The 72,089-nt window shown below is 45.2% G+C and overlaps 1 protein-coding gene and 1 long non-coding RNA gene across 2 annotated transcripts; one reads left to right on the top strand and one right to left on the bottom strand.

Annotated features, from left to right (window-relative positions):
- Nucleotides 1–12,139: 12,139 nt before the first annotated feature.
- Nucleotides 12,140–14,278, top strand: LOC104668238. The gene is made up of 2 exons (XR_748795.2): nucleotides 12,140–12,351; nucleotides 13,960–14,278. It is a non-coding gene; the product is annotated as an uncharacterized LOC104668238 (long non-coding RNA).
- Nucleotides 14,279–25,570: 11,292 nt separating this feature from the next.
- On the bottom strand, nucleotides 25,571–42,954 carry DUSP4 (dual specificity phosphatase 4). Its single transcript, XM_010370895.2, has 4 exons — nucleotides 42,028–42,954; nucleotides 32,490–32,635; nucleotides 30,682–30,901; nucleotides 25,571–29,809 (listed from the first exon to the last, which is right to left on the bottom strand). The coding sequence occupies exons 1-4, from the start codon at nucleotides 42,458–42,460 to the stop codon at nucleotides 29,424–29,426; spliced, it is 1,185 nt and encodes a 394-aa protein (XP_010369197.1). The 5' UTR covers nucleotides 42,461–42,954; the 3' UTR covers nucleotides 25,571–29,423.
- Between the last annotated feature and the right edge of the window lie 29,135 nt (nucleotides 42,955–72,089).

Genomic DNA, 72,089 nt, shown 5'->3' with positions numbered 1-72,089 from the left:
TATCTCAGGGGCTGCACACACCCATGCGATATTGTTTGCAATATCCAGGGGTCGAGGTATTGCTTCCAATATCGCAGGGGTGCACACCTTTCTGCAATATTGTTCACAATTTCCAGGGGTCGAGAGGATATTATGCCCAATATTGCAAAGGGTACACACCTGCCTGCGATATTGGTTGTAATATCCAGGGGGCGAGAGAACGTTATTACTCTCAATATCTCAGGGGGTGCACACACCCTTGTGATATTGTTCGTAATACCCAGGGGATGAGAAGATAACATTATCCAAAATATTGTGGGAGGGCCTAATCTCCCCTTTGATATTGTTCATAATATACCGGGGGGGGGGGGAGAATGATATTACTCCCAATATCACAGGGGGGTACTGCCCCCTGTGATATTGTTCCTAATAACCAAGGCGGGGAGGAGATGATGTCACTCCTAATGTCGTAAACACCCTGTGCGTATACCACCTTGTGCTATTGTTCATAATATCCAGAAGGAGAGAGGTAATATTACTTCCAATATCACATGGAGTGTATACTCCTGGTAATATTGTTCACAATATCCAGCAGGGGAGAGGTGGATACTACTCTTAATATCGAAGAAGACGTACATACCCTTGTGTTATTGTTCATAATGTCCAGGAGGTGAGATGATGATATTACTCCCAATATCTTAGGGGCTATACATCCCTCTGTGATATTGTTCATAATATACAGGTTGCAGGAGGAAGATATTACTCCCAATATCGAGGAATGTATACCCCCTTGTGATATTGTTCACTGTAGCCAAGAAGCAAGAGGATGATATTAATCCTGATATTGCAGGGAATGTACACCCGACTGTGACATTGTTCACAACACCTGGTGGGAGAGAGGATGAAATTACTCCCAATATCGTGGAGAATGTACACACCCCTTAGATGTTGCTCGTAATATCCAGGGGAAGAGAGGACGATATCACTCCCAATATGGCAGGCGGGTGTACACCCTCTGCAATATGGGGAGTAATATCATCCTGCTCTCCCCTCCTGGATATTAGGAACAAAATCACAGTGTGGGGGGTGAACACCCCCCACAATATGGGGAGTAATATCACCCTCCTCTCCCTCTCTGTATATTACGAACAGTATCACAGGGGAGTGAACATCCCCCGCGACATGGGGAGTTATATCACCTTCCTTCCCCCGCCCCTGGTTACTAGGAACCATATCACAGAGGGGTGTACACACCCCGCGGTATGGGGAGTAGTATCACCCTCCTCTCCTCCCTGGATATTACGAATCATATCACAGGGGAGTGAATACACTATGTGTTTACTTTATTAAGAGTAATATCATCTTCTCCCTTGATATTACACACTATCACAGGGGGTGTACACTTTTTGCGACATTCAGAGTAATATTCTCTCTTCCCCTGGATATTAAAAACAAGATCACAGAGGTGTGTACATACAATGCAATAGTACGAGTAATATCATTTCCCCCCCTAAATATTAGAAACAATATCACACGGGTGTGTCCTTCACTTGCAATAATGGGAGTAATAACATCTTCTCCTCCCCTGGATATTAGAAAAAATATCATGCGGGGGGGTGTACACGCCCTGTGATATTCGGAGTAATATCATCCTCTCTTTCCCTGAATATTAGCACTAATATCAAAGGGGGAATGTACACTCCCTGTGTTACTGGGGGTAATATCATAGTCTCCCTCCCTGGATATTAGAAACAGTATCACAGGGTGAGTGTACAACCCCTGCAATATTGGGAGTAATGTCATCCTCTCCTCCTCTGAATATTAGAAACAATATCACAGTGTGGGGCTGTGCATGCCCTGCGATAATGAAAGTATTCCTCTGATTATTAGGAATAATATCACAGGGGTAATGTACACCCTCTGCGATATTGGGAGTAATATCATAGTCTTTCTTTCTGGATGTTAGAAACAATATCACAGGGTGGGTGACAACCCCTGCCTTATTGGGAATAATATCATGCTCTCTTTTCATGGATATTAGGAACAATATCACTGGGGTATTGTACACCCCTGCAATATTGGGAGTAATAATATCATCTCCTCCCTTCCTGGATATTAGGAACAATATCACAGGGAGGGTGTACACCTTCTGTGATATTGGGAGTAATATCATCCTCTTCCTCTCTGGATATTATAAATAATATCACAGGGCGTATGTACATTTCATGCTATAAAGGGAGTCATATCATTTTCTTTTTTCCTGGATATTATGAACAATATGGTAGCAGGGGTGTACACACCCTGCGATATTGGGAGTAGTATCATTCTCTCCTTCCCTGGATATTTGGAATCATATTACAGAGGGACTGTACACCCTCAGTGATATTGGGAGTAATATCATTCTCTCCACCTTGGATAATAGGAGCAGTATCCAAGGAGGTGGTTCACCCCCTGCAATATTGTGAGCAATATCATTCTCCTCCTTCCTGGATATTAAAAACAATATCACTAGGGGGATGTACACTTTGCGATATTGGGAATCATATCCTCTATCTCCGTTGGTATTAGGAACAATATCAAAAGGGAAATATACATCCCTTGCGATATTGGGAGTGATATCATACTCTCCCTCCCTGGATATTAGGAGCAATATCACAGGGGGGTGTTCATCCCCTGCGATATTGGGAGTAATATTATCCTCTTTTTTCATGGATATTATGAACAATATCATAGGGGGGAGTACACTGCAATAATGGGAGTAATATCAATCTTCTCCCCCTTGGATATTAGGAACAATATGACAGGGTTGGTGTACACTTACTGCGATATTGGGAGTAATATCATCGTCTCCCTTCCTAAATATTAGAAAAATATCACAAGGGCTGTGTACACTCCCTTCGATATTGGGAGTAACATCATCCTGTTCTTCCTGGATATTAGGAACAATATGGCAGGGTTGGTGTACACTTACTGCGATATTGGGAGTAATATCATCATCTTTCTTTGGATATTAGGAACAATATTCCAGGGGTGGTGTACACCCCTCTGCGATGTTAGGAGTAATAATATTCTCTCACCCCCTTGATATTATAAACAATATCACGGGGCGGGGGGTGTACACTTCCTGCCATATTGGAAGTAATATAATCCTCTCTCCTCCGGGATATTAGGAACAATGTCACAGTGGGAGTGTACACCCCCTGCCATATTGGGAGTAATATTGTCATCTCCTTCCCTAGATATTGGGAACAATATCACAAGGGGGGTGTACACGCCCTGCGATATTGGTAGTAATATCGTCCTCTCCACCCACCTGAATATTAGGAACAACATCACAGAGGGAGTGTATACTTCCTGCGATATTGGGAGTAATATCATTTTATCCCCCTCTGGATATTAGGACCAATATCAAGAGGGGAAGTGTATACCCCCAGCGATATTTGGAGTAATATCGTGCTATCCCTTTCTGGATATTAGGAGCAATATCACAGGGGGTGTGTACAACACCTGTGATATTTACTGTAACATTATTGTCTGCCCCCCTGGATATTAGGAGCAATATCATAAGGGCGGTTTACACCCCTGTGATATTTGGAGTAATATCATTTCCTTTCTCCCTGGATATTAGGAACAATATCACAGAGTGGAGTACAACTTCTGTGATATTGGGAGTAAGATTATCCTGTTTCCCACTGGATATTAGAAACAATACCACAGGGAAGGTACATCCCTGCAATAATGGGAGTAACATCATCATTTCCCCCCCGGATATTAAGAACAGTATCACAAGGCATGTGAATACTTCCTGCCTTAAATATTAGAAACAATATTACATGGGTGGTGTACACCCCCTGCGATATTGGGAGTAACATCATCCTCCCCCGCCCCTGAATATTAGAAAAAATATCACAGAGGTGGTGTACACTAATGTCATCATCTTTCCCCCTGAATATTAGGAACAATATTACAGGGGGAGTGTACAGCCCCATGCGATATTGAGAGTAACATAATCATCTCCCTCCCTGGATATTAGGAACAATATCATGGGGGATGTACACGCCCTGCGATATTCAGAGTAATATCGTCCTCTCTTTCCCTAGATATTAGATGTTAGGAATAATACCACAGGGGAATGTACACCCACTGCGATATTGGGGGTAACATCATAGTCTCCCTCCCTGGATATTAGGAACACTATCACAAGGGTGGTGTTCACCCCCTGCAATATTCAAAGTAATATCATCCCCATCCTTTTTGGATATTAGGAACAATATCACAGGGAGAGTGTACACCTCCTGCGATATTGGGAGTAATATCCTCTCCCTCCCTGGATTTAGAAACAATATCACAAGGGGTGTGTACCCCTCATGCTATGTTGTGGTTAATATCATCCTTTTTTTCTTCTAGGTGTTACGAACAGTATCTCAGCAGGGGTGTACACTCCCTGCGATATTGGAAGTAAAATCATCCTCTTCTTTCCTGGATATTTAAAACTACCTTACGGGGGGCTGTAACCCTCTGCGATGTTGGGAGTAACCATTTTCTCCCCCCTTGGATATTTGGAACAATATTGCCAGAGGGTGTACACCCCCTGCGATGTTGGGAGTAACGTCATTTTCCTTCCCTCTCGATATTAAAAACAATATCTCAGGGGGAGTGCATACCCCCTGTGATATTGAGAGTAATATCATATTCTTCCCCGTGGATATTAAAAAAAAAATCAAAGGGGAAATGTACACCCCCTGCGACACTGGAGATAATATAATACTCTCCCTCCTTGGATATTAAGAGCAGTATTACAGGGGGGTGTTCAGCTCCTGCGATACTGGGAATATTATCCTCTTCTTTCGTGGATATTAGGAAAAATATCACAGGGGTGGTGCACACCCCTCTGCGATATTGAGAGTAATATCATCATCTCTCCTTTGAATATTTGGAACAATATTATGGGGGGCAGGGCATAAACTCCCAGCGATATTGGGAGTAATATTATCTTCTTATGCCCTTGATATTCGGAACAATATCACAGGCCAGGTGTACACCTTCTGTGATATTGGGAGTAATATCCTCCTCCCTTTCTGCATATTAGGAACAATATCACAGGGGGAATGTACACCCTCTGCGATATTTGGAGAAATATCATCGTCCCCCCCTCATGGTATTAGGAACAATATCACAGGGTGGTGTACAAACCCTATGATATTGGGAGTAATATCATCCTCTCCCCTCTACCTCGGATATTAGGACCAATATTACCTAGGGGCTGTATGCCACCTGTGATATTGAGAGTAATATCATATTCTTCCCCCCCATGAATATTGGGAACAATATCACAGAGAGAGTTTACACCCCCTGCGATGTTGAGTGTAATATCATCCTCTCCCATGCTGGATATTAGGAAAAAACATCACAGTGGGGGTGTACACCTCCTGTGATATTGGGAGAAATTTTATCTTCTCCCACTTGGATATTAGAAAAATATCATAGGAGGGGCTGTCCACACCCTGCCATATTGGGAGTAATATTATTCTCTTTCCCCTTGGATATTACAAACAATATCACAGTGGGGTGTACACCCCTTGAGATATTGGGAGTAATTTCATCCCCTTTCTTTCTGGATATTAGAAACAGTATCACAGGGGGAATGTACACCACCTGCGATATTGGGAGTAATATCATACTCTCCCTCCTAGGATATTAGGAACAACACCCCAAGGGGGTGTACACCCACTGCAATATTTGGAGTAATATCATTTCCTCCCTCCCTGGATATTAAAAGCAATATCACAGGGGTGTGTACAACTTTTGTGATTTGTTATTAACATCATCCTTTCCCCCCCCGGATGTTAGAAACAATATCACGGCTGGGAGCCTACACCCCTTGTAATAATGAAAGTAATATCATCTTTTCCTTCCGGATATTAAGAACAGTATCACAGGGGGGATGTACAGTTCCTGCCATATAGGCTGTAATATCATCCTCTCCCCTCCTAAATGTTAGAAACAATATCACAAGGGGGGTGTACACTCCCTGCGGTATTGGGAGTAACATCATCCTCCTTCCCCTCGATATTAGGAACAATATCATGGGGGGGGTGTACACTTAATGCCATATTGGGAGTAATATTATCATCTCTCTCTCCCCGGATATTAGGAACAATATTACAGTGGGGGTGTACACCCCCTGTGATATTGGGAGGAATAATATCTTCTCCCCCTTGATATTATGAACAGTATCACAAAGGGGATGTATATACTCCTGCAATATTGGGAGTAATATCCTCTCTGTCCACAGATATTAGGAACAATGTCACAGTGGGAGTGTGCACTTCCTGCGATATTGGGAGTAATATCATCATCTTTCCCCCTGGAAACTGGGAAAAATATCACAAGGGGGGTGTACACCCCCTGCAATATCGGTAGTAATATCCTTTCCCGCCCCTCCCCCTCAGATATTAGGAACAATATCACAGAGGGAGTGTATACCCCCTGTGATATTGGGTGCATTACAAGTAATACTAGTAATATCACGGCATTTCTAGTAATATCCTAGGGAGATATTACTTCTAATTTCACAGTGGGTGTACACCCTGTGATATTACTCTTACTATCCTAGGAAGATATTCCTAATATCACAGTAGGTGTAACCCTGTGATATTACTCACAATATGCTAGGGAGATATTACTACTATTATCAAAGTGGGTGTACATCATATAATAGTATTTGGAATTTCCTGGGGATATATTACTTTTAATATCACAGTGGGGTTACACCACGTGTGTACAACCTGTGATACTACTCGTAATATCCTAGAAAGATGGTATTCCTGATATCACAGTCAGTGTACACTCTGTGATATTACTCATTATATTCTAGGGAGATATTACTCCTAATATTATAGTGGGTTTGCAACATGTGTGTTTTCCCTTTGATATTACATGTAATATCCTATGAAGATATTGCTCCTAATATCACAGTGGCTGTATCCCATGTGTATACAACCTGTAACATTACTCATGATATTTTAGAGAGATATTACTCAGAATATCACAGTGGGTGTACATTATGTGCATACACCATGTGATATTACTCTTAAAATCTGAGGGAGATATCACTTCTAATATCATAGTGGGACTACAGCATTTGTGTACACCCACTGTGATATTACTCATAATATCCTAGAGAGATATTGCTACTCACATCACAGTGGGTTTACACCATGTGTGTACTCCCTGTGATATTACTCATAATGTTTCAGATAGATGTTACTGTTCATGTTACAGTGGCTTTACACTCTTTGAATTTACTCATAATATCTTAGGGAGATATTAGTGCTAATACCACATTGGGTATACACACTGTGATATTACTCTTAATAGCCTGAGGAAATATTACTTTCAATATCGCAGTGAGTGTACACCCTGTGATATTACTTGTAATTTCCTAGGGTAGTATTTCTTCTAAATCACAGTGGGTGTACACACATGTTGTACACCCTGTGATATTACTCAGAATATCCTAGGGAGATATTACTCCTAATATTACAGGGGGTGTACACCATGTGTGTACATCCTGTGATATTACTCATAATATTTTAGGGAGATATTACTCCAAATATCACAGTGGGTGCACACCCTGTGATATTACTCTTAATATCCTAGGAATATATTACTCCTAATATCACTGTGGGTGTACACCATGTGATATTACTCATATTATCCTAGGGAAATATTTCTTCTAAATCACAGTGGAGGTACACCATGTGTGTACACCCTGTGATATTACTCGGAATATCCTAGGGTGATATTACTCCTGATATCACAGGGGGTGTACATTATGTGTATACATCCTGTGATATTACTAATAATATTTTAGGGAGATATTACTTTAAATATCACTGTGGGTGTACACCCTGTGATATTACTCATAATATTTTAGGGAGATATTGCTTCTAATATCACAGTGGGTGTACACCATATTTGTACAACCTGTAATATTACTCGTAATATACTAGGGAGATATTATTCCTAATATAACCATGTATGTACACCCTGTGATATTACTTGTAATATCCTAGAGAGATATTACTCCTAATATCACTGTGTGTGTACATTATGTGTGTATACCCTGTGATATTACTCATAATATTGTAGGGACATATTACTCCTAATATCACAATGGGTGTACATCCTGTGATATTACTCATAATATACTACAGATATATTACTTCTAATATCGCAGTGGATGTACATTATGTGTGTACACCCTGTGATATTATTTGTAATACACTAGGGAGATATTACTCCAAATATCACAGTGGGTGTAAAACATGTGTGTATTCCCTGTGATATTACATATAGTATCCTATGGAGATATTGTTCCTAATATCACAGTGGGTGTACCCCATGTGCATACACCCTGTGATATTATTCATAATATCCTATAGATATATTATTTCTAATATCACAGTTGGTGTACACCATGTGCATACATTCTGTGATATAACTCTTAAAATTCGTGGATCATATTACTCCTAATATCACAGTGGGTGTACACTGTCTGATATTACACGAAATATCCTAGAGAGACATTACTCCTAACATCTTAGTGGTTTTACATGCTGTGATGTTACTTGTAACATCCTACAACGACATTACAGCCAATATCACATTGGGTGTACACACAATGATATTACTTTTAATATCCTACGGAGATATTACTTTTAATATCACAGTGGGTGTACACCCTATCATATTACTCGTAATATTTTAGGTAGATGTTACTTCTTATATCACAATGGGTGTACACCTTGTGATAATAGTAGTAATATCCTAGAGAGATATTTCTCCTAAATCACAGTGCATGTACACCATGTGTGCACACCGTGTGAGATTACTCAGAATATTCTAGGGAGATATTAATCATAATATCACAGTGGGTGTACACAATGTGTGTACATTCTGTGATATTACTCATAATATCCTAGGGAGATATTACTCTGTGGGGGTGCACGTCAACATATTCAAGCTTATGTACATGGCATTTGAAGTCGGGGCATGGAAAAATACTGAGGCACTGTGTATGTTATTTGTGCATAAGAATGTAACTCCTCGACCCTGAAAACAGGACAAGGAGTGGAGTGTGTAATAACGCTGAAAACAGCCTCCTGAGTATGCGGTCTGAGGGCTTTTACAAGGCTGCAGGTGTCTCACGACTCGATCTCGGAACGCCATCTAGTGGATACTTGTGGTATAACAAGCCCTTTCAATAAATACTTAGCGGACGGATCCTGGGGAGGCACTTTCTCAGAAGAGCTGTCTCCCTCCCCGCTCAGCTAGAATTGTCTGAGAACTCATTCTTGGCGTTCACTGCAAGCTATAAGCTTTGTAAGTGGTGCCCCCAATGTGGTCACCTTGAAGTTATGCGTGAAGCAGGAAAACTCATCCATTTTCGGGGAATCCCGGTAAGGGACAGCCCTGACTCCCATCAGGAGGACGGTACCCACGCGTAAACTACCAGGGGCTGGGTTATCATGGGTCGACAAACGACTAAAGAACAGAAAATATTTTTTAACAGCTACTTAAGGCTATCCAGTGCACTGTAGAGCCTGGAGCTCTACACAAGCTAATGTTTTTAATTCGGCAGGAATGCCCTCGGTTTCCTGATCAAGGAACATTAGAATTAGAGTTGTGGGAGCAGGTAGTTCGCTGCCTGAAAAGAGGATATGAGCAAGGTCATTTTACTACTGTTACTATTTTGACCACCTGAGCGCTGGTGCGCTCTGCGTTGTATCCTCTTTATCTGCCGGATTGCGGTGAGTCAGACCGCCCATCTTCTCCGCCTGAAAGGAATTCAGGAGATTTAAAGGAGAAGGAAAAACAGGAACCAAAACAACAGGGAGAGACTCCTCCCCGCTCCTCATTCCCTTCTATGGGGAATAAGGAAGAGATTTTTGCTAGTGGGGATGAGGACGGACCGGAGCCCTTTCCTTCCCCTATGGAAAAGCCATTGCCCTCCTTTCCTCCACCCTTAAAGGGACCTGCATCGGTTGGCGCCGTTCAGCCAACAGCGCCTCCCATCCCCCTCGAGGAGATTGGAGGACGCCCAAGAGATGGTTCTTGGATAAGACCTCGGTCAGTGAACATCTGTGTGATTGGTGGCCGCGTCCTCGATGCCGACTCCTCGTCGAACTTCCTTATTAGACGGATGCCTCCAAGCAGGACTTCGGAAGGGAGACTGAGGCGCTTTTTGGCGCATTCCGTTATTGTTCAAAACAACAGGAGATGGCATGAGAATTTGCCTTTTACTGCCTTTGAAGAGTTAAAGAAAAGCATTCTTGAAAACGGTATACATTCACCCTTTACGCAGGGGATGATTGAGGCTTTGGGAAATAGTTATGACTCCATATGATTGGAAAACTTTAGTAAAACTTTCGGTTTCAGCTGCTGAATATACTGTGTGGTGGAGTGAGTACAGTGATTTATCCATGCAGCAATCCTTACAAAATTTGGATAATAATATCCCAATACAACTTGATATGCTATTGGGAACAGGGCCTTTTGCTTCAGCTCAGGCTCAGGCTCAGGCTTAGGCTCAGGCAGATAGCCGTCTATTTCCTCAATGCTCACAGCTAACAATACAAGCATAAAAAATACCCATAAGACAGTCCCAGGGTTCGTTTATGATAGTTAAACAGGGTGCCACAGAAACATACGTTGCATTTATCGACTGATTGCAGGCTGCAATAAAAAACAGGCACCCTATCCTAAAGCTGCCAAACTTCTTACATTGTAATTGGCTTTTGAAAATGCAAATAAGGATTGTCAGGCAGCAATAACTACAGTCCCAGCCACTGCCACTGAAATCAGCATGTTTATTAAAGTGTGCCAGAACATAGGCACTACAGCCCATCTGGCTCAGACCTTTGCTGCAATGGTAACTGGGGCCACATATTATAATTGTGGCCTAATCGGGCATATGGCCAAAAATAGCCCTGCTACTCTTTTCCTACTGTTAAACAAGAAACAATTTCATACTCTCCTAGCTTGTGATCTTAATTGGCAAGTAGCAATGCCTGACTTTATTGGTAACATCAGCTTTCATTGACCAGCCTCTAAGCTCCTGAACTTTTTACAAACTGTGCCTGTTAAATTCGTATCTATTGTTGTCTCTGAGCCCTTGCTTCACGCCACTTCTGTCTTTACAGATGGTTCAGGAAAAACTGGAAAGGCAACTATAGTGTGGCCAGATGCCATGTAGAACTGGCAGCACAAAATCAGGAACATTTTAGAACCACTCAACAGGCAGAGTTAGGTGCCCTAATATTGGCCTTTTCCTCACCAAGACATAAATATAGTTAGTGATTCCACTTATGCGGTGTATAGTATTACTCATTTAGAACACGCACATATGAAGGGCATTACTAATGAACCCCTACTAGCTTTGTTTCTTGCAGCACAAGAGCTCCTCTGTGCCCGTCATCATCCTCTTTACATCACACATATTCACTCTCATTCTGGGCTACCTAGTCCCTTATCAGAAGGGAACATTCGAGCTGATGCTGTGGTACAAACACAGATGTGGTTTGCAGATTCTCCTGCATTTTTGCGAGCTCAAGCTGGTCATGCTTTGTTTTTTCATCAGAACGCCTGCAGTCTTAAACAACAGTTTCATTTGACACTTGCTCAAGCTCGCGTGATTATTAAAACTTGTCCTGATTGCCAGTGGCATTCTGTTTCTCCCTTTTCCTTAGGGCTTGGTGCCAACCCGTGAGGTCTGGTGCCTAATGCTATTTGGCAAACTGATGTTACTCAGTATCCATCATTTGGACGTTTCAAATTTTTCCCAGTTACCGTGGACACTTATACAGGCTTAATACATGCTACCCCCTGGACTGGAGAAAAAAATTGAAGATGCAATTGCTCATGTTTTTGAATCTATTATGACTTTAGTTCTTCCACAAACTATTAAAACTGATAATAGACCTTGCTATCTTAGTGCTCGATTTGCACATGTATTGCAACTTTGTCACGTACAACACAAAACTGGTATTCCTTATAACTCAACCCGTCAGGCCATTATTAAACTCATCAAACTCTTAAAGTATAACTTAATCAACAAAAAGGGGGAATATGGGGCTCTCTTCTCGAGAATAGGACCTGTTGTTGGAGAATCGACTGACAATGACGACGATGACTCGGAAGGCACCTGACATTACCTGGGGACAGCTAAAGAAACTGGACCGACAGGCAACTATCCGGCTTGCCGCCATGGAAGCCCCTGCAACTGCAGAGGATCGGTTTCTTTTGTATCTGGTGGTAATTGGGGGAACTTCTGAAAAAGTAAGACAGACATGGATGTTGGGGTGGTTGGTAATTTTTGTCCTTTGCCAAGTGGGATCAGCTCAAGAACATGTTTATTGGAGTCATGTTCTAAATCCCCCTGTTTTTAATTTTATTACATGGTGGGATGCTGACCCGCCTTTGTTATCTAATGATACTTCTTGGACAGGAGGTCAATAGATGTCCCTGTCATACCCCTTAACTGAAAATTTGGGATAGATTAAACTTAATGACTCCTTGATTTTATTGTCTAGTTTTTGTCTTTGTTTTTCCACAGTAGCACATGATAACTGTGTTACTCTCGTTCCTCAGGAGTATCTTGACTATCAGCCTAAAAGGAATGGTAAGCTTGCAAACTTGACCTGTATTTCTACCGTTACTACTAATCTTACTAAGGTCTCTAAGGAAGCTACACAAGTGCCTGATCTTCCTATATGCCATCTGAGTAGGGACTGGCGATATAAGTTTGAGGCTGTCCAGTGGTCTCCGTGCAGACAACTTGCACCGCATCAAGGGCCTCTGTTTAATAATGGCACCTTACTTGATTGGGGTCCCCATGGTTATCTTATGTCTGCAAATCAGACTATTGGATTTGGGAGTCCCTCCAATAGTTCTATCACCCCGTCAGAGTGTGGGCTTTCAGGACCAATATTGCAACTAAAACGGAAGCAACCTTTAAGCCCTGCTCATACCCAAATTTGGAGGTTAGGACTTCCTTCTTTTTGAATGAGTTCTTTTACAGGGTGAATACATTACTAGCGGTGGCGACTATGCCCTCTCTTTGCATAGTGTTACTGACGCAGTCCTGATTTGCACTACGCACTCCTATATACTTTTGTTTGGGCAAGGTGTTCCTAACATAGAGCAGAATCAGTCCTTTTATAGTACTGAAGTCTCTTCCAGTAGTTGGTATGCTACTTGCTTGTCTTATCAAAACGTTACACAGTTAGATATAAACCTACGTCATGATCTTAAAATGGCATGCAGAACTGTGGCTGCCTGTAAATTTAACCCGGAGCTGGGAAGGAAATTCCACCCAGCAGCTATTTAGAAAAGCACTGTCTCATATTTGGAAAAAAAGATTTCTGGCCACTTTAATTGACTTTTTAGTCTCAGCTATTATCATATTAGCAACTGCTGCTTCTGCAGCTGTCTCTCCAACAGAATCTATTCACACAGCCTCAGTGGTGAACCACGTGGTGTATAATGTAACCCGTGAATTTCAAGAACAGGTAAATATTGATAAAACTATTCTGTCTCACCTGGAGGCTCTTGAAGCCGCCGTTGAATGGCTGGGGGATCAGCAGCAGGCATTCATTACCCATCAAAATTTACATTGTGATTGGCAATATAATTCTATCTGTGTCACACCTCTGCCATGTAATAGCTCCCAATATGCTTGGGAGACAGTGAAATCACACCTGCAAGGGGCTTATCACGATCATTTTTCTTCTCAAATTTCTACTCGAGTGTGTTAAAGAAACAACTTGAAGAATGGTCGCAGCAATTACAAGCAAGTACCCTTCAGCAATTACAAGAAGGCTTTGTGGTTAAACCTGACCACTTGGTTGTCTGGGTGATACGTACACATTTGGGTGATGGCCGCTCTACTTATACTTTTTTGTATCTGTTTGCTAGGCATCTGCAGATGGCTCTGTGCTGCCCCCCGGCGCATCTATGACCAGGGAAGAACGATAGAACTTTACCTTGCATTGGATGACCAGCACGCTCTAAGAATTGAAGAAGGGGGAGTTGTGGCGGGTGCACGTCAACATATAGAAGCTTATGTGCATGGCATTTGAAGTCGGGGCATGGAAAAATACTGAGGCACTGTGTGTATGTTATTTGTGCATAAGAATGTAACTCCTTGACCCTGAAAACAGGACAAGGAGTGGAGTGTGTGATAAGGAACGCTGAAAACAGCCTCCTGAGAATGTGGTTTGAGGGCTTTTACAAGGCCGTAAGTGCTTAAATTAACCGACCTCAAATGGCCATCTAGTGGATGTTTGTGGTTTAACAAGCCCTTTCAATACTTAGCGGACAGATGCTGGAGTGGCACTTTCTCAGAAGAGCTGTCCCCCCGCTGCCACTCCTGCTCAGCTAGAATTGTCTGAGAACTCATTCTTGGCATTCACTGCAAGCTATAAGCCTTGCATTACTCCTAATATCATACTGGGTGTACACCATGTGTGTACATGCTGTAATATTACTCGTTATATCCTAGGGAGATATTATGAGTAATATCACAGTGGTTATATGCTCTGTGATATTACACGTAATGTCTTAGAAACATATTACTCCAAATATCACAGTGGCTGTACACCCTGCGATATTACTCCTAATGTCCTAGGGAGATATTACTGCTAATATCAAACTGGGTGGACACCCTGTAATATTACTTCTAATATCCTTGGGAGATATTACTCCTAATATCACAGTGGATGTACACACTGTGATATTACTAATAATATCCAAGATAGATATTATTCCTAATATTACAGTTGGTGTACACCATGTGATATTACTCATAGTATTCTGGGAAGATATTACTCCTAATATCACTCTGACAGTGGGTGTACACACTCTGATATTATTCGTAGTATCCTAAGTAGATAATAGTCCTAATATCACAGTGAGTATACACCCTTTGATATTACTCCTAATAATTACTCCTAATATTGTAGTATCCTGGGGAGACATTACTCCTAATTTCATAGTGGGTGTACACCCTGTGATATTATTTGTAGTATTCTGAAAAGATACTAATCCTAATATCACAGTGGGTGTACACCCTTTGGTATTATTTGTAGTATCCTGGGGAGATATTACTTTTCATACCACAGTAGGTGTTCACCTTGTAATATTATTTGTGGTATCTTGGGGAGATTTTACTCCTAATATCACAGGGGGTGTACACTATGTTTGTACAACTTGTGATATGATTTGTAATATCCTAGGGAGATATTACTTTTAATATCACAGTGGGTGATATTACTCATACTGTACTAGGGAGATGTTACTCGTAGTATCACAGTGTTTTTACATCGTGTGTACACCCTGTGATATTACTCCTAATATCCTAAGGAGCTATTATTCCTAATGTCATTGTGAGTGTGCATCCTGTAATATTACTTATAATATCCTAGGGAGATATCACTTTTAATATCACAGTTGGTGTACACCCTGTAATATTACTCATGATATCCTACGAAGATGATAATCCTAATAATACACCCTGTGATATTACTGGCAATATTCTAGGCAGATATTACGCCTAATATCACAGTGTGTGTATATCAGGTGTACATTCTAGGGAAATATTACCCTTAATATCACAAAAGTGTACACTCACTGTGATATTAAGAGTAATATCTCCCTAAGATATTATGAATAATATCACAAGGTGTACACACATGGGGAACACCCACTGTGATATTAAAAGTAACATCTCAAGGATATTACAAATAGTATCACAGTGGGTATACACTGTGATAGGATTCGAAATATTCCTAGAATATTACAAGTAATATCACAGTGTGTACACCCCCACTGTAATATTAGGAATAATATCTCCCTAAAATAATTACTCCTAATATCTCAGTGGGTGTACACAATGTATGTATACCATGTGTATCACAGGGTGTACCACTACTGTGATATTATGCTTAACATCTCCCAAGTATATTATGAGTAACATTACAGGGCATACACACACTGTGATATTAGGAGTAATATTTCCCTAAATTATTGTGAATAATATCACAGGGTGTACACATATGGTATCCACTCACTGTAATATTAGGAGTAATATCTCCCTAAAATATTATCAGTAATATCACAGGGTGTACACACATGGGGTCCACTCACTGTGATATTAGGAGTAATATCTCCTTAAGACATTACGAGTAATATCACAGTGAGTGTACACACATAGTGTGTACTATTAGGAGTAGTATCTACCTAGGATATTATAAATAATATCACAAGGTATACACATATATTGTACACCCACCGTGATATTAAGAGTAATATCTCCCTAGAATATTATGAGTAATATCACAGGGTGTACACATATGGAGTACAGCCATCGTGATATTAGAAGTAATATCTTTGTAGGATATTATGAGTAATATCACTGGGAGTACCTGCATGGTGTACACCCCCTGTGATATTAAAAGTAATATCTTCCTACTATATTGCATATAATATCACAGGGAGTACACACACTCATAGACATTAGGAGGACTATCTCCCTAAAATATTACTAGTAATATTACAGGTGTATACACATGCTGTAAACACACTATGATATTAGGAGTAGTATGTTACTAGGATATTACGAGCAATATCCCAGGGTGTACACACATGTGTACACCCACTGTGATATTAGCAGTAATATCTTTCTAGGATATCTTTCTAGGATATTACTGCTAGCAATATTACATAATATCCATATTACTGCTAATATCCTAGAAAGGGTACAAACATATTGTATACCTACTATGATATTAGGAGTAATATCTCCCTAGGATATTCTGAGTAATATCATAGGGTGTATGCAAATGGTGTACCCCCATTGTGATATTAAAGGTAGTATCTTCTTAGAATATTATGAGTAATAGCCCTGTGTACAACCACTGTGATATTATTTGTAATATCTGAGAGGGATATTACAACAGATGTGTGTACATCCTGTGATATTATTCATAATATCTAAGGAAGATATTGTTCCTAAGATCACAGTGAGTGTACACTCTGTGATATTATTCATAATATCACAGAATGTACTCCTAATGTCACAGTAGGTATACACCTTGTGTGTGTACACTGTAATATTCTTTGTAATATTTTAGGGAGATGTTATTCCTAATATCACAGTGGGTGCACACCTTGTGATAATATTCGTAATAAGGGAGATATTATGCCTAATGTGATAGTTGGTTTTCCCCCTGTGCATACCCCGTGTGATACTATTTATAATATTTAAGGAAGATATTATGAATAATATCACAGTGGGTGTACATCCTGTTATGTTATTTGTAATATCTTAGGGAAATATTACTCCTAATATCACAGCAAATGTACACCTGGGGATATTATTTGTAATATCAAAGGGAGCTAGTACTCCTAATATCAATACCCTCTGATATTATTTGTAATATCTAAGGAAGATATTATTCCTAATATCATAGTAGGTGTATACCCTGTGATATTATTCATAATATCTGTGGAGATATTACTCCTAGAATCACAGTGGGTGTACACCCTGTGGTACAGACACTGTGGTATTATTTGTAATATCTTAGGGAGATAATGTGAATAATATTACAAGGTACACACCAGGGTCATATTAGCAGTGATACCAAAGATATTGTGAATAATATCACTGGGCGTATACATACCCACTATGATATGAGCAGTAATAACAAACATATTGTGAATAATATCACAAGGTGTATCCCCACTGTGATATTAGCAGTAACATTGAAGATACTGTGAACAATATCACAGGGGGTACCCCCACTGTCATATTGGCAATAATATTGAAAATACTATGAATAATGTCACAGGGAGTACCTCTACCTTTATATTAGCAGTAATGTCAAAGATATTGTGAATAATATTACAGGGTGTACTGTACCTCCACTGTGATATTAGCAGTAAAATTGAAGACATTGTGAAGAATATCACAGTATATACGACCACTGTGATATAAGCAGTAATAACGAAGATATTGTGAATATTAGAGGTTGTACTTCCACTGTGATATTAACAGTAATATCGAAGATATGTTGAATAATATCATAGGGTGTACCCCCACAGTGGTATTAGTAGCAATATCAAATATATTGTTAATAATACAGCAGGGTGTATCCCCACTGTGATATTAACCATAAATCAAAGATATTATGAATAATATCAGAGTGTTTACCACCACTTTGATATTAGCAGTAATAAGAAAGATATTGTGAATAATATTACAGGTTGTACCTCCACTGTTACATTAGCAGTAATATCGAAGATATTGTGAAGAATATCACAGAGTGTACCCCCACTGTGATGTTAGCTGTAATATCGATAATATTGTGAATAACATCACAGGGTGTACACCCACTGTGGTATTAGCAGTAACATAGAAGATATTGTGAATGATATTACACTGTGTACCTCCACTGTGATATTAGCAGTAATATTGAAGAGAGATATTGTGAATAATATCACAGGGTGTTCCTGCACGTTTATATTAGCAGTAATATCGAAGAGAGATAGTGTGAAGAATGTCACAGATTGTACCCTTACCGGGATATTAGTAGTAATATCAAAGATAGGAATTATGAATAACATCACAGGGTGTTTTTTCACTGTGATATTATCAGTAATATCAAAGATAGATATTATGAATAATACACTTTCAGTGTGATATTAGTAATATCGAAGACAGATATGAATAATATCAGGGTGTTTATCCCCACTGTGATATTAGCTGTAATATCAAAAATATTATGAATAATATCACAGGATGTACACACATGGTGTATCTTCACTGTGATATTAGCAGTAATATTGTAGATATTATGAATAATATCACAGGGAGTACATGTACTGTGATATTAGCAGTAATATCTAAGATATTATGAGTAATATCATAGCATTTACACACAATGTGATATTGGCAGTAATATCGAAGATATTATAAATAATATCACAGTGGGTGCACACACTGGGTGTGCACCCACTGTGATGTTTGCAGTAATATTGAAGATATTATGAATAATATCACAAGGTGTATATTCACTGTGATATTAGCAGTAACATCAAAAATATTTTGGATAATGTCACATAATGATGCTACTGTGATACTAGCAGTAATATCAAAGATATTATGAATAGTATCACTGATTGTATGTCCAGGGGTGTCACTCACTGTGATATTAGTAGTAATGTGAAAGATATTATGAATAATATCACAGGGTTTACACACATGTTGTATCCCCACTGTGATGTTTGCAGTAATATCCTTGATAGATATAGTGAATAATATCAGAGTGTATACCCCAATGTGATATTAGTAATATCGAAGATATTATTAATAATATTACAGGGTGTCCCCACTGTATTACCCCTGCATTACAGGGTATACACCCAGGGTGCACACCCACTGCGACATCAGCAGTAATATCGTAGATATTATGAACAGAATCACAGGGTGTACACACAGGATGTACACTCACTCTGATAATAGCAGTAATACCATCGAAGATATTATGAACAGTATCACAAAGTGTACACACAAGGTGTATTCCCACTGTGATATTAGCAGTAATATCATTGAAGATATTATTTTTAGTATCATAGGGTGTACACCTACTAAGATATTAGCAGTAATATCATCTAAGATATTATGAACAGCATCACAGATGTATACCCACTGTGATATTACCAGTAATATCATCAAAGATATTTGAACAGTAAAGTAGGGTGTACACCTACTGTGATGTTAGCAGTAATATCATCGAAGATATTATGAACAACAATATCCCTGTAATATTTATAATATGCAGTGTTCACACACTGTGATATTAATGAAAAATCTCTCTGATATTTATAATATCCAGTGTTAACACTCAGTGTTTACACAGTATGATATCAATAAAATATTGCTCTGCTATTTATAATATTTAGTGTAAACACACCGGGATATTAATGAAATATTGCTGTGATATTTATAATATCCAGTTTCCCCACACTTTTTACACACTGTGATAATAATGAAATATTGCTCTGATATTTATAATATCTGGGATTTACAGTGTTTACACAGTGATATTAATGAAATATCACTCAGATATTTATAATATCCCGTGTTTACACACTGTGATATTAACTGAATATTGCTCTCATATTCATAATATCCAGTGTTTCACACAGAATGTTTACACACTCTGGTATTAATGACATATTGCTCTGATATTTGTAATATCCAGTGTTTACACACTGTTACATTAATGAATTATTACTCTGATGTTTATAATATTCAGTGTTTACACAGTGTTTACACACTGTGATAGTAATGAAATATCCCTCTGATATTTGTAATATCCAGTGTTTACACGCAGTGTTTACACAGTGTAATAATAATATGTCGATCTAATATTTATCATATCCTTTGTTTACACAGTGTTTACACACTGTGATATTAAATATTGCTCTGATATTTATAATAGTCAGTGTTTACACACAGCTCTTAAGCAGTGTGATATTAATGAAATGTCACTCTGATATTTTTAATATCCAGTGTTTACACACTGTGATATTAACAAAATATCGGTATGATATTTATAATATCCAGTGCTTACACACTGTGATAGTAATGAATTATTGCTCTTATAATTATAATATCCAGTGTTTACACACAGTGCTTACACAATGTGATGTTAATAAAATATTGCTCTGATACTTATACTATCCAGTGTTTACACAATGTGATATTAATGAAATATTGCCCTATTTATGATATCCAGTGTTTACACACTGTGATATTAATTAAATATCGCTCTGATATTTACTTTATCCAGTGTTTAAACACAGGATTTATGCACTGTGATATTAATGAAATATCATTTTGTTATTTATAAAATCCAGTGTATACACACCGTAATATTAATGAAATATCACCCTGATAATCATAATATCCAGTGTTTAGACACTGAGATATTATAATGAAATATAGCCTTGATATTTATAATATCAAGTGTGTACACACTGTGATATTAATGAAATATCACCCTGACATTTATAAAATGCAGTTTTTACACACTGTGATATTAATGAAATATCACCCTGACATTTATAAAATGCAGTTTTTACACACTGTGATATTAATGAAATATCACCAGGATATTTATAATATCCAGTGTTTACACACTGTCATATTAATAAAATATCACAGTGATATTTATAATATCCAGTGTTTACACACTGTAATATTAATAAAATATCACTGTGATATTTATAATAGCCAGTGTTTACACACTGTGATTTTAATGAAATACCGATATTACTACTGATGTCCAATGTTAACACACGGTGATATTAAACACACTGTGATATTATTCACAATATCACTGATATTACTACTGATGTCCAGTGTTAACACACTTTGATATTCATAATATCATCGATGTTACTACTAATATCCAGTGTGTGTTATGTCAGCTGACAAATGTTTCCGGATTAGTGGTGAAACTTGCATTTTCAGGTTTTCTAGATGACTATCTGTTTTTTGGAGTGGTGGTTTTTTAAAAATGGCTACACAGAGTTTTTGACACTCTTCCCATCCAGAGGCAGGGTCTGTCTCCCCTCCCTTGGATCTGAGCAGGCTTGAAACCAATTAGTAGAGAGGAACTGATGTGCTGAGACTTCTGCAACTAGATCATAACAGGCCGGTAGCTTCCATTCTGTTCACTGGAACACTCATGCTCTGATCTGTCATGTAAGAAATCTGACTATTCCAGAACCACCATGATGGAGAAAGTACGTATAGGCACTCAAGTCAACAGTCACAATGGAACTCCCTGCTGATGACCGACATCAACAGTCATTTGTAAGTGAGCCATTGTGGATGGCCAACCCAACCAAACCTTCAAGTAAGAGCAGCCCTAGCAAACATTCATCTGCAACCACGGGAGAGACTCTCAAATAAGAAATGCCCACAGAGCCTTTCTTGGGCTCCTAATTAACAAATGTGTGAGAAAACAAATCGTTGTTAGTTTACAAAAATAAGTTCTTGGTTAAATTGTTATATAGTGATAGTAATCGAAAGCATTATGGTTTGTGGGCTATTATGCTAGAAGGGGATTGAATGAAAAGGAATGGAAGAGGAGAAACCTGTGTCGGACATTGCTGAATTGGCTTGTAAATCAGAATCTTGTGGGAATTTGTAGAGTCTCTAAGTCTTAGGTGGGCCTAGGAATGTTTAAGAATAATCTCCTGTGAAAATGCTAAGCTACTTTTATCACAATAGTAGTAAATGGACAATTCAAAAGGACATAAATTTCTCTCCCTCTACCGTGTGATTCCCTTCTGTTATTTTTTTTTTTCAAAGCTTTCCTGAATATTTATTTCTCCAGGTGAATTCAAGATCATTTTGTCATGTTCCTCCCAAAATCTTTTTGCTCTTTTGATTGCGATCCCATTAACTGTATAGGTTAATTTATGGAGACAGCATACTATTCAATACTGGGTATTCTTATCCTAGAATGCAGTTCAGATGCTCCTTGATTTATGATGGGATTACATCCTGATAAACCCATTGCAAATTGAAAATATTGTAAGTTGAAAATGCATTTAATACACCTAAGCCACCAAAAATCATAGTTTAGTTCAGCACACCTTAAATGTGCTCAGAAGACATATTAGCCTACAGCTGGGCAAAATCATCCAACAGAGCTGATTTTATAGCAAAGTGTTGACTATCTCATGTAATTTAAAGAGTACTGTACTGAAAGTGAAAGTCAGGATGCCTGTATGGGTAGTGTGGTGTAAATCCAAAATATTGGAGACAGGTGTCAGTCAATTTATAAAGTTTATTTTGCCAAGGTTGAGGATGTGCCCGTGACACAGCCTCAGGAGGTCCCGATGGTGGTTCTATACATTTTAGGGAGACATGAGACATCAATATATGTAAGGTGTACATTGGTTTCATCTGGAAAGGTGAGATGACCTAAAGTGGGGATGGGGGCTTCCAGGTCATAGGTAGATGAGAGACAAACAGTTGCATTCTTTTGAATTTCTGATAAGCCTTCCACTGAAAACACAATTTACAGGAATAGTCACTTAGGCCTTAGTCTCTTAGCGAAACAATATGGCAAAGGAAGCAATCAGCTAAGCATTTGTCTCACGGTGAGCAGAGAGGACTTTGAGTTCTGTCTGTCCTTTGTTCACAAGGGATTTCCTTGTGGCCTAGTGATTTTTGGGGTCCCAAGATTTATTAGGGAGTTCCATTTGGCTTAGTGATTTGGGGGTCCTGAGATTTATTTTCCTTTTTCAATGGTTTCTCCTGAATGCATATCACTTCTCCACCACCATAAAGTCAAACCCTGGTAAATTGGGGACCATCTGTATGTTCCGCTTTCTCCAAGTGTCTCTATGTGTCCCGTGGCAGAGCTACACCATGTCCATCGTATACATCCTATTTCTGTTAAGGTCTATCATAGGTATGTTTTGATTGCAAATGGGATTTTCTACCACTTCTAGTTAATTTTTAATTGATGTTTCCTATAGGACAGCTGTTTTTTATGTTTACTTTGTGATCAACCACTTACTGAATTACCTTATCTCTGATGGTTTCTCAGTTGATTCCCTTTTGTTTAACACACATCATGTGAAAATCATTTGACCTCCCACTTTCCAAATTGTGTACATCATTTCTCTCCCTTGCGAATTACACTGGCCAGTGCTTCCACAATGTTAAATTGTCATGATATGGTGGGAATGCATGTTCACTAATGCCTTTGGTTTCCAGCTTGGGAAACTCATACCAATGAAATCTGATACAAGGAATCCACAATCAGCACCAGGGGTACCATTGACATATGACACAACCTTTATCAGCTTACTTCTTCAACCTGGCCTTGATACATAGTGCTCATTTTCATGATCCCAGTGGAATAAGAGGTCAGTAAAATTTCTCCAGATTCTCTGAGACAGGCTGGACCTCCTCCCCAATGGGGAGGGGTGTTCCAGGAGTGGCCATTCCTTTTGCATTCTTCTATTATAACCAAGTACAGGATACAACGATGGCTCCTCGGTGGGAGAGGTCAATCTTAAAGGCCTAATGATGGCTTCTTGGTGGGAGAGGTCAATGTTAAAGGCCTAAGTGAAGACACATAGCAGAGGCTAAGAGGAAGTACTGTCTATCTCTCATCATTTACTTCTTCCTTGTCTCTCTGCTACTGGAGAACAGCGTGGCGAAATCAGGCTCTTAGGGATGAGTATCAGCCTTCTCCTCTCGCTTGCCTTGAAGAGTGTTCAGGGAGCAAAAAGGGGTTCATGCCAGGTGCGGTGGCAAGGCTGAGGCAGGAGGATGGCTTGGGTTTAGTTCAAGACCAGTCTGGGCAACACAGGGAGACCATGTCTCTTAAAAAAAAAAAAAAAAAAAAAAATACTGGGTGCGGTGCCTCATACCTATAATCCCAGCACTTTAGGAGGCTGAGATGAGTGGATCACTTAAGGTCAGGAGTTCAAGACCAGCCTGGACAACATGGTGAAACCCCATTTCTACTAAAAATTAGCCAGGTGGAGGCCGGGCATGGTGGCTCATGCCTCTAATCCCAGCACTTTGGGAGGCCGAGGCGGGTAGATCACCTGAGGGCGGGAGTTCAAGACCAGCCTGACCAACATGGAGAAACCCTATTTCTACTAAAAATACAAAATTAGTGAGATATGGTGATGCATGCCTGTAATCCCAGCTATTCTGGAGGCTGAGGCAGGAAAATCACTTGAACCGGGGATGTGGCGGTTGTGGTGAGTCGAGATCGTGCCATTGAACTCCAGTCTGGGCAACAAGAGTAAACTCCATCTCAAAAAGGCAAAAACCAAAAACAAAACATTAGCCAGGCAATAAAGGCATGTGCCTATAATCCTAGCTACTCAGGAGGCTGAGGCAGGAGAATTGCTTGAGCCTGGGAGGCAGATTGTGGTGAGTCGAGACTGTGCCACTGCACTCCAGTTTGGGTGACAGAGTGACACCCTATCTCAAAAAAAAAAAAAAAAAAAAAAATTAGCCTGGTGTGATGGTGTGCACCCATAATACCAGCTACTTGGCAGGCTGAGGCAGGAGGATTGCTTGAGCCCAGGAGTTCAAGGTTGCAGTGAGCTACAATCGTGCCACTGCATTCCAGCCTGGGGGAGAGTGAGACCTTGTCTAAGAAAAAAAAAAAAAAAGAAGAAGAAAAGGAAAGAGACACAGAGAGAAGGAAAGAGAAAGAAAGAGAGAGAGAGAGAGAGAGAGAGAGAGAGAGAGAGAGAGAGAGAGAGAGAGAAAGAGAAAGAAAGAAGAGAAAGGAAAAGAAGGGAAATGGGCTCCATAAAGAAAAAAAGAAAATAGAAAAGAGGGGAAACAAATGGACTCCATCTCCACTCTGCTGTTAAGTGGGCAAGGTTATTAATTGACCCAGCGGTTCTTTCCTTCCCTTCCAAGTCGTAACAGCAGAACAGTTTTCAAGGAAAGGTTAAACCAAGCCAGAAGTGGTTGAAAATGTATTTATTTTTTTCAAATGATCTTTTTCAAGCAATAAATAAAACCAGACATATTGACTTCTAAAAAACAAAACCAAACAAAAAAAATCCCCTAAACTATATACATCCTACAGAAATACAGGCATATCAAATGTAGAAATGACATCACTCTGAAAGACGGGGCTATTTACACAAGTTACAAGAATTGCATTGCTGCCTTTAAGAAGCCTCCTCCTTGAATAACTCATAAACTCTAAGGGAGACAGGGTACTGGTGGGGAAGTGGGGTTCAAAGAGGAGACATCCTCCATCTTTATTGATGGCCAAGACAGTCTCAAGGAAAAACATCAATACCCAAACACTGTAGAGTCCCTTAACAAGGATCCACAGATCAGCCGGCTTTCAAAACGCCTGGAAGGGTGCTCCACTCAGGAACTCCCGAGAGAAACCATCTTGTCCCTCAGCCAGGCTGGGACTGGCAGTGAGGCCATGCTGAGCCAGTGGCAAACCTGTGGCTGTGGTTTCCGTAAGACAATCTGGCTCTGTGCTGTCACACCCAGCCTCCAACAGCGCCTTGACATCCAGAAAGCATGGCAGTTTCCCAAGCTTGGATGTACAGGGACACCACCTGGGGAGCTACGAAACACACTGATGCCCGAGTCCCCCCTAGAATTGGTTGAACTGGTCTAGGAGAACCTGGCTATCAGAATTGTGAAAGTTCCCCAGGTAATTCCAACGAGGAACCATGGCTGTACTACAGGCTTGGTTGGTGGTCAATTCCCAATCCCCAGCCTCTTCCTGTCATGTTGGAGTCAACTATCCTATCTCCCTCTCTCCATCTTCCCAAGATTTAAAAACTTTTCTCATGGCTTCCCAAATTGGAAAACACTCTGAAATCCAGCATGGATGAGCAACCAAACAAAATGGCCTCGGGAGGGAATGATGGAGCTGGGACCTTCCAGTCACCGGCTCACCTGCGCTTCAGCCTAATACTGCTCTGTGGGAAAACTTGGTCCATTTCCCCCAGGGTTCCTCCACACACACCCCTGGGCCAGACATTCTGGGAGGGAATGGGCAGCATTCCTCACTCTACAGAATACCCAGTGAACATCCTGTCTTTCATGGGTAATAGCAAAGTTGACAATCAATGAGTGTCAATGCTTTCCTGTCATTACAGAAACTTCCCGTCACCAGAATCCCTTCATGGGAGGGATGCATGCCTATTGAAACTCACTGACCTTTTGGACTTACCCTGGGGTGGTGTCTTCATCAGAGATATTGTAAGTCATCCAAAAGGCTTCTGATGAAAGAACAATTTTTTTAAAGTCCTTCTTTCCAATCAAGCCAATGTCCTATTTTATTTCTAAGTTTTGGGACTCTTGTTATCAAGTACAAAGAAAATGGCTTTTAAGTAGCTGTTTTGACATTGTGATAGGCAGCTTGAATTGGGAGGAAAGATGTCGCTGGAGCTAGTCCTGAGTTCCGACTGTCCCCATGGCAGGAATCCAGTCTGGGAAAGCAGGACAGTTCTGGCAAATGTGTGCTCGTTCTATAATAATGGAATCTATTCTGCAGGTTATCATCCCTCCCCGCCCAAGCATCCCCTCCGTCCTGTCTCTCTGCTGCTGGGACCCAGGACTTTTTCAGCTGCAGAACCCACTGGACTTCCAGGAATCAAGGAAAAAGTGGGAATGTCCAACAGTGTTGTCTTTAAATGGTTCCATTGTCCGGGAACCCAACCCCTCTATGCTTCACCCTGAACTGTTATTTCCAGAGGAAGCAGGGAGCCTCTGGCTCTTCTAAAAATTGCCCATGGGAGCTCTGGCCTCGCCCACAGGCAGAGCTTGGCAAAGTCAGGACGAATGATGCCATCACAGGTTCATGGTCCATGGAAGGGAAGGTAACTAACCTGGTCCTGTGTAGGATGCCAGATGATAAACAGCATCCCAACGTGACGGTAACATTGACGCTTGACATTATTTATGGGTGAGCAAGAATGTTCATTAGATGTAGACTCTCAAACGGCTAAAAAAAAAAAAAAAAAACCATGCTCTCACTTCTAGACAAGTTTGCAATAACCTCTAATCTGGCACTCCATAACAAGACTGTACCACAATACTACAAACAAAATAGCATGTAGCTTGTTCCCTCCTCCCTCCCCCCCAAACCCTCCCCACAGAAAATGTGTCTCCCTCCAAAGCCATTCCCCATGTAGAAAGGCCGAACTAAGGATTCAAAATGGCACCCACGTGCCACGACAGATTCAAAATGGCGCCTGCGTGCCCATGATGCACGTCGCGGGAGCCAGTGGCCAGCCGGCTCAGCAGCAGTCGGCCCCGACCCCACCCTGGCGCTTTGGTTTCCAGTTTGGGAAATTCATACCAATGGAATCCAATATAAGCAATCCACAATCAGTTCACTGATGCTCTCTTGCCCTTCCACACTTCCAGGAGACCTGAAATGTGGTGTCCATTCCCCTCTTAATTCAAAAGAAGAATTTAGCCTGCTCCAGCATAGTGATTTGAGAAAATATTCACTTAACTAGGAATTTAAAGAACACAAGAAATTGTTGGTATATTTCACTTCAGGTAACTGCCCAAAAATTAAAACCTCCAATTTATGCAAAAAAGAAAAGATGGTGCTTCAATTTACAAAAGGATTCATTTCAGGGTTATCTCTAGTTGTCTGGTTTCCCCAATGGCTGGCCTTGCCAAATGATTTGCTGTAGGAAAATTTGAACTGCACCCAATTTTCCAGGAGCACCTTAGTGTAATATGGCATTGATCACAGACGACAGACAAGTCTTAGGCAGGTTTATGCGAAAAATGCTCCAATCACCCAGTGATCATTGGAGAGAAAAAAGCTTGACTTATTGTGGTCTGAAATTGCTTCAGTGGCCTAGCTGGTGCCCAGGAACCAGCTTCAAAAGCAATTCACATTGGTCATGATGACAAACGCCTGCAGTCCCAGCTACTCAGCAGGCTGAGATGGGAGAATCTCTTGAGCCCAAGAGTTTGAGACCAGCCTGGGCAACATAGTGAGATCCTGTCTCTCTTTTTTTTAAAAAGGGCAATTCAAACCTAATCCTTTCCTTTCTTCCTCCTCCCACCCACCCTGCCTGCTTCTCAGTGGCAATAAATGCAAGTTGCTCATCATGTTACCTTGCACCTATCTACAAGACACCACTTACTTCCTGCTTTGACATCTGCATGCTACTGCACTCAGCTGTTTGACATCAACATATATATATTCTAAATCCACTGTCACTAGACTTCTTGTACTTACATTCTCTGAAGAAAGTCTTAATAAATATTTTATTATTAAGCGTAAATATTCACCTGTTGCTGACTGAGAAATGAAAACCACACCCTTGAAGATTTATTCTAAAAAACGAAATTCCTGTAACTACAACAACGACAACAAAGGGACAAGCACACAGAACCAGGCACTTCTGGGAAACTTGTCTTCCCATCCCTTTGCCCTCCCTTCCTCCCCCTTTAGTAAAGCTGGTTGGGCACGTTTGCGAGGATCTGTGGGTTTCATCACTTCAAGCCTTACTGCTTAAAAAAATGAGGTAAGAAATTTCTATCGGAAAAGTGAAACTGACAAATAAACCAAACCAAGGTCTTCCCTGGCTGCTGCGGCAGCCGTTATTGCTCTAAGTTGGAGTGTTCTGTTTGCTTTTAATATGTATTCGGAGTCCTTATTGCCATTCTGGCTGGCCTCGTCGTGGGCCAAGGAGAAATGATGGGGAAGGAGCTTGGTCGCCTGCTCCCAGCTGCTCAGTCCCAACTTTCTGCCCGAATGCGTCCCGTCCTACCCTTGCTGGGAGCCAGCTCTGGTTCTGGGGCCCCCAGGGCAGCTCTAACAGCTGGGGGAGGTGGTGATGGGGCTGTGCAGGTAGGGCAGGCTGCTGGGGGCCGAGTGCACGCCCACCGAGACCGGAAAGCTGAAGACGAACTGCGAGGTGGGGGTGGCGGGGGTCTTGCCCCGCTCCCGCAGGGGTCCCGAGGGGCTGGCGGCCTCCGCGGCACAGGACGTGGCCAGCACCTGGGACTCGAACTGCAGCAGCTGCCCCATGAAGCTGAAGTTGGGCGAGATGATGCTGCGGCGCTGCTTAACGAACTCGAAGGCCTCCTCCAGCCTCACCCGCTTCTTCATCATCAGGTAGGCCAGGCAGATGGTGGCTGAGCGCGAGATGCCGGCCTGGCAGTGCACCAGCACGCGCCCGCGGCAGTCCTTCACGGCATCTGGGGACAGGGTTCAACAGGTTAGTGCACGTTTCTGCAGACCCCGGCCCCGACCAGGGGCACTGGCCAGCACTGAGGGTGGGGGGCTCTGAAGGAAGGACTAGCCATGCTAGACCAAGGACTTGGGAGGAAGAAAACCCATGTGGGAGAGTCTCTAGAATGCCCCCCTTTCTGAGGTCTATTTTCTCGAATCACTATGCTGGAGCAGGTTAAATCCCATTATCCGTTCAAGGATTTCCATTTGCAGAAACAAAACAGTAGGGTCCAGGGTGGTGGCTCGCGCCTGTAATCCCAGCACTTTGGGAGGCCAAGGTGGGCAGATCACTTGAGCTCAGGAGTTCAAGACCAGCCTGGGCAATATGATGAAACTGTCTCTACAAAAATACAAAAATTAGCTGGGCGTGGTGGCACATTTGTAGTCCCAGCTACTCCAGAGGCGGAGGTAGGAGAATCACTTGCACCCGGGAGGCAGAGGCTGCAGTGAGCTGAGATGGCACCACTGCATTCCAGCCTGGGTGACAGGGCAAGGCTCTGTCTCAAAATAAATAAATAAATAGAAATAAAATAAAAACTGTGACTCAATGCTCCCTGTGTCTTCCTCCGCATCCAAAAACTCTTACCATCTAGGCACCGGAGCCACCCAAGGGGAAGGTGACTGGCTCTGCAAGCTAAGCCTGGGTGTAGGTCCATCTTCCCTCCGTCCCCCCAACCAAACATCCAACGTGCAAGCCTTCCTAGTGAGGAAGAGGGGGAACGGAGATCCTTGGATTCAGTGCCTCCCATGTCCACCCTCAACCCAGGCTTACAGGGGTTCCTTCTCATCGTTCCCACCAGCCCTTGGACCCAGGAACCTGAGAGCAGGGCCAGCCTACCGATGTACTCTATGGCTTCCATGAACCAGGAGCTGATGTCAGCCTTGTGATTATCTTCCACCGGGATGCACTTGTACTGATAGTGTCCTTCAAAGTGGTTTGGGCAGTCCGAGGAGACATTCAACAGAGCTGTGATGCCCAGGGTGTCCAGCATGTCTCTCCGGGCAGCATGGTAGGCACTGCCGAGGTAGAGGAAGGGAAGGATCTCCACAGGACCGCCCTGCACAGAAAGGGAAACAAACGCCCCCGAACGACATGAGGGTAAGGTGCCTGGCACAGGGAGTGGAGGCTTGTCTAAGAAGAGCTATCCTTTCCAGGCCCGGGGAGAATGCCTGCTAGCCTGGCCCTCCCAGGCTCCCCCTGTAGCTTCCTGGAGCTCCTGGAGGGGTGATGGGCCCAGTGGGACTTCCCCAGCCTTTGCTCTCTACTTGTGGGCAGGGAGACCAGGGCAGGAAAAGTCTTGTGGGACTCTTCTGCAGCCCACCTCCCCCATGGCAAAGAAGCGGCAGGACAATGCTGGCCTTACGGCACCATCTGTGACACTGAGTTTATATCTGCTAATCATCAAGCCACTTGCTGTGTGGTTTAGATACTTATTTGGTTGGATATGTATTCACTGGGCATATCAAAAACAGGTGTGCAGTGGCTCATGCCTGTAATCCCAGCACTTTAGGAGGCTGAGGTGGGAGGATCATGTGAACCAGGAGTTCAAGACCAACATGGGCAACACAGTGAGACCTCATCTCTACAAAAAATGAACCTGGCATGACGGTGCACATCTGTAATCCCAGCTGCTTGGGAGGCTGAAATGGGAGGATCATTTGAGCCCAGGAGTCTGAAGCTGCAGTGAGCTATGATTGCGCCACAAGACTCAAGTCTGGGTAACAGAGTGAGACTCTGTCTCTAAAAATAAATAAATAAGCCGATGCCTTCTTGGCCACACAGACAAGAGAAAGGATCTTGGTAAAATGAGGCAACGGTGGCTTAAATTCAGCACATGAGATGTGCGCAGCAGAGTCCATCTAACTGAAAGGGCTGGAGGGTGGGCTTGTAAGAAACACAGTGGCTCAAGCAGGTTTTCTTGGAGGGAGGGTGGGTGACCATCTGTGTCCATTTGGCTGATACATGGGGGCAACCTGTCTGTCGGGGACTGAGATGTATTTCATGGCCTGCTACTTCAAAGGAGGATGACCTCAGCTTCCCATACTGTAGGTCCCCCAGGGCTTCTGGAGGCCTCCTCACTTGTCCACACACCACGCCAGAGGTCAAGCCAGGGAGTCATGTCTTTAGACTGTTTTCTTAGGAGGATATTTAGAGAGGGGAAGGGAAGATTTCCAAGGAGTAAATGGGCCCTACCAAACATCCCACCCCAATACTCAGGGTTCACCACATTCTCCCCAAATTGAGGTATAACATTCAAAGACTTAAAAAAATCTCAGGATTGGATGTGGTGGCTCACCCCTGTGATCCCAACACTTTGGGAGGCCAAAGCAGGAGGATCACTTGAGGCCAGGAGTTCAAGACCAGCCTGGGCAACAAAGCAAGACTCCCCGTCTCTACCAAAAAACTTTTTAAATTAGCCAGGCATGGTAGCATCACCTATAGTCCCAGCTACCAGGGAGGATCCCTTGAGCCCAGGAGTTCGAGGCTGCAGTGAGCTATGATCACACCACTGCACTCCTGGTGACAGAGCAAGACTGTCTCAAAAGCAAAGACAAAAAACACCTTCGGAATTCTGAAAAGAAGGCATCCCTTGGCCCCTAGGCTGCCCCTGCCCCCCACTTCCAAGCCCTGCCCCCCGAGTCTACCTGGTCGTGTAGTGGGGTCCCGCAGGAGCTGCAGCCCAGGTCCAAGGGCTCTGTGGCACTGGGAGGAACCGGGGGTGGGATGGCTGCCAGGGCCTTGGTTTTAGAACAGAATTCTGGGTACTCGGAGGAAAACCTCTCATAGCCACCTGTAAAGGAGAAAGCTCAGGTTAATGGGGTCACTAAGCCAGCAGAAGTCAGAATGAACTCAACTCCTACAGACTCAGGCGGGCTGCTTGGAAAGGCAGAGGCTGGAGTGCACCCTATTGGCCACTGGGTGGCGCTGTGGACCTAGAGAATGGCCATGGAGCGGTTTCCAGAGATGCAGAGGACACACTCGCCAGGACTGCAGCAAAGCTGGAAGGATAAGCTTTATGGACAAGACCTGGGTTAGAGAGGAAGACATACAAAGGAAGACGTGCAGGGGATGTGCAGAAGGGACTCTGCGGAGTAGCTCCTCAGGGCAATGACAAAACAGAGAAGGGAAGGTCACGCTGGGATTCCAAGGACACTAAGCACCTGTAGAGCCACCTGCCACCCCCAATTCCAGCCCTTCCTCGGGGGAGGTTCTCCAATGTGAGAAAGAAGGAAAAAAAATGACCCTGGCACAGACTCTTCTGGATCTCAGTAAGGGAGCAGATGTCCATTCCACGTCCTCATGAACAGCTGTTCTGTCACCAAGAGGCCAGAACAAGAGAAAACGGGCTGAAATCTAAACAAATCCCTCATGCTACATGCAGGTTTGGGGCAAGGGAGGATTTCCTGACCTGAGAGTGGGTAAGCCCTGGAATGGTTATCTGTGGGGTCATCTTCCAGAGAAGGGAGATCTTTTAAATAAAAAAAAAAGAAGAAGATAAATGGCCAGCTGAGCTGGGATAGGGTGGGTGCTCCTATTCAGGAGGGGTGGAGGCGGGTGGGATTCAGGGAGAGGCCACAGGGAGGCCTTCCAAAAAGACAACCTTTCAAGCCCTATCTCTGGCTTTCTTGTGATCTCTGGGACTTCCTTTTGCGGCCAACTTCCAATTCACAGTGCTATCAATGTATGGCCCTGCTTTTATTTTTATTTTGCAGTTTCTGTAGGGCCAGAAATGGATTTGATTGATTCAGTAGGGCCTGTGCGTTGGAGAACCACCATTCCAACAGACCCATTCAACTGACTCCAATGACAAGTTGGCCAACGGTCCCTGATGTTGCTACCTTTGCGATCTTCATGACAGTGACATAGGACCTCTGTGCCCTAGGGCCATTCATAGAAATTTTCCAATGTGCAGACATGTGATGGTGAGTCAGTCACTTGCCCCAAATCCCAACCCTAAAGACTGCTTCCTACTGAGAGGAAGGAAACGGTTCTCTACCACATCATAAGGCTTATAGAAACAGGGTGTACATTTTTTCCTCTCTGACCAGAGGCTTCTCTCTTCCCCTCCTCTCCCTCCCTCAGGATATAAATGGATCTCTCTCTGGTCACAGGCCCTTGTTCCTGCTGAGTCACAGTGACCAGCCTCCCTGGATGGAAAACCTGCTGGCAGGGCTGGTACCGCCAGCCTCGGTCATGCTGGTGGCCTCAGCAGCCACCTCATCACAGAAGCACCCCCTCCCTCCCATCATAAACCCCTTTCCTTATTCGGCTGCCATCACTGCTGCCCAAAATGCAGTAATTAGAGAATGGGGAAAGAGGAAGGAAGTATCTGTCTGCAGCTGAAGTCCCTCAGGGGCCTCAGTGATGGGACACTTCGGTCCATGCTCCCTTTCGGAGAAAGTGGAAGGGAAACCCATTCATTAACAGTGGTTTAGCACTTGTATCCCAAGCCATCACTTGTTACTCTATATACTTCTCTAGGATTTGCAAAAATTCTAACTACATGATCCTTTTGTGTCTATTACATAATCCGAGCTATTAAAACACATTTTTAAACAACATGTTAGACACAGGTGGTGTCCTGCAAAAACTCACCACCAAGACAGACAAGCTGTCGCCTGCACTTGAAAGTGAATGGTTGGGTGGCCCAGGAGTGCCAGGGCAGGCCCCGTGGTCACAGAGCAGAGCGGCCTTCAGGGCTGGAGAAGCAGGAAGAGCCCAGAGCAGCTGAGAGGATGTTGTCCCCATTGCTGAGGGTATGGAACAGGGGACTGGAGTGAAGTTCTGGAAAGGGCACAGGCTCTGCTATGAGGTTGCACCCCACTCGGAGCATTTATCAGCTGTGCAGCCCGGGCCTCCTGAACCTCTCAGAGCCTCTTCCTTGTCTGTAAGAGGTGATGTAAGTCCCCTGCACAGAGGCCTTTGAGGACTGGTTCCAACAGCCAGGGTCTGTGCCTTGCATCAGGGAGACAGATTAGGAAGTTTTCCCTTCTCGGTGCCTACATGGAGGGGTGCCCTTGGGTACCCTCAGCAGAGATCCTCAAAGGCCAAAGAGGAACCAGGGGACGGGGTAATGCTGGTAAGGTACTGCACATTTGACAGCCTGCTCTCCCAGAAACCTGTCTCCTGGTTTCGGGAGACCTCCAGACCTCATAGTGAAGAAAGAGGAAAGGGTTCCATCTTCTCTCCCAGGCATGGCCATTGCTGCCACTCAGCAGAACCCTTGTCAGGGACCTGGAGCCAGCTGCTGGCCACGGAGTGGTGTGGGAGGCAGGGAGTGCCCACGTGACCCATTAGGTGGGAAACAGGTTAGATCTGGCCTGAGGGGGCCGTTTGACATCTCCCCGAGGCTGATCACAACTGTCTGGGAAAGGCACCATTAGAAGGCAGCAGAAAAATGATTACGGGAAAGTCAGTTTCCTCTGGGGGGAGTTTTAAAGAACAAGCAAAAAGGAACAAGGTGAAGAAGCAAATTCACTCAAGGGGCAGGAGCACTGGAAGGTTCTCGTCCCTGACAATGGTCGCCAGCTTTTGGAGTCTGTGGCTGGTTGTCACAAGATGCTACACTAAAGGGAGTTCCTTCTGGTGGGCCCTGGGCTGCACTCAGGCCAGCACTCATGGGTGAGAACGATATGCTCTGGGTTGGTGGAGCCCTGAGGACACAGTGAAGGTGATGCGGGAGGATGCATGCAAGTTAGCATTTATCCATCGGTGGAAGAAGCTGCTCAAGTCCACCTCCCACAGGGCCAAGACCCAGTAAGTCATCTCTGGGTGTCAATCTATGCCATCTCTGCCTTCCATCCCTTCCTGGTGGGCCCTTCTCCAGGGGGCAGTGCCTGCAGGTTTCATCAAGTGAAGACAGACTTTTCATGTAAAGACAGAACTGATTGAAATAGGGAACTGCTGATATTTCACCAAACTCTGCTTCTATTCATTGCTTTCCTAATCCAGGCTGTCGTTAAGGAGTCATGAACCACATTTTTAAAACTGAATACAATAGAATAGGAATTAGGAGGATGTATTACCCTTAAAGAGGATATCATTTCATGGAACATTTTTTCAGATGTGCATGTATCCCTCTCCTGGGTCATGATATAAATTAAAATGCGTTTCTTACTGCGGGCGGGGTCAAAAAAAGATTATTCTAAGGCTACTTCCACTTAGTCCCTCCTATCCATCCCCAAATCCATGCAAGTACCATAGCCACAGCTCTTTTAAGAGCTAGATTTAGACCACCAAGTTTTATCCCAAAAAAATCATGACAGTGAAAGCTTATTTTCATTGTCTACAAAGGGGCAGGGCTCCATCCTGTGCCCCTAGCAGGTGTGCAAGGAGAAGTGGAGACAGATCCAGGTGTAACTCCAACTTGAGTTGTGGAACTTGGACAAGTATGTTCCCTCCTCAACTCTGTTTTTTCCCACTCTCAAATGTAAAAATTTATTATTATAATGACCTTTAAGTTCCAGTATCCTGTACTTCTAAATATCCAGGATCTACTTATTTGCGGGTCAGTTTTGCCAGCTCTGAAGCAGCAGGTGCCTAAATTCTGCATTTCTATCTTCTGAGTAATTTCATTATCAGATGTGCCATTCTGAATGAATGAATTCTGTTTTTCCTATGTCCTTTGAAGGTATGAAATGAATGTATTGAACGTATCTGTGTCCTACTGAATGTAATTCCATAACAGGTTTCTTACTAATTTCAACCTGTTTTTCCCATGTTCTTATTCAAGAATATATTTTCTATTCCTAAATCTCTCATTTTGTCACCTTTATTTTATAATTTTAAAGTCTGGAAGAAAAAAAGAGTGTGATTTTCATCAGACTTACTTGAAGAATAACTCCATCTACATTTCAACTCCGCCGTGCCTCCTCCTCCTCACATCCTCATACAGGAAGGCAATTTTCAAAGTTTAGTGGAAATGAGGACCCCTCATCAGAATCTGTCCCCCGCACTCCCCCATCCCTTGCAGGAGTAGGAGATAATGTATGTAAAACTACTTTAAAAAGGGCAGATTGATGTAGCTCTGATAATATCACCATAATAGCACTGTTAATGGGATTTGTGATGGGGAAGACTGTCCTTTGGTGATGACTACGGTCATGGATCTTTTTTTTCCCCAGACAGGGTCTGTCACTGTCACTCAATCGCCCAGGCTGCAGTGCAGTGGCACGATCATGGCTCACTGTAGCCTTTACTTCCCTGGGCTCAAGCAATCTCCTTGCTTCAGCCTTCTGAGTAGCTCAAGACTATAGGCACATGCCACCTCACCCGGCTAATTTTCACATTTTTTGTAGAGACCAAGTTTGCCACGTTGCCCTGGCCTTAAGTGATCTGCCTGCCTCTGTCTCTCAAAGTGCTAGTCTTGCAGGCGTGAGCCACCATGCCCGGCCTTGATCATGGATCTTAACGTGGCTGCCACTTTTTCCCCATTATGCCCCCAACACTCAGAATAGTGCCAGATCCCAGACAGGGCTCATGGCCTTGCTCTTGCCAGAAAAGTCATGCTCTTGCAAGAAAGTCTGGGGTTGTTTGAAGGCCATTTGCCTTTGGGAACTCTCCTTTAGGTGAGTGTTGACTTAGTAAGCACCGATGTAAATGTTGAGCTGTATTTAAAATCCAACTAAGTGAACTTCTCACCTTGAGACTCTGAACACAGACACCTGGACCTTCCTGCCAGCTGGCTGACACCTAACGCCATGCTGGGGGCTCGAACTGGTTTGCAGTCTCTCCCAGTCCTCCTGGGCGATCCTGCTATATTCAGCAAACTGCCTTCTGTTGGAGTGAACTTTTCTTCCCGTCGTGCTTCCTCTTTGTTAGCTGGGAACTGCCTCCCGGTAAGGAAATCTGCTATCTGGTTTCAGATGTTCTGATTTTTTTTCAAGTAATTTCTTGGTTCAGTAAAGTGGCCACCTTTTCTCTCTCCCTGTTTTTCTGAGCAGCCCATTTTTGTGGGTGGAGCCCACCTCTCCAATAAGCACCTAGGATAAGCCCAAGGAAATTGTGATGGTCTAAAGGGTCAAATTTCACTTTCAATTTTCACCTACATCTGTCTTTAGTTACTTTTGTTAGTTGGAGACATCCAATGTAAATGACGCCCAAGGAAGTGAGTTTGCTTCATTGTAATGATTTAACGAATTACAATCTGGGTTAAAAATTACCCGCAAGGCCTAGCACTTATACTTCCAATCCTTGGCTGTCATGGGCATTGTATTACATTTGCAAGCAGAAAAGCTACCGTATTTACAACCAGAAAGGCTATTATATTTGGAAGCAGAAAAGCTAGTCACTTTCCCTTTAGGTAGAAAAGGTATGTGATATTGACATCCCCCAGAGCTGTGCTGTTTGATGCCACTGACCTCCTGGGGAACTGAAGACAGAGATAGCAATGGTGGGGGTAGACAGAGAAAAAACGGAAAAATGTCACCAGAGTTTCCAGAGCTGTTAAGTGTGCCCCTCTTCCCCCACATTCATCATTGGCCTTAGTGACTGTTTTCTACAGAAAGGGTAATATCAGGGACTGTATGGTCAGGCCCTGGGCTACTGGAGGCTATCGGGTACTATAGGGTGAGTGGAAGGAGAAACTGAAATATCTAGATGATCTTCCCCATTTCTCAGACAGCTCCAGGACAGCTTTCAAATAAGAACTGACAAAGGCTGAGGGAAGTTTTGGGTAGGTGGAAAGGAAGGCAATGTTTTGATACCTGAAATCTTTTTGCATAACAGACTGTTTTGTTATATGGAGTTATTAAAGGCAAAGAATAGGGCAAGAAAAAGCTCTTTTTGTCCTTCTCTAATGACCAGGGGAGTCTCAAACTCTAATCCAAGGATTTATGAATGAGAGAGAAAGGGATTTCAAGAAGTGTATTGTGATAAAATCTGAAAAACTAAAATTTCCAAACTGACCCTAAAAATGCCTTACAGGATTTTAAATTAAATGAGTTTTTAAAAAGTTACCCCACTGGAAATCCTTTACTAGCAAAGATAGAAAACATTAGATTTTTCATTATTGCTTTTAGCAAAAGTCGGGTAATCAAGGAAATGTTGAGGCTAGGCTGTACTTTATTGATATTAAGCGAAGTTTACCTCCTGCCACCTGCATGGAGTAACCAATTCAACGTGAAGTAACCCCTCAACGTGGCAGAAATAGAAAAACTGAATTTTAAAATACAATTAATTAGGACAATTAGATAGCTTTGGCCGGGAATGCTACTATCACTTCTGAAAATATTCTGTTGCTTTTACTGCTTCCCCTAACCCCTCCAAGAATGGCAGACACCAACCCTCAGGCCTTCCACTGGCTTCCTGTCCTGCTCTACAGACATGCACAGGCACACATGAAATGAGACATACATAAATTCCCTCACTGGAAAATAAAATGAACAACTCCAGTAGGAAACAAATTCTCCAACCCTTCATCAATTAAGGCATTTACCAAAGATAATCTAAGGAGCTTTTTCTTCCTTTGCTTCTCAAAATTCCTCTTTAGGTCTCTGCCCCAGAGCCCCCTCCCGGGAAACCACATTTGATCCACTGCACTGGCTTCCAGGCACGGAAGGGAGGTGTATCTGGAGACCTGGGAGACACCTTGATTTCCTTCCCAGCCCCTTCCCGCAGAGCTGTGGGAGCAGATACTGACTTTTTCCTTCTGACCTCTCTAGGGATGCTTTCCATTAGAGGGCAAACAGGAAGAAGAGGAACTGGGTTAAAGATGGCCTCTGCTGAACACATATGTCAAAATCAGCTAAGCTAAACCGAATAGGGCCTAATTAACCTCAAAGATGTTCATCACCACTACAGAGCAAGCTGGAAGATTCCCCCACCTCTCAATTTTAAGTGCTTGCTTCCAAGGGCAGGCTCCCTTTGCTTGTGAAGTAGAAGCTGAACTTCTGGTTACAGGGGGCAGGGGAGGAGGCGCTATTCCAGAAGAGACCGAAGCTAATCTGTGGCCCAGGCCTGCACACCTCCATCTGCTAGGATGTCCACCTGGAGATGCAGAAGATGATCCTCCCTGCCCGCATCGGGACCGACTATGAGAGGCAGTGCAGGCTCCAGGAGGAAACAGCCCTTTAAAATACTTCTCTTCCGTTGGCCACGCACCTCACCACACACCGGACGGCTGTCATTTTACCTATGACAGGCCTAAGAGGCCTATCCTACCCAGTCACTAGCCTCGCCCAGAATCTCCAGGGCTCTGGAATCCGTCTGGCTGAGGAAACGGAGGAAGTTGGGGAGGGGGACTCTCAACGGGATTCACGAGGGACCGGGAAATGCCGCGCGCCCTGGGAATAAACCTTAAAAAAATAATCCCTCTTTACCCGGGAGCGGGGCCTAAGTGGCTGCAACCCCGGAAGCCCAAGGGACGAGGTCCCGGAGATGCCGTTCTAAGGCGGTCCCCTCGGGATTTCTTCCAGGAAGGAAACCAAAACACAACAAAACAAACCCAGACTCCACGTGGGGCTGGAGCCCAGCCCCAGCCCTCCTGTGTTCTCGCGGGTCCTGCGTTTGGAGGCCAGGGAAGGAAGGCGCGCCCGCGCTCTCCATCGGGGGGACTCGAGGGCAGCGCCGTGCAGGGAACATCCCGGCCAGCCCTGACCACTCGAGGGGACTTGCGTCCCAGAGGAATTGCCCTCATCTCTCCCTCCGGCGCCGACAAGCTCAAACAATGGCGCAGACGCCCACCCTGGTGGCCTAATCAGGACCTGGCCCCGCTCAGCGGTCAGGCCTTCCGGGACAAGCCCCTTCCTGGCACTTTCTCTTGGAGCGCTTTGGGGAGAAGGGAGAGGGACTGGGTGCAATTGGAGGGGCAAAAGACGGCCCCCGCGGAAAAAGAAAGAAAAATCAGCAAAATCGCCTTAGTAGTTCAACCAAAGGTCACCAGCAGCCTTTCCCCAGCAGCTGACAGGTCAAACGGGCAGGAAACAACTGCGGAGAACAAAGCCCCCCGCTGTTCGGCAGGGGCGAACCCGGGTCCTCAGCACTGAGCAATTTTGTTGTGTTTTTTGGAGGGGAGAGGTTTCCGCCCCCCTCCAGCTCCCTTCCTCCCTGGTGGACAGGTCGGAAGAGGAGCGGAAAGGAAAGGAGCGAGGCGGCGAAGGCGCCTGCAGGGGGAGGAGCGGCTCTTTGATGGGTTGTGGGGGGGTCCGAAATGCCTCCCGGGCTCGGAAGCGCAGACCCTACCCGCACGAAAGAATGCGTGGAATGCGGGAGGCGGGGGGCGCAGCGCGGCAGGGAGCGCCCGGACCCCACGCGCCCTGCCCGCTCCCTAGCCCGAGGGCCGCGGACCCACCCGGCCCTGCAGGTGTGGCGGGTCCCCGGTCCCTTCAGGGACTCGGACGGCACTCGATTTTTCCGGGATGTCTGACTACAAATGTGACAAGGCAGCCCCGCCGTCAAGAGTTTCGCCAGGGCTCGCTAAAATCCGGCACGCGCCGCCATCAGATAGTAGAAAATCCGAGCTGAACAAAAGGTGGTCATTCTCCGCTGCCCGGATTTGCAGGAGCTAGAGGACCGGTTCCGCCCGGCGTCCCCCAGATACCCAGTCCTCCAGCCTCCCGCTCCTAGAGCCTGGATCTAGCCCGGGACGGGAATTGGCCATCTTCCAAGCTGAGCTCTGAGTTGGGCAGCGGGAACGCAGATACAGATCGCTCTATACAGTGTGTGCAACCCAATCTCCTTTCTGCATTTGCCAGGGTCTTGTTTTCAGTGAAACTGGCAGGGCCAATTGTACCTCGGCGCCCACCCCTCTTCACCCTTTTCCCCACCTCTTTTGATTCTCCAGGTCCGGCTCAGTGCAGGGCCCTGGCAAGCCAAATCAACAGGCCCATCTTGTCCCCACGCGCCCCATGGTACTTGGGAACTATTCCCGAGACTCAAGATGGGCCGCGCAGAGTCGCCGCTTCATCCTCGAGGCCAGGACCGTTAGTGTCAATAAACGGGGCCTCGCTAGGACGGTGCGGAACTGCAGGTGAGCGGGGAAACCCGTCCGCACTGTCCCTGAGAACTTGAAGCTCTCACTTGCACAGAAACCTTGCAAACCCGTACACACCGACACACAAAAGGGCGCGCGGGGATCCCCGCAACCACGAATCACGCCGGGGACTCCCTCCCGTGCCAATAAGGTGCAGGCCGCCAAGACCCCCTCCATCTCCCCTCCAGCTAGCGCCCAGAGCCCGCGTTTACCTTTGAGCAGGCAGATGTCAGTGCGCTCGGCGTTGCGGCGCAGTGCCTGCACCACCAGCGACACGGTGCTGTCCTCACGGAGGCTCTCGGCGCGCGGGCTGCGCTCGTCGTAGACGATGACCGCCGAGTAGAGGCCGGAGCGCAAGCGGGCACGCACCTCCTCCTCCGCGGGCAGAATCTGCTCCAGGCTCACGGAGCCCTTAGCTCGCCGCCGCACGATGGTGTTGCAGCGCACGTTGACCGAGCCTCGGATGTAGCCCGCGCTGTGCGCCAGGAACGGTCTGCAGTCCAACAGCAGGCACTTGCCGCCGCTCGGCAGCCCCAGGGCGCCGTGGCTGCCGCTGCCGCCCGCGCCGCCGCCGTTCTCGTCCCGGTTCATCAGCCGTTTGAGCACGCTGCAGTCCATCTCCCGCAGCTCCTCCATCGTCACCATGGTCGCCGGGAACCGAGGCGGCTGGGCGCGGGGGGAAGAAAAGGGCACCCGGGCCGCCTAGGCTGCAGGAAGAGGCGGGCGAGAGCTAAGAAGGGACGCCCGCAGAAGTGACCCCAAACTTGGTCCTCAGGGGCTCCCGCGGGCGAGCCTCTTCTCCCCTGTCCCTTTCCTCCTGCAGCCTCGCGGTCACATAGCAGTTGGAGCGGCCTGGGTGCCCAGCCGGGCGGCGCGCAGCGCGGAGGGGAAGGCGGCGGTGGAGGAGAGTGTGTTTACGGGAGAGGACCGCGGACTCTCTTCGGCGGCTGCCTCCCGTGTATTTTTGCCGGTCGCGCGGCTCCTGTCGCCACCAGCGCAGGCGCTGCCGCTCCCCACGCTCCCCCGGCGCTCCGCGCAGTACCCCAGCCAGAGTTTCCTCCTCGGCTTAGAGATTTATTAATGCTCCTCCGCGCTCCCGGGGGAGGGGGCGCTAGGTACTACCCCGCCAGGCCCCGCCCCGTTCCATTCCGGGCCCCGCGCCCTCGCCCGCCCCCCGCGCTGATTCCCCGCCCCCTCCGGGCCCCTCCTCTCACCCCCTCGCCAGAGCTTGAATGGAGCGCGGCCGCTGGTTCCTGGTCACGGGAACTCGACGTCACAAAGAGCGGAGTAAACAGGGCGCCGGGTGCTCGCCGCCAGGCCCATTCATAAAACCGAGGCCGAGAGGAAGAGGGAGGCGGCCTCCGACCCACCGCAAGCGGCAGGCAGCGCCCGGACTTTGTGAATGGAGCGCGCGGCCCCTTTCGCTGTCTGCCCGCTGGCCCAGGCTGCGCCGCCTCTCCAACCCGACACTGGCACCTGTGCCGCCGCTGCACCCCGCCGCTAGGCGGGCGGCGTCAAAGGAATATAGCCGGCTGAGGAGGCCGGGGCTCGGGTTTGAGCTTTCATCCCTTTACACCTTCGCGCTTCCCAGCGTGACAGCCCCGCAGGTCTCTCCCGGGTACCCAAGTGGAGAGGGGACCAGAGCGCCGCTGCCCACCCGGTGGGGCCTGGCACCTCCTAGCCCCAGACTCCCCGTGCGCTTTCCACCCGGCCAGTCCTTTCTGAAAATGCGATTCCTGAGACGTAGTTTGTATTAGCGTGATCGATTTTCATCCAAAGCCATTAAATCAGTTTTATAGCTTCCTCAGGAACGTGGGCAACCCCCTGCTTGGAAGATGAAAGAGAAAGTCCTCCCGCCCGAAGCCCAGGATCCGAGTGAGGTGTGGGGTTTGTTGCTTTACGACCCAAAGGGAGGCATTAATTGCCGGAATGGTGTTCCGAGGGAGGAGAGCCGTCTACACTCCTGTCCACGCTTCCTAAAAGATGTTTGTTTAACTCTGGTCGGGGGAAAAACAAGGTTTTCGGGTTTGGGAAACGTCTTCACCCTATTTTGCATAGTTGTGAATTATCCTTTCAGGAAATGACAGGGTCCACATTTACTGCGGAGCTGGACCCTGGAAAATGTACCCGCAAAAAATGACCTTTTGAAAGGACTTCAGCTCTGGGCCTGATTCAGGTTTCTGGGCATCCCTTTTTCTTGGTCACGTAGCAGCCCTCCCCATCCCCATTTCTCTTTTGCGTTTCCCAGAGGCGGCTTTTGGCTGGGGGTTTGTGCACGCACGCGGTGGGGACCGTGCAGAAGCCAAAAATTATTCGCCCGACATCTTGCCAAGTCTTGTTAGTGAGAATCACAGAGCAAGGAAGTTACAGGACTCGCTCGCAGTTTCGGAGGCTGCAGAGTAGCATATTCCATTCCAGGACGCGCGTGGAAGCCCGACCCAGGCAGCGAGGGCAGCGGAACCCGCCGGGTCTCTCCCGCCGCAGCTTGCCCTCTCCCCATGCCTTTGTTCCGGGAGGAGCTGCTCTCTAGAGCTCTCACCTCCGGTCCCGGGGGCCGTCCCTGCACTCCCCCACCGGAGCTCGGCGGAGCCTCCACTTCCGAGACCTTCGACCAGCCTCGTCCCCCACTGAGCCCCGAATGCCTCGGCCCCCGGGTCCTACTCGGATGGGCTGTGAGGGGCACCGCTTGGGCTAGGTGGTGTTTCCTTTTGCTCAGGGCTCCAAAATGGCTCACGATGGCACAGCACGGATCCTTTCTCTTTTTAAAATTTAGTATTTTATTAATCATGGATATTTTGCATTTTTTTGTTTGTTTAAAGAGGCATTGCATCAAGATATTTCTTTTGATTACTGACTTTTCGGCGCCCTTCTTAAATGTTGCGCTCAAGGCTCGTGCTCACCCTAGTCCAGGCCCTGGAAGGGGCCACAATTATGGACTGACCGAGGCTGCCCGGTGGCGGGACCCTGGGCGTCGGGCACTCCGGGTGGGAGATAAGTGGTTAAAGGCGCACTGCGTGGCCTCCCTGTGGGGAGGGCAAAAGGTGTCGGAGTCCAGTTTCCCATTCTGCTGAATGGGACTGTGGGGGTCTATCTAATAACTCGCTTTCGATAAGGAGCAAGGAGCCCCAGGGGCCCCGACAGTTCAAGGCTGATTTTGCTTTCCGGGGTTGCTCTCTAGCAGCTCAGAAATCCGCCGCCTGTCAGGCCCCAGGGCCGGAGCTCTCCCGGCGCAAGTAAACACCGTTTCCTTTACAAAGGCTTTAACAAGACATTTCTGGAAAAAGCCTCTCAGGAGGCAGGTCCGGGCCAATTTCCCGCGTGTCGCAGGAACTGGGGAGACGTCGCTGGGGCGCACGGGTCGCGCTCTGGGCCAGCCTTTGTCTCCCCTGCTCTGGGATCGCCTCCCCCGCGGGACCCGCGCCTGGCGCTCACGTGGCCCGTAAATAACAGTTAAATCTGGGGGGAGGAAAATGCTCATAGAACAAAGAGGCTTGCTTTCTGTACCTGACAGTAATCGCTGGTGGAGAAGCCCTAAATCCTGCAGGCGATTCACACGGAAAGGGGTGTGGGAGGGCGCGCGCGCTTGTGTGTGTGTGTGTGTGTCCACGTGTGCGTGCCCGCGCCTGCGCGGCTGTTCCCTGGAGGGGAGTCACAGCTTAGGACTTCATGTGTTTAAGCCGAGAGCCACTTGAATTGCGAAAGCGAAGGCCTGATTTTTAAAAAAGACTAATTTTTAAAATTCCCTCCCACACCCCATTGCTAACTCAGGAATATCAGCAAAGGGGATTTAAATTACCATATTATATTTATCGGGATACTGTGTAAATACCCTAGATAAATTTTTTTAAATTGTATGTTTGTGAGCCATTTGGTCCACAGTCAAATGAGTAGGACGCGAGGGCTATTCCATGCCGGCTGTAGAGATGATGATAAAACCTGTCTCCAATTCGTCTGCAGTCTGTGGACAAAACATAACCAGTTTAAACAGGAACCTTGTGAAACAGCTTGTCAATAAGCAGATCTTGGAGAAAACATAGGCATTTGGGAACAAGACATGGAATGTCATTTCAAAGTTAATTTAATTAAGGCATATTTGCAGGAATTGGGGTGGGATTGCCCAAGGAGAGGTCTTTTATTTATATTCAGCAGTAAACCTCGGGGTGAAAGAACTTTTAAAAATTCACTGTGACAAGTAAATCCAGCTTGTCTTTCATCAGACAGTCCTTAGACCGACCTTTTTAGTCACTGTCAGGCTCCAGCAAAACCCCTGCTCTTGTTTAGGAACATTTCTTTCCAATTAGGAAGTTGTATGATCTGGGAATCTAAAGCCCAGAGTAGAATCCCCAGAGAGAAGTACAGCTTCTATTCTGGTTTTGATGCCAACCTCTGACTCACTGCCCTGTCCCAAAGTGCCTGAATAAAACTTGCCTGAAAAATCATTAATGAATTAATTAAGGTGGTGATGGAAAGAAAAGTCCTATGGCTTTTCCTTTCCTGAGCAAAGAGGGAGCCTTGCTATTATGCAGAACTGGAACAGGAATAATCCATTTTGCACAGGTCTGTTGGTTAGCCTTCTTAGATCAACTAATTAGGGAACTTGCCCCCTGGTAGTGGAAGGCTCAAAAGAACTGGTAGACTCTCTCCTGCTCCTGAAAGCAGAGAAGCCTGTGGTCTACACAGCATGTTCCTAGGCAACATTTAGAAATGGAATTGAGAAATGTCTGTCCTTCCCTGCCTACCTCTGCCCATGAAGTCAGGACTGAAAGCGAAGGAGAGTCTTCAACGTTCACACTGAACCTAACCAAAAACTCTCAAATACATAGCCTGAGGATTATTTTTTTTAAGTCCTGACTTTGTCACAGATCTTCATTTGTTTTCTATGCTTGATACTCTAGCACTTATTAATGATTTAAAAGGCTATGTTTCAGAGGGCAAGGTGGCTCACGCCTGTAATCCCAGCACTTTGGAAGACCAAGGTATGCGGATTACCTGAGGTCAGGAGTTTGAGACCAGCCTGGCCAACCTGGTGAAACCCCGTCTCTACTAAAAATACAAAATTAGCCGGCATGGTGGGTGTGCACCTGTAATCCCAGCTACTCTGGAGGCTGAGGCAGGAGAATCACTTGAACCCGGGAGGCAGAGGTTGCAGTGAGCTGAGATCACACCATTGCAGTCTAGCCCGGGCAACAAGAGCGAAACTCCATGTCAAAATAAATAAATACAAATAAAAATGATAAAAGGCTAAATTTCTAACCCAGGGTCTCTGTAGAAAGGTTTTAATGCATTGCGTTATTTACTGCTTTATTTTAAAACTGTTCAATCTAGGCTATGCCACCATCTAGCTTGGTGGCCTTGGGCAAGACAGTCTCCTTTGGCCTCACTTTCTTCACCTGCAAAATGAAGAGCTTGGCAGGATGTTTTCTCAGGTCTGGTCTATTTCCAACCCTATGTGATTCAGAGCAGAAGAAGACTTGTCAGCTCCAAGTCCAAGTTTCACTAGGTTTCTCATCTCACCCTCTGAAGAGCCAAGCACACTATAATGCCATAAGATAAAGGACGATCTCTAGCTCCTCTTTGTCCCTGCTTTAGAATATAAACTTATGGAGAGCAGAGCTGATAGTTTTTATTTATTTGTTTAGTCAAGTGCTAATGTCCCAAGCATTTTGATAAAACAGCTTTAAAATTTCAGAAACATCAAGCCTGTAATCCCAGCACTTTGGGAGGCTGAGGTGGGTGGATCACCTGAGGTCAGGATTTCGAGACCAGCCTGGGTAACCTGGTGAAACCCCGCCTATATTAAAAATACAGAAAACTTAGCTGGGCATGGTGGCGGGTGCCTGTAATCCCAGCTACTCAGGAGGCTGAGGCAGGAGAATCACTTGAACCCGGGAGGCGGAGGTTGCAGTGAGCCAGGATTGCGCCATTGTATTCCAGCCTGGGGACAGAATGAGACTCTGTTTAAAAAAAAAAAAAAAAAAAGAACTCGGAGGCTGGGCATGATGGCTGATGCCTGTAATCCCCTAGCACTCTGGGAGGCTGGCAGATCACTTGAGGTCAGGAGTTGGAGACCAGCCTGGCCAACATTAAAAATACAAAAATTAGCCAGGTGTGGTGGTGGGTGCCTGTAGTCCCAGCTACTCATGAGGCTGAGGCAAAAGAATCCCTTGACCCGGAGAGGCAGAGTTTGCAGTGAGTCAAGATTGGGCCACTGCACTCCTGCCTGGAGGACAGGGTGAGAGAGCGAGACTCTGTCTCAAAAAACGAACAAGCAAAACAATACAAAACAAAACTCCGTTGTTTTGGGGTCACCTCTAGCTGTGCAAATTTCCTTATTCATTCAACAAACATGCTGGACTCAGCAAGAGGTGCGGGAAGTAGGGGGACAAATTTGCCCAAAACATTGTGCCTTCAGAAAACTGACAGTCTCATTGGTCTAGTCAGAGTGTGATTGCCACTGTACATTACCAGAAAGCAGGATCTAACAAATGACATTAGAGAACAAACAGCATGCCAGGAAGATTCAGAAGAGAAAGGGATCGAGCCGTGTTGTGGGATTAGGGAAATGGAGGAAAAGGCCATCATGAATAAAGTGCATTTCATCTACTTAAATGTTATCCTTGAAATGCCCTTGAGTTCTCTTGTAGGTTCTTTCTTTCTTTTTTTTTTTTTTAACTGTTATTTCACCCCTGACATTCATTCTGCCCTTGTGCCTTGTATTCTTTTCCTTTCATTTGTTAGCATCTCTCTTCCCCAGTGGGTTTGCCTGCTAAAAATAGATGAGCAATTGGTCTGAAACTACAAGGGAGCTAAGATGATGCAAAAGCTCTGTAGAAAATCTGTGCCATGGACGAGCAACCGACCTAGAATGGTAGCTGACCTAAGTAAGGGCCTGACTTTTTCATTGCCATCCTAACCAAGTAAGTTGTTCCGTACTTTGATCTTACCATCTGTACAACAAAGGAAAATAATGTAATTATTGTTTACATTTTATATTTACTTTTTTCAGGACAACAAAATGTCTGAATCACCTTTCCAAGGCTTCGACAGTGAATGTATTTTCCAAATCAATGTTGGAGTACATGGTCAGAAAAGATGTCTTTTGGACTTGTGAAATTAAAAATTCTTACCAAGAAGGAAGTATAAAAAAACACATTATATGTTTACTAAATCTTCTTTTATTGAAAACAATAAGACAACCTGAAATCAAGTCTATCAGAGAAAATCGGGGGACTTATTTCTTCACTGACAAAATAAGAAATGAGACAAAGTGATAGCAGACCTTTGTCATGACACCTGTTTGCTACCAGAACCCCAGGCCATCATCATCCACTAATGTCTCCACATTAATTCTGCCGAGGTCCTGGCCAGTCTTCCCTGTCCTGTCTAATGATCAGTTAATTCTTCTTGTAACCACATCGTGGCTGACCAGGTGCTGGACAGTGCAAAGAAAGGTGTCAGAGCTTTCAGCTTAAGCCTTGATTAGATGGTGAGCAGGTCTCCTCCAGCTAATCAGTGGCTTTAGAAACCCTGGAGTCCTTCCTTCTGATTTTTCTGGTAGACTGAAGGAAAAGGCCAAGACCAACAATTTCTAAATAAGAGATTTCCACCTTAGCTAAAAGCAAAAGTCCTTTGATACTGTATGAGACTGATCAACTCACTTCAGTTGAAATAATGGTTTTCTGAAGTCAAAGCATGAACAGCTTTTCCCCACTGGATGAGATGCTCAGATAACCAGCCCTGGAATGGAAAAAAGGAGAAGCAGAGGTGAGGAGGAGCCAAAGGACCCCCATGTCACCCTGCGCTTCTCAACCGTTTGCCATTCTGAGATGACACCTGCAGAGCCACAGCTCTGCAGCCCGATCACCCACAGGTGCCTTGGTCATCCTGCACCATGGAGCTGCTCTCCTCTATGTCTCTCCTCTATGTAATCTAATCTTCTATGAGTCTAGTTTTTTAATTTTTAAATTTCTTTTCCTTTTGTTTTTAGTTTACACATAATAATTGTATATATTTATGGAATATAGACTGATATTTTCATGCATGTATCTATCTACATTGTGTAATGATCAAATCAGGGTAATTAGCATATCCATCACCTCATTGATCATTTCTTTGTCTTGGGAGCACTCAAAATCCTCTCTTGTAGCTCTTTCAAAATAAACAATAAATTGTTGTTAACTATATTCACCCTATGGTGCTATAGAGCACAAGAACTTATTCATCCTATCTGGCTGTAATTTTGTATTCTTTAAGCAACCTCTCCCCATCTTCCTCTCCCTCATCTAATAACATTCTCAGCCTCTAATAACCACAACTGCACCTCTACTTCCATGAGCTCAACGTTTTTTTTAGCTCCCACATATGAATGAGGACATGCAGTATTTATCTTTCTGTGCCTGACTTATTTCATTTATGTAATCTAATTTTAAAACAATTATTTGGGCTCTCTGGAATCAATAATACGAAAAGGATACAGCAAAATGTGCTATTTTCTTTTGCAGAAAAGAATTACAGTCTCTCTCTACCTTTTCCGTTGGAATTAGCATAACAGTCTTAAAGGGTTTACCCACTGAGGGAAACACCAAGAGTCCCCTTTAAGCAGAGGGTAATTACATCTTGCTATTCAGCCCATTTACTGGATATTCACTCATAAGCACCCTGCCAACTCCATTTTTAATCTAATATATTTCTCTATTTCCTCCCCTAGACTCACAATGCTGTGTGTCCTCTCTGTCGCACAGTCCTAAAACTCTCCATCAAGTAACCAGGCGACGAGGTCTGTCTTCTCTTCCAGAAGCCCAAGGTCCCTTTTCCAAGGACTGTCTGGATGCCCCTGCCTTGAATCTGAGTTTTATCTTCTGCAGACCTGGGCTTAGTTTGTTGCACTGAAAAAGAACACAGGCTCTGTAGCCAGACGGTTGTGCGTTTTGATGCCAGAGCCACTGTTTTAGTAGCTGGGGAACTTTGGGTACATTTCTGGCCGTTGCTTTCCACATCTTGTCACTGGGAATGTTATTATTATTATTATATTATATATATATATTTTTGAGACAGAGTCTCACTCTGTCACCCAGGCTGGAGTGCAGTAGCATGATCTAGATTCACTGCAAGCTCCGCCTCCTGAGTTCAAGCCGTTCTTCTGCTTCAGCCTCCCAAGTAGCTGGGATTACAGGTGCACACCACCACGCCTGGCTAATTTTTTGTGTTTTTAGTAGAGATAGGGTTTCACCGTGTTAGCCAGGATGTTCTCTATCTCCTGACCTCGTGATCCACCCACCTAAGCCTCCCAAAGTGTTGGGATTACAGGTGTGAGCCACCGCACCCAGCCGGGAATGTTATTAACACCTAGATTCATCATTGGGAACATTTTCAAAAAATGTTTTATTATTCCTTATTCCTTTCTCTTAGACAATTTTTTAAAGCTGAGGGGTGTCAATGGGGCAACATTTCTGATTTATACATTGTTTTCTCCATGGAGATGCATTTGGCAAAACTCCAGGTGCACGGAAATGCACAGGTGGGTCTTCGTGCCATCAGGCTGAGCTGCTCAGCGGCCTCAGCTGTTAGTCCAGGTGTTTGTCTGCCCATCAATAGAACATGAAAGGCTCCTGGATTCTCTCTGTTGCTTTCCATCCACCTGGACTGCTCCCCCTCCCATCTTCCCTGTCTCCTTGATTCATCTCGATGCTACCCCCATTTATCCAAGTGAAGAAAGGTGCTCCTTCCCTCTTCTAGTTTTCTCTCACCCTTCCTTCTTTTCACATCTATTTCTTACTGTTTCCTGCACAGTACTTGTCTTTTCTCTGACATTGTGTGAGCAATTTCTTTGATACAATGGTAGTCTCCAATTATGCTACTGGGCAAGCCATCCCAGAGGTCGTGGAACAGAAAGGCTCTCAGACCAAGTTAAGTCACTCATATCGCAAGGTTTATTGAATCAGCTGAAAATGTCCAGTATTTTCAAGGGGAAATATGTGAGGTATGTTCACCCGCTTAGCTTAGGGTGCAAGTGGGTGGCAGGACCACACGACCAGAACCTCAGTGACTCAGTGTTCATGTGACCAGTGTTCTCTGCTACATTGACCTTCCAAACTCATGGGGTAGTTACTTTGGAACAAGGAGGCTCTGCAGAGAAAACTGCCTAAAGCCAAAATAATCTTGCTCTAGCAGAGAGAAGAAGGGGCAAGTATGCCTGGCCAATAAAGAGCTTGCTAAACAGCCATTGCTTTTATCTGTGTTTCTAGACAAAGCTCATGTGGGTACAGATGGGATTAACGTAGTGTCACCAATGATGGCTGATTCAGCGATAATGTGCCTGTCATATAGAGGTGGCATAATACACACATTGTAACTTGGCCCTTTCATCTTTTTTCTGACTATAAGTGTCAGAGGCGTGTGAACCAGAGCAACTCCATTTTAAATTGGAGCTGGGTGAAATGAGGCTGAGACCTACTAGGCTGCATCCCCAGATGGTTAAGGCATCCTAAGTCCCAGGATGAGATGGAAGGTCAGCATAAAATATAGGTCATAAAGATCTTGCTGACAAAACAGGTTGCAATAAGGCTGGCTAAAACCCACCAAAACCAAGATGGCCAAGAGAGTGACCTCTGGTCGTCCTCACTGCCACATTCCCACCAGCGCCTTGACAGTTTACAAATGCCATGGCAACATCAGGAAGTTACCCTATATGGTCTAAAAAGGGGAGGCATGAATAATCCACCCCTTGTTTAGCATATGATCAGGAAATAACCATAAAAATGGGCAGCCAGCAGCCCTCGGGGCTGCTCTACCTTTGGATCAGCCATTCTTTTATTCCTTTACTTTCTTAATAAATTTGCTTTCACTTTACTCTACGGACTTGCCCTGAGTTCTTTTTTGTGCAAGATCCAAGAATCCTCTCTTGGGATCTGGACTGGGACCACTTTCCTGTAACGTAAGCAACATTCTTATTTGTTTTATTCTGTTTAAAGAATCGTGATATAACATACAGAACATAAACTTTGCTGTTTTGACGATGTTTGAGTATAATTCAATGGCATTAAGCGCATTCACAATGTTGTGCAACCATCACCATTGTCCATTTTCCGAACTTTTGCATCACTCCCGACTAAAAACTGTGTGCATTAAACACTAACTCCCCAATCCCCTCCCCTTAGCCCCAGTAACCTCGATTCTACTTTCTGTCTCTATGAATTTGCCTATTCTGGATACTTCATATGAGTAAAATCATACAGGATTTGTCCTTTTGTGTCTGGCTTATTTCAATACTTGGCATAATGTTTCCAAGTTCACCCACGTTGTAGCATGTATCAAAATTTTATTCCATTTTAGGGCTGAGTAATATTCCATCATCTGTGTATACCATATATTTTTAAATTCACTCATTTGTTGATGAACATTTGAGTGGTTTCTTTCTTTTGGCTGTTGTAAGTGATGCTGCTATGAACATGGATGTTTAGGTATCTGTTTGAGTCCCTGCTTTCATTTCTTAGAGAGTTTATACCTAGAAGTGGAATCGCTGGGTCCTGTGGTAATTCTGCTTAACTTTTTGAGAGACCACTTGTTTCATCCTTTTTTAAAATCTGTGTTCAGTACTCACATCTTCTATTTATTTCTATGGCTAACATTAGTTTTTCTTATTTTTTATAGCAAAATTAAATATTCCTAAATATTGCAGCCAATTCACCTTACAACCCCTGCCCATATCATCTACCCAGAAAGCACTGTGAGGTCTGTTCTTGAATACTGACAAACATTCTGCAATCCTCAGGCCACAGCTGTGCACCAAATATTTGGAACAGAGATCAGTTAACTGATTAATTACTGACTTTGTGCTTGGGGAACATGCCAAGCACCAACCCCCCAACTTCCCCGCCCTGCCTGTGTCTCTGTTCCCTTTGTGTCCCCTACATTCTTTCAAATACTCTGCAAATCCACCTGCTCTACCACACATCACTGTTGCCGGCTTCCGTTTCTTATTCATTTTGTATGATTTTGAGGTTTCCTGCCTGGGTATCCAGGGCCACGACTCCCTCTCTGGAGATACCCATCCTGACTGATACACCCTAGCCACCTCCCCTTACGCTCCCTCTACTCCATCCTCAGTCCAAGAGCTTCAGGCACTTCCAGTCCTGCCCCAGAGATGCAGGTTTCATCCTCTCGCATGCTTTGCGGGAACTTATTTATTTTGTTATTATTTTTTAAGATAGAATTTCATTCCTGTCACCCGGTCAGGAGTACAGTGACGCAGTCTTGGCTCACTGCAACAAAAAAACCCCACCAGGATTTCCACTTGGAATTTCTCAAGTTTGAAGAATACCAAACCGCAGAATGCTAAAAATATAGATTTCCCCTTACTAATGGGCCTTTTTTTCTCTCTTTTTTCTTTCTTTCTTTCTTTTTTTTTTTTTTAACAATTGACTGAAGAATCAAGAAAAATGCTGGAGATGGGCTTAAACATTCCCTACTGGGCAGCTCTGGCTAAGGCCTTCTCCCTGCATAAAATTCCCTAAGACCTTATATTGCAGAGGATGAAGAGTGTGTATGTATGTGTGCATGTAATTTTTTTTTTCTTCTTGAAACACCCATTTCCAACCTCTCCCTCTATTCCTGGATTCATTTTTGTAAAAAACAAAATAAAAAACAAAGCCCTAGTTCCTTCTCCACCCCTTGTAATTGAAAGTAGTTTTCTCTTTCCACCTTTCTGTGAGTGTTACGTATGTTAACGTTGACTGATCACGGAATGTACTCAAATTAAATGCTCACAAAATTGAGGAACCAATTTCCTTCCACCTCCAGTCTAAGTTGCTCACTTTTCGGTAGTCAGTCCTCACTAGAGGAGGTTATCAGCAGTCACTGGGTGGTGATTGATAGGCAGGAACAGGAAAGGTCAGGGGGCACCCCCAGGAGTGGAGCATGTTGCATTTCACTGTGATTATTGTCGTGAGAAAGGCAGTTGCTCAAATTAGGCCAAGGGAAGAAGTGCCTGGTATCCCACCCTGCCAGTGCCCTCAAGGTCAGCTTAGGCCTACAGTCAGGAAGGCTCACCCAGTGTCTGTTTATCCCACGTCCTTCTGTACTCCTTCTGTAAGTCAAGTCCTGTTTTGAGAGAAGTCCAAGGGCAGAAGAGAATTAAGATAGAAAGAGAGTTGACAGAGACATATGCCACATATGCCACATGCTGAATTTTATGAGGGGTTTCCTACCTACCTGTCTTAGTCCATTTTGTGCTACTATAAAAGAATACTAGAGACTTGGTCATTTACAATGTACCAAAATTTATTTGGCTCATGATTCTGGAGGCTGGGAAGTCCAAGACTGTGGACTAGACAACAAAAAACCCTCAGTAAATGGGAACTCGTATTAGTCTAATAGGGCTGCCGTTGTGAAATGCCACAGACTGTGTGGCTTAAACAACAGAAATTTATTTTCTCACAGTCCTGGAGGCTAGAAGTCCAAGATCAAGATGTCACAGGAGTGGTTTCTTCTGAGTCCCCTCTCCTTGGCTTATAGATGGCTGTCTTCTCTCTGGTCTTCTGTCTGTGTCTGTGTCCTAATCTTCTCTTCTTATAAGGACATCAGTCATATTGGATTAAGGCTCATCCTGATGACTTCTTTTTAACTTAATTACCTCTTTAAATACTTTATCTCCAAACACATTACATTCTGAAATACTGGGAGTTAGGACCTCTATATATGAATCTGGAGAGGGCGTGACAGAACTGTTTCTATTTTCCCAGAAAGAGGCTTGAACCTGGCAACACTCTTCTTTCTTATACTCTTACCAGAAGGCAGTTCTGTGCAGTAGAGAGAGTAAGCCAAGGCTGATAAGAGCTTGACTACATGTTCTAGAGTCAGCCAAGGCTGGGTTTGGACCCGAGCTCTGACTTTTCCAGGTACATGGCCTTAGGTCAGTTACTTAATGTCTCTGATCTCCAGTTTTCTCTGCCTTGAAATGGGTACAAAATAGACCACCTGAGGGTAAGCCTGAGGATTCAATGAGATGACATAAAACAGCTTGGCATGGTGTCTGACTCAATACCTAATTTTCTTACCTTGATTCTAGGCTCAGGAATGTGTCTTTACTTCTCTGAGGTCTCCAAGGACTTACCTGTTCGGGGATCAGACAGACGCATCTATTTCTGATAAGGTGAGCAACTGTCTCCTGGGTCAATCGCTTCTGCCTGTCTCATGACATCTTTGAATCTCTAGGGAAGATCTCAGTCTCCTGGGGCCCTCATCTTTTCCAGGTTCCTACAGGCACAGCTGAGCCAGCTTCCTGCTTGGTCTCACCCCTCCCAAACCTTCCCCACAGCAGCAGCTCCTTACCCTGCTGGGCTTGGGGTTGAGGGAGAACTAGGGGCCTCCATCCCCCAAAGTTACATGCCCCGAGACAAGCAGAGGATGGGGCAGAGACCTGGTGAGGATGCCAGAGAGGTTGAAGCCTGAAATAGTAGCCCTCCAGCCTTGAATGGGGGCCAAGGCAAACACCACTTGCACTAGCTGTCGGATTCAAGTGATTAGCAATTCCCCAGGCTGGGTAAGGTGACCTGTTTATTTGTCAGGAGAGTCAGAAACAATTGCTAAGAGCAGTTGAAGAAGGTGGGGAAGAAGAGGGAGAGCGCCAGGTTAGTTGGAAGAACGTGACACTCCTTGCTCTAGAAGGCAGTGTGTGGAGGACATCCCCGAAGACAGGGAAGGAGCTTCTCTCTCTGAAGGAGGTTGCAGAGCTGCTGGAATCACTGCACCAAGTGCCATTCACACATCTCCTCCATGGCTCTGTGCTGCTGAGAGTGGGAGCTTCCTTGAAGTCCAGGGCTCTGGTGGGTAGCAACATCTGGGGGACTTTGGGCAGCAACACCTTCTGAGAGAAGAATGATGGGGGAGTGGAGAAGAGCCAGCCAGGCAAAAGGCAACTGCACGTGTTTGACCTGGCACTGCTTAGGCAAGCTGCCCTGCTGGTGGCCATATTCTCCCTGGCCTCCCTGTCTTGCCTTTTCCTGCCCTTCAATGGTTAGTTTCCACCTTCTCCAGAAGGTGCACGAAGAGGAAGAGGTGACAGAGAAGCAAGTCCATTTTGCTTGGCAGAGGCAGCTGTGTTAGATCTGTTTGAGTGTTGTGTACTCAGAAGCACCCCTTCTTCCCGATACAATAGGACATAGACAAAGGGTAAGTCATCACTGGCCATTCCATAGCCCAATCGTCTGCATGAGGCTTTGCCAGGGAGTGGGGAAGGGAATGTGGGATTGGAAGTAGGCTTCCCAGCCTTCCACTGCTTGTCCATGAAGGCCCTTAGCCCCACTGCTCCTCAGCCAAGCCTGGCTGGGTGCTTAGAGCTCTTTCCCCACCAGCTGCTAAGCCTTGCATGAGTCTGGTAGCCTTACACTGGGTTTGCCCAGGCAGGGCCGAGGCCTGACCTTTCACCATGATTTTCTAATTTCTGCTCCATTCCCTCTGGGCCTGGGTTCTTGCTGCCTGTATCTTATTTCCTTGGCTGGGTCTGGTGGTCAGGACGTTCCCCGGGGGGAACTAAATGCTGCTCACTGGATTCCCATCTCCTAAATAAGGGGGGCTGAACCACCAGGTTCTGTACCCCCAGAGTGATACCCAGTGTTGGAGCTGGTTACACTGACCACTGGGATTTGCATTCCTGCCCTTCCTTCCCTCTCCCTCCACCCAGTGGCCAGCTAATCCAAACCAGGTTAATCCCTCCAGGCCACCAACCTGCCCCTGTGAAGTTCAGCATGCTTCCTGACTGAGTCACAGCCTTACCACCTGAGAGAGTGACTGTGCGGAGAAGCATACATATCGGTGGACTTCGGATTGACAGATTGACAGCAGCCTGTCCCAGAGCCATCTGTGACTCCTCCCACCCTCTTCTTTGGCCCCCTCCCTGGCAGCTGGCATGTCTGTTTATAGGCTCTGAGTCTAGGCTTTTGCTACCTCTTACCTGGAATATCACACCAGCCTCTAAACCAGCCCTCTTGCCCCCAGTTTCACAACTCCAATTCTATTTCCTGATCGCAAATGTTTTAGGACTCTTTATTGCCTCCCACATTCATGGGATCTGCAGTGGAACCTTGACCACCCTTCCTAGCATCTCCCACCCCTCATCTGGAATCATCCCTTGCTCAGCTCCCTTGAACCATGTGTCTTCCTGGCTGCATTCTCTACTCTATCTCCTGAATGCTTTGGTTCACTCTCTTTTCTCTGCCCCAGTTGCCCTTTTCCTGGGCCTCTTGGGATAGTTCAAGGAAGATTTTGCCCAGCTTGGAGCATGCACGTATGAATCTGCCCTCAGTGTTATCCCCAGCATGCTCCCCGGAAGCCTTATGCAAATCCTGGATCTGTTTGAGAATTGCCCCAGGTATCAATGATGCAAAACAAAAGTAAGAACCCATTTCAAGAGAGACTTCAAACTTCACTTCTGAATCAATCGGAAATTTGGACAAAACTTCTTTTCCACGTTATGTCTGTCCCTTTCACTTTCAGTTCAGGGAGACTCACCGACTTTTCTTAAAGGATGTGACTCTCCTTACTGGGCAAATGACAAGTTTGTGTCTGTAATTGAGACTGCACTGGTTATCTTTGTTCTGTGACATGACCACATTCTATATTTTCTTGATATTCCAGCCAAGGAGTTGCTTTTGAATGTTTTCAGTGTTCCATCTGTTCTCTTGCAGTGATCCCTCATCTTCTTTTATACATTCATTTAACAAATACTCAGACATTATTTTTTAGCTCTGTTTCTTTGAGACAGGATCTCACTCTGTCACCGAGACTAGAGTGCAGTGGTGGTGTGCTTATAGCTCATAGCTCACTGCAGCTTCCAATTCCTGTGCTCAAGCCATCCTCCCACGTCAGCCTTCTGAGTAGCTAGGACTACCAACAAGCACCATCATACTCAGCTATTTTTTTTTTTTTTGCAGAGATGGGATCTTGCTATGTTGCCCAGGCTAGTCTCAAAATCTTTGGCTCAAGTGATCCTTCTGTCTCAGATTCCCAAAGTGCTGGGATTATAAACATGAGCCACTGCACCTGACGGAGCCATTGTTATTCCACTAGGCTGTGTTATTTGCACTGGGTTGTGGTATTGAGCAAAGCAAACAAATATAGACACAAATCCCTGACCTCATGGAGCTTACATCATCTATGGGTAGAGTGAGGGGTGTCAGTAAATAATTGTGGTCAATGATTTGAGCAAATCAAAAAAAAAAAAATCTCATTTTACCTCTATTTTAACTTTCACCATGTTATTTAGCATGTTGCTAGTTTTGCCAATAAAGACTTTTTAAAAAAAATTTAATGTGTTAATTAGCAAACTATTGGTTGTTGCTTGAGATGCAGATGACAGAAACTCTTCAGATTTAGCAGCTTTTGGAGGGTGGTCTTTTGGGTAGAGGGCCAGCTGAACTGTGCATTCTCGATTGCACGTTGGCTGACTGGCTCTAGTATTAAAGCTTCAGTGAGCTGGCACACACATAATGTCCCACTGATTGTACTGAAGTATTTTAAAGTAAATTACAAATGTTATAAAGGTGGTTGGGCAAGACTTGAAGGTGGTGGAGAAGTGAGTCCTGCATCCTTTGGGAAGCGTGCTAGGCTGAGGGGACCATGTGCACAATGGTCAGCTCAGCAGGAATGTGCCTGGCCTGTCTGAGCAATAGCAAGGAGGCCAGAGTAGCTGGTGCTGAGTCCAGGAGGGAGGGAAGGGGAGTATGTGGTGCCAGAGAGGCGGCAGGGACCAGATCACCTGGGGCCTCATTGGCTGTTGAGTGATGGAAGCCTTTGGAGAGTTTTGCACAGAAGAGTGACATGACCTGGATTGGATTTTCCAGGATCAGTCAGGCCGCCATGTTGAGAATTGACTGTAGGGGACAAAGGCCAAAGTGGGTAAGCCAGTTGGGAGCCTGCTGAAAATAGTCCAGGTGAGACTAGCCAGGTCTACAGATAAGTTGCAGATAGAGTGACAGAATTTGGCGATGGATGGGGGTGGGGTCTCAAGAGTAAAAAAGAACCCAAAGCTAACTTAAGATGTCTGAGCTGAGCAGCCAGAAGATGGGAGCTGCAACTCACTGACACAAGGAAGACTGCTGGAGAAGAGGTGTTGGGGAGGGGAGGGGAGGGGAGGGTCAGGAATTCAGCTGAACAAGCTTGAGAGGAGGAGTGGTGATGTGGAGCGTACAGTTGCACATAGGAGCCTTAGGTTTAAGAGAGGAGAACAGGCAGGGGTCGTAAATTTGGGGATAATCCACATAGAGATAACACTTAATGCCATGTATCTGCCTGTGATAACCAAGGAAGTGAGTGCAGGTGGAAGAGAGAAAAGAGCTGGGTATGGTGGCACACACCTGTAGTCCCAGATACTTGGGAGGCTGAGGTGGGAGGATCACTTGAGTCCGCAGGTCGAGGCTACAGAGAGCTATGATGGTGCCGCAGCACTCCAGCCAGGGCAATGCAGTGAGACCCTTGTCTCTAAAAAAAAAAATAGAGTGGGAAGAGACCCCAGGACCAAGCTCTGAAACTCTCCAACATTAGGAGTTTAGGGAGATGAGGGTGAATTAGAAAGAAGTCTGAGAAGCCACTGATGAGATGAGATGGAAAAGAACACCAGAGAAGCAAGTGACCAGGCAGAGGAGTGATCAACTGCGGAAGAGGAGGACAGACGTCTGACCATTGGGTTAAACAATGAGGAGGCCACCAGTGCCCTTGGAGAGAAGTAGTGCAGATAAACAACTGGGGTGGACTCAAGAAAGATGGGAGAAGCGGAATTGGAGACAGTGATTATAAACCACTCTTCTATTCAGTATTGCTGAAAATGACAAGAGAAAAATGGAAGGTAAGTCCTTGAGTTTCCAGTGCTATTTGCATGAAGTCAGTCGTATATTTCTTGATCATTTACTGCAGGCTAGGGATGGGTGCCAGATGAACAAGGCCTAGCCACTCCCCAGCAGAGGAAATTCTTCTGTAAACAATGACAGTTCCAAGTGACAAGTATTCTAATACAGGATTGTACTAAGTTTTGTGGGAGCATAAAGAGGCAGAGACAATCTTCGTGGAAGCCCAGGGAAGGGGCATTTGAGCTGGTTGTAAAGGAAGGGTGGTGGCTGCCAGGTAGAGTAAGGGAAAAAAGTTGTTCTCAGTGGAAGAAAGAGAGTGTGTCCAGGCACAAGATGGGGAATGTCTGGAATGCATGCAGTGGAGGGAGCTGGGGGCTGAGGCTGTTAAGGTTGTAGACTTCATTGACAATGACCTTGTGTGGAAATTGAATTCTTATCCCAGAGACCATAGGAAATGCTGGAAGTCTTTTTAAAAATAACCAATCAATTATTTAATTAGTCAAATAAAAATTGTATATATTTATGGTGTACAACACAATGTTTTGAAATATATATGCCAGCCTGATGTGGTGGCTTACGCCTATAATCCCAGCGCTATGGGAGACTGAGGCAGGAGGATCGCTTGAGCCCAGGAGTTTGACACCAGCCTGGGGCAACAAGGCAAAACTCCGTCTCTACAAAAACATACAAAAAAATTAGCCAGGCGTGGTGGTGTGCACCTGTAGTCCCAGCTATTGGGGAGGAGGATCACTTGAGCCCAGGAGGTCGAAGCTGCAGTGAGCCAGGATCGTGCCCCTGCAGTGCAGCCTGGGCAACAGAGTGAGACCCCGTCTAAAACAAAACAAAATAAAACACCGAGAAGAAATATGTATGTCTTGTGTGTTAAATCAGGATAATGAACACACACATTACCTCATATACTTACTCCTTTTTGTAGTGAGAACACTCATCTACATTTTTAGTGATTGTCAAGATCACAACACACATTGTTTTAACTCTTGTGCCATGTTGTACCATAGGTCTCTCAAACTTGTTCCTCTTGTGTAACTGACATTTTGTGTGCTTTGACCAACATCTTCCCACTCCCTTCCCCCAGCCCCCAGTCCCTGGTCACCACCGTTCCACTCTCTGCTTCTAAGAGTTCAACTTTTTTAGATTCCACCTATGCGTGAGATGAAAGAGTGTCGGGATCTAAACTGTACTTGGGGAAGATACTTCTGGGGTCTTAGGGTCAGAGACTGGAGGCAGAGAGACCAGTGGGGGGTTTTTGCCATGGTCTCAGCAAGAAACAGGGGGCCAAGATGAGAGCAGTGACTGAGAGGAAGTTCAGGAGGGGAAGGAAGTGGTGGGAGCCACAGGGCTCATGACTGCTGGAGATGGGGACTAGTGGAGGGCAGGCCTGGGTAACTCAAAGGTTTCTGGCTGGAACTGAGCAGATGTGTTGATGAGTCTTTTTATCCTCATAGCACTTACCATATAATAGGTTCCTGAAAAATAGGCCTTGCTTGTTTGCACTTAAATATGAAAATATGAAAAACCTACATATAGTTTTTTTTTTTTTTAAGAGAAAAGGTCTTGCTCTTTCGCCCAGGCTAGAGTGCAGTGATGACCGTAGTTCAAAAAACCTATAAGTGGGCCAGGTGTGGTGGCTCACACCTGGAGTTCCAGCACTTTGGAAGGCCGAAATGGGAGGTTTGCTTGAGCTCAGGAATTTGAGACCAGCCTGGGCAACACGGTGGGACCTGTCTCTACGAAAAATTTAAAAATTAGCCAGGTGTCGGGGCTGCATGCCTGTAGTCTCAGCTACTCGGGAGGCTGAGGTGGGAGGATCTCTTGAGCCCAGGAGTTTGAGGCTTCAATGAGCTATGTTCACACCACTGCACTCCAGTCTGGGCAACCGAGGGAGAACTTGTCTTTAAATAAACAGAAAGAAGAAAAAGAAAAATTAAAAAAAATTATATAAGTGAATTCTGAAATCAGTTTGCAAGAAATCAAGAGCCCAGCACACAGAATGCCCAAGTTCATAGAGATTCGCAGGGGGTCTCTGTGTACCCAGCAACCTCAAGAGGCCTTCCATGGAGCAGGACACTCAGCATCTCCCTGAGGAGCAAAGAAAACCACCAGGAATAACCGGGGCAGTACTGAGTGACAGCGCTGACAATCTCTGATGTACTGTGTGCTGCAGATGGAAGTACTTGGGGGGTCTGGAGAAGAGAAAGACCAGATGAGACTTCCAGGTAGGCCCTGAAGGGCAGGTAGGATGAGGACAGGCGTGAACATTTCTTATGCCTATGCTACCTGCCAGCAGCTGTTCTAAGTGATACCCGAACCCGGTTGATCCTCACCACAGATCTATGAGGGAGACCCTGCGATTGCTCCCAATTTACAGATGAGGACAGCGAGGAACGCAGAGCTTAGGTCACTCCTCGAGGTTCTCTGGTAGGAGCCTGCAGGTGGTGAGCTCAGGTGGGCTCGCCCCAGAGACTCTTGAAACCTCCACAGTACTCACTGATGTGCACAGGTGGAAGGGCCCTGGATAGCCCTTCAGAGACGCAGCAAGCCTCTGTGACCGGCCCAGGGGTGAGCAGCAGGTGAGCTCTGATAGGCTGTTGGGGAGACAGCCTTCACAGGCAGTTCTTTGTACCCAGAGACAGTAGGTTACCCAGGGGAAATCCTTCCTGACCATGGAAATCCCGGGTAGGAGGAGAAGGGAAGGAAGTGGAGAGGCTGCAGGGAGGTGCAGGCCCCCAGCGCCAGGGGTGCAGAGTGGGCAGGCAGGGTGCTAACTGCCCAGGGGTGTGGTAAGGAGGGCCCCTGTCAAGGGTGCTTCCCAGGCAGCCGCTGCAGGCCGTGGCTTCGGTCAGGGAGAGTGGGAGGTAAGTGCCCTTGCAGCCTCTAAGGGGCCGGGGGTCAGTGAGTGGAGCTGCTCTCGGCAGCAGGCTTCCCTTCTCCTCCTCATCACATCCTCTGGAGTCAAAGGAAGAAAAGGATCTCGGGAAGAAGGCTGAGTGGGAGCAGGCCCTGTGCAGCCGCAGGCCCCCCAGTCTCCCTTCTGTCTCTTACATAACAGAAGAGACTGCTCTCTCCCGGCTCTCCGAGCGAGGAAGCCGAGTGTGTCTGCTGCGTGTGTTTCTGCTGCCAGCCACTGCCCACAGGGGCCACCGGGCGCGTCACAGCCTCTTCAGCCTAGTACTGAGGGCGGAGGAACTCCTGACTCATCCTCAGCCCTGAGTACTGCAGAGCCGCTGGCCAGCTGCCTGGCTGGGTCACACGGCTGCCTCTGATGGCCGGAACCAAGCAGAAGGGGGGCTTTCGGAGCCCCTTTCCACAGGCAGTCCCAGCCGGTGGGGAAGAGGATCCCACCCTGGTTTTGCGTAGAAGACAACGCCATGTTATTACACATTCGTGCTACAAAGACACAGTGACTCCCAGATGGGCTGGGTGCTGCTCTGGGCAGTGGAACCACAGCAGTGAAAAAAATGAATGAGACACCCTGCACTTGAGGAGCACATGTTTCTAGTGAATGAATGAGTGATGCTAAGCCGATTTGTGAAAATTCTATGCAGCCTGAAGCTGGGGTTGTCCTGTGGGGCATTCTCATCCTGTGTCCTGCCTCCACCCCAGACCCTGTGCTGCCTGGGCTACCTTATCTTGCCTCCTGGTCCTGGCCACCCCTGGAGTCAGTGCAAATTATAGGGAAGGCCAAGATTAGTTCTGGAGCTGTGGGCCTCTTCTACCTGCATGGCTCACATCACAGCCTCCAAAAGGAACAGAATTCCCTAAAGCCTGGTTTTTGGCAGAGCTTGCAAAGGAAGACCTGGACGTGCTCAGCCAGAGACAGAGGTGACTCAGGAAGAGTCAGAGTGGGGTTTGCTTAGGAAAATCTCCCACACAATTGGAGCTTAGGTTGGGCCAAAAGGGACATCCTGGGAAGTTCACATTGTGGACAATAATTTGTCTGGTGGATTTGGAGAGTTCATTCTGAACTCCACACTACCCAGGTCTTTGGTGGGCTATTTGGGATACAAACAGCAGAGAGGGCCCTGGGGGAGCCTCAGGGTTATTTGGGCCATTCGCACTCAGTGCGCCATGCTGCTCTGTGATATCGCAGGACCTTGAAAACGCCCTATAGCAGATGAGGACACAAATTAGACACTGAGGGCACTGGAAGTATTTGGGGCATTTCACCTGCCCAGCACTTCTTCTGGCCGCTACACCATCATTTTCCCTTGGAGAAATCCCTGGTCTTGGTGGAACTGCCAATCAAAATGCCTGCCTACAATGGATACACCCCCACCTCCAGCCCAGCCTATTAGACTCTCTTTCTCTTGAGCAGACGTGGGAACAGCTGGCACGAATTTGCCCCAGTGGGACCGTCCATGTGATTCTGCTACTCAGATCCCAGCAGGCCCTAATTCCTGTCCCTTCAAGCCTGGTTGTTCAGTTCTTTTTGCTACTCTGAGAACTACCCTGTGTCTGTCTCATACATTCATTTTCTTGCCTAGATTAAGTTGTTTTCTGTTACTGGCAACCTGAGAACAGTAAGGGATAGGAAAGCCAATCTGCAGCTAGCCTTTGGACCTGATCCTGCACAGGAAGAGGTTGAAATAGGTCCAGCCATGGTCACAGGGTCCCCGGAGCCCTGCTTTCCCCAGTGATGGTGAAGCCGTGGCAGGAGGAAGGCCAGCAGGCAGAGCCACTCCTGTCCTGTGATGTCATGGAAGAGCTGGCCTGCCCCTACTCTTTGGCTGGGTGGTCAATCTTGCCATTAAGAAAATTCCTTGATATCTTGCACCATAGTTTCCAGAATGGCCTTTTTACCTTACCCCTGTTCTGGATAGAAAGGAGGGGGGTTCCTCTCAGTATGTGCCCAGCGTCCAGCCTGGCCTCCCAGCTCTGACTCTTAACAGGCCTGGCTCCAGAGTCGCTGTCTCCCTCCTTGATCTTCTCCTAAAGGCCCTGAAACTAGGTCAGTGCTAGTAGACATGGAAAGTGTCAGGCAGAGAAGAAAGAATCAGATATTTAAGTAGTATCAAACTATCAGCCGCAGCTCTGCTGCTTGCAAGGATGGGTCAGCTTTTGCTGCCTATTACATCTCCAGTGCCAGCTCCTGGCGGTTCTAGAATCCATCTGCTCTTAAGGAGGGCAGGCTACCCAGAGGTGCTTCCTTCCCCCTTTGAGTTTCCATAGCATCCTATCCCTATACCTCTCTGCCTGCCGCACTCACCCTGTTAGTTTTGGAATATGCTGCCCTGCAAGGTAGGAAGCACTCTCCTTCAGTGGATTCCCATCCGGTCTGGAAGACCACCTGCCAGGATGTTTTAAGGGAATGCAAGCTCAAAATTGGACTAAATGAACATTAAGATCTTTCCTAGCTTGGGATTTGATTATTCTGTATTTCTATTTTAAACTTTTAAAATATTCTTATTAGGAGTTGTTTCAAGCATACTGAAAGGCACAAAAATAATACAACAAATAACAAACACATATGTAACCACCCTGTAACTGCCAGATCCTAACTTTTTGTCATGTTTGTTCCCGATATAAATAAACCCTGTGCAGATTTATTTTTCTAACGAAATATTTATTAAGGTATAATTTATGTATAACAAAATGAATGGATTTTAAGTGTGCGATGTGGCAAGATTTGACAAATGTGTACATCTGTGCCACCAGCACCCCGGATAAGATATAGACCTTTCCTCATGCATCTTTTCCAGTCAATGCCCCCTGCCAGAGGCAACCACTGTCCTAATTTCTCTCAACACAGATCAGTTTTGCCTGTTCTAGAACTCTATATAAATAGAATCATACAGAATGAACTCTTTTTGTGCCTGGCTTCCTTTGCTCATCACAGTGTTTCTGGAATTCTTCCATGTTGCTGCAAATATTAGTTGTTCTTTCGTCTTTATTTCAAAATAATATTTCATTGAATAAATGAATATACCACAATTTATCTATTCATCCAATAACAGTCATTTGGATGCTGTATTTACCTAAGATAAATGAAAACATATGTCCACAAAATAATCATACGGGTATATGCATTGTAGCTTTTTAAAATAATACTTCCAAATTGGAAACAATCCAGATTTGTATTTTATTTTTATTTTTTGAGACGGAGCCTCCCTGTGTCACCCAGGCTGGAGTGCAGTGTCACGATCTCAGCTCACTGCAATCTCCGCCTCCCGGGTTCAAGCGATTCGCCTGCCTCAGCCTCCTCAGTAGCTGGGACAACAGGTGCCCGCCACCATGCCTGGCTAGTTTCTGTACTTTTAGTAGAGACAGGATTTCACCATGTTGGCCAGGCTGGTCTTGAACTCCTGACCTCAAGTGATCCACCCGCCACGGCCTCCCAAAGTGTTGGGATTACAGGCGTGAGCCACCGTGCCTGCATGCATTTTATTTTTTATATGAGCATCTTCCCTTCTAGACAGTGAGGACAAGATGCGTATCTGATTCGCCTGCATACTCTCGGTGTTTTGAACATTGCAGGTGGTCAGGAAGTCTTGGTTGAATGGATGAAAGGTCAGGAAGAGGAGGATGCAGAATTCTGTGATCCTAGTTCAAGGGCTTAGGGATATCAGTCCCAGTCATCCTGCTAGGAGAAAGGCTGAGTGTTAGGGAAGGTGTAGGAGTTGGTTCACACCACAGCCTCAGTGCTAACCACAGAGCCTAGCACATAAATGTTCAGAATGTGTATGATGAATGAATGAAAAGGAGTTAGCGACTGCCCACTGTGGAATCCATGTTGTCCTTTTGCTTCCAGATTATCCTTACTTCCTGGAAAAACAACCCTTCCAGGATATAGGGACCAAAGGATAATGTCAAATAGGGAGGAAGGTCTGGGGGAGGGGGCTGGAGATAAGGACCCGGAGGTTAAGAGTTTCCAGAATAAAGAATAAGAGGGGTTCTCTCTCCTAGCCCCAAGCCCCATACCTTACTGCTCTTATTCCTGTATACTGATAGAACCAATCACAGCACTCCTCCCATTTAGGATCAAGAAATTCACCTGACTGGGTACATTGGCTCACATCTATAATCCTAGAATTTTGAGAGGCCGAGGTGGGCAGATCACCTGAGGTCAGGAGTTTGAAACCAGCCTGGTCAACATGGTGAAACCTTGTCTCTACTAAAAATACAAAAATTAGCCGAGCATGGTGGCGTGGACACTTGTAATCCCAGATGCTCAGGAAGCTAAGGCAGGAGAATCGCTTGAACCCTGGAGGTGGAGGTTGCAGTGACCTGAGATCATGCCACTGCACTGCAGCCTGAGTGACAGTGAGACTCCAACTCAAAAAGAAAAGAGTAGAGAAAGGGAAAGAAAAGAAAAGAATAAAAGAAAAGAAAATAAAAGAAAGGAAAAAAGAAATTTACTTGGAGATCCCCAGAAAGCTCACCTAGGTTGGCTCACAGTCATATCTAGGACTTGTTGCCTCTCTCACTTCTCAGAGTAGCCTCAGACTGGTGCTTCAGGTCCTCTGTTAAGGCATCAAACAAAGGCAGATGGTGAATAGTTTTAATTCACCCAGCCAGGGTCTCCAGCCATTCAGCTCCTCAGGAAACCAGACACTTGGCTTTAGGTGGGAAGTTGCTTTTACAAGAGATAGAAAATATGACCTCATTTCAGAATGTTTGTTCCAGTGCGGGGATAAATATATTTTGTTAAATGATAAATCTTGAAAACTTTAAGTCCTTCTAGGCAGGAACTAAAGATGTCAAGAGAGGTGAGGTGTGGAGAAGAGGAGGTATATTAGGCACTCTGACCTCAGCATGACTTTTTTTTTTGTTGTTTGTTTGTTTTTTAAAGACAAGGTTCTGGTCCATCGCCCAGGCTGGAGTGCAGCAGTGCAATCAATGCTCATTGCAGCCTCAGCCTGTTAGCTCAAGCAATCCTCTTGCCTCAGCCTTTAGAGTAACTGGCACCACAGACCCGTGCCACCACATCTGACTAATTTTTGTATTTTTTTTAAATAGAGAGAGGGTCTCACTATATTGTCCAGGTTGGCCTTGAACTCCTGGGCTCAAGTGATGCTCTGGCCTCAGCCTCCCAAAGTGCTGGGATTACAGGTGTGAGCCACGGCACCGGGTCAGCATGAATCTTTATCATAGAAAGATTAGTATGGAAGGATCTAGAGATAGTATTATCTCCTGATGCCCCAGCTTGGCCTGGAGCTCACAGGTAGTTTAGTTTCTGGTAAGAGATATTGGAAAAAGGACACTAGGATTTGAAACTCTTGCATTCTTCTGGTTTTGCCTCTAGCTATCATGGGACCTTGAGTGAGTGGGTTTCCTCATCTGTACAATGAGAAAGCTAGATTAGACAGCCTCCAAGACCCCTTCCAGCTTTCCAACCAGAAACCTGAGCTTCTGGTATTATGAACTCTAAGCACAGATACCACTGACCTCACCACTATGAACGAATCGAGGAAAACTTCCCAGCAATCTTTTTACAGGGGGCTCATGTGTGTTAAAGACAGAGATGAATGTTTTAAAGGCTACAATTCAACAGTCATTGCCATTGAGGCGATTTTCCTGCTCATGTTTTTCTCTTTTTGGGTCCAATTCAGAAATGTTTTCAGTCAATATGTCAGTGTGGGTGGAAACAAAAAAAAACCTGGAAGATTTTCTGTTTTATATCCTTGTTGATAAAACTCACAAACAAGGCCCCATCGCCTTCAATGGGCGGTAGAAGGGTAGGAAATTCTCATCCTTGCAGGTCTAAAAATAAGTCCTTGTTGATGATCTGGACAATCTGATTGCTTGAAAAAGCAGCAGCCTGGAGTTTCACCACATGAAACAGAGGGTGCACTTCCCTGGCTCGGCCCAGGACAGCAGAATAATAATAAAGTTGACCTTTTGCAAAGGAACATTGAGAACCTTGGGGCCATGACTTTCCCCACTCTCTCATTTTATGGCCCTGTGCTGAATCTCATATAAAATATCTGAGTACATATTTTAGTGTAAACGTCACTTATTTCCTGTTAGGACTTAAAGTGGTTTATATATTCAGCCTGACCTTTAAAGAAGATATGACACAAATAGGATTTTGAAGGATTCACTTTATGGAAGATCTTGAAGATTAAAGATTGTTCAGTCAATAAAAATGATTTTTTTTTTCCTACTTGTTGACTAACAGAACTGACAGCCTCAAATGTTTCCTTTTGCTGGCTTTGTTGGGGCCAAAGGAAAACTACCCCTTTGCCCTCTGAAGATTTGCTGAAAAATCAACTGAAATAAGGCAGATTAATAGGAGGAAAGGCATACAAGTTTATTTTAATGCGCATAGGTGGAAGGAAGCAGAGGGAATCACAAGAGTGTGATTACCCCACAAGTCAGCAGAGTTTATTTATTTATTTACTTGTTTATTTATTTGAGATGGAATCTCGCTCTGTTGCTCAGGCTGGAGTGCCATGGCATAATCCCGGCTCACTGCAACCTCTGCCTTCTGGGTTCAAGCGATTCTCCTGCCTCAGCCTCCCAAGTAGCTGGGATTACAGGCATGCACCACCACGACTGGCTAATTTTTGTATTTTTAGTAGAGACAGGGTTTCACCGTGTTGTCCAGGCTGGTCTCAAACTCCTGAACTCAAGTGATACACCTGCCTTGGCCTCCGGAAGTGCTGGGATTACAGGCATGAGCCACCACACCCAGGCTTTTTTCTTTCCTTTTAAATCAAAGGTGCCTACCAAATGACTCAACCAAACCAATAAGTATGACAACCAAGGATGCATGAGCCATCTCCAAAGAGGTGCAAAGAAGGAGTCCTCACAAGATCCAGAGCCACATTACAAAGACAACAAAAAAAGGTACCTAGAGATGAGCAGAAAGACAAGAGCTGTCCACAGGAGGGAAGAGGATCAAGAACAAATAGGCGGTGCAAAAAGTCGAGTCACACAAATACATAATCAAAACAAATAATTCAAACGAGTTCTTTTTTGTTTTGTTTGTTTTTTTCTTATTTGTTTGTTTTGTTTTGATCTGAGTTAAAGGATTTACATCTTCTAGAAATTGATTCCCTGACTTGGAATCAAATCCAAGCTACAATGTGAAAGTGCAGAATCTTAACCAGGCGAGTGACAGGGTAGAGTGAATGCCCTTTTTTTTTTTTTTTTTTTGCAAATCCCACAAGGAACCCAAAGCAGATAGTGTGAGTGTACAAAGGATTTTTAACTTTTCTTTTCTTTTTTTAAGAAAGGGTCTTACTCTGTCACCCAGGCTGGAGGGCAGTGGCGCAATCATAGCTCACTGCAGCCTTGTCCTCCTGGGCCCAAGGCCCATCTCAGCCTCCTGAGTAGCTGCAACTACAGGCATGCACCACCATGCCTGGCCACTTTGTTTTCAATCTGTTAAAAATCTTGCCAAATCAATTTTTTTCTTTTTTTTTTTTTCCGGCAGATTCTTGCTCTCTCACCCAGGCTGGAGTGTAGTTGGAGTGCAACGGTGAGATCTTGGCTTACTGCAACCCCCACCTCCCAGATTCAAGCGATTCTCCCACCTCACCCTCCTGAGTAGCTGGAATTACAGGTATATACCACCATGCCTGGCTACTTTTTGTATGTTTAGTAGAGATAGGGTTTCACCATGTTGGCCAGGCTGGTCTCAAACTCCTGGTCTCAAGTGATCTGCCCACCTCAGCCTCCCAAAGTGCTGGGATTACAGGTGTGAGCCACCATGCCTGGTCCAAGATAATTTTTAAGGCTATGTTTCTTTCCCATCTTTTCATAGGTACCAGTAAGATCACTATTTAACATGTGAGCTCTCTAAAAAGTTTTAAAAATATATATGGCCAATATACTTATCCCATAAGTGACTCAAGCCAATGAACCTTTTTCATAAAAAGTCCCAGAGGTAAATTTCCAGGTTTAGAATATCATGGATGTTAGTGCTATTTTTTAAAAATGATCACAGAAAATGCAGCCTCCAAGATTCTTGGAAAATTCACTCCCAGAAATAGGCTAAGATAGCAAAAGACTCTTATTGCCACAGATGGTTAAGAATGGTGTTTGTGGATATGGTGCCTCCAGGACCCACAAACTTGTTGGGTGGAAGGGCTTGCCAATCGCAGACCCATTAGTCTGTGACACCGGGTACGCCCTCCTGGGATTGGACTTTCCCAGGAGTACCAGGCAACAAGAGTTGAGACAAAAGCCCCTTATGGAGGGGACCTCTTATTAAGATAAACTCCCCTGAGAGCTTGGCATGCTAGGAACAGAGAGTGTGTTGCTTGAAATTTAAACATGTCTTGTCACTCCCAGTGCTTTTGGACTGGCCACCAGACAAGACTTGAAAATCATGCCCCTCGGATAGCAGATGGTGTGTGTGTGTGGGGCTCCCATTTGGTCACAATGAAGCTCTCAAGGACATCAAACAAGATGAGAGGCAAACCTCATCCTATCTTTATCTCAGAGACCCATAGTACAATTTGTCTGCT

The sequence above is a fragment of the Rhinopithecus roxellana genome, chromosome 9 (assembly GCF_007565055.1).
Source record: "Rhinopithecus roxellana isolate Shanxi Qingling chromosome 9, ASM756505v1, whole genome shotgun sequence".
Classification (NCBI taxonomy): domain Eukaryota; kingdom Metazoa; phylum Chordata; class Mammalia; order Primates; family Cercopithecidae; genus Rhinopithecus; species Rhinopithecus roxellana.
The sequence above is the reverse complement of the archived record's forward strand: the minus strand, read 5'-3'. Positions and strand labels throughout refer to the sequence as shown.

What these genes read in the sequence shown, in the direction of transcription:
- DUSP4 (XM_010370895.2), bottom strand. Translation starts at nt 42,460, where the DNA reads ATGGTGACGATGGAGGAGCTGCGGGAGATGGACTGCAGCGTGCTCAAA. An exon ending in TGACATCTGCCTGCTCAAAG is followed by an intron (nt 32,636 to 42,027) that starts GTAAACGCGGGC and finishes TCTCCTTTACAG; the next exon opens with GTGGCTATGAGAGGTTTTCC. An exon ending in GGACCCCACTACACGACCAG is followed by an intron (nt 30,902 to 32,489) that starts GTAGACTCGGGG and finishes CTTTCTGTGCAG; the next exon opens with GGCGGTCCTGTGGAGATCCT.